At 41.4% G+C, this 71,206-nt stretch overlaps 1 protein-coding gene across 1 annotated transcript; it reads left to right on the plus strand.

Moving 5' to 3' along the window:
• The first annotated feature begins 1,226 nt into the window (after positions 1-1,226).
• On the plus strand, positions 1,227-58,286 carry LOC145349304 (anoctamin-7-like). Its single transcript, XM_080197805.1, has 20 exons — positions 1,227-1,505; positions 9,546-9,713; positions 10,456-10,510; positions 12,158-12,292; positions 13,873-14,086; positions 18,131-18,253; positions 21,969-22,064; positions 25,857-25,945; positions 26,939-27,060; positions 28,535-28,582; positions 41,905-41,994; positions 43,974-44,126; positions 48,160-48,196; positions 49,126-49,235; positions 49,328-49,479; positions 51,717-51,894; positions 53,815-53,944; positions 56,618-56,751; positions 57,845-57,925; positions 58,224-58,286. The coding sequence occupies exons 1-20, from the start codon at positions 1,227-1,229 to the stop codon at positions 58,284-58,286; spliced, it is 2,457 nt and encodes an 818-aa protein (XP_080053931.1).
• The last annotated feature ends 12,920 nt before the right edge of the window (positions 58,287-71,206 follow it).

The raw sequence follows: 71,206 nt of genomic DNA on the forward strand, positions 1-71,206 counted from the left end.
AGTCAGATATTCAAGATGTATTCAGACCAGAGCACTGTACTATTTGATGAGGATCTCCATTTTTGTGTTTGATTATGTAGTTCAACATCCTGTTAGTTTTACTGATTTCTACATTGTGCTGGTTGGACATATTTAGCAACCGAATCCACGAAGGTTGCTAAGTCCTTCCCACTTCATTAATTGCTATTTCATCATAACTCATGGATAACGTATTGTGTTTTTTTTCTATTTTATGTCTCCACTTAATCTTATCATAGAATCTCTACAGTGCAGGAGGCCATTCAGCCCAATGAACCTGCACCGACAACAATCCCATCCAAGCCCTATCCCTATAAACCTCTGTAGTTACCCTGCTAATCCCCCTGACAATTTAGCATGGCCAATAACCTAACTTGCACATCTTTGGACTGCGGAGCACCAGGAGGAAACCCATACAGACACAGGGAGAACATGTAAACTCCACACAGACAGTGACCCAAGCCAGGAATCAAATCTGGGTCCCTGGCGCTGTGAGGCAGCAGTGCTAACCATTGTGTCACCACACCGTCTGCTGGAAAATTGCTAACCTGGTCCAAATCACTGCAGATTTCGAGTTCTATCCACTGCCTTTCCTTGCTTGGCATAATCAGCAAACTTGATCCTTTAGACTTAGTATTATATAACTGAGAAACAGCAGTGATCCCAAATCTAAGCCCTGGTGGTCCTCAATTCTGGCGTCTCCTCCAGCCCTGCATCCTCCAAAAACTCAATTCACTCCAGCCCCTCTTTTCAAGTACATGTTGCTTCTATTCATTGAGCTAGGTTATCAATTCCCAGGCGTTTTCTATAGGAGTTTTAGCAGGTAGTGAGTACACCTGAGCAGAACTGTTTTTCTCTCCTCCCTAAGCCACCAAGAGGATGAGGCTGAACCAAGCAGGAAGTGGAGGGAAAAGGAATTTGATTTAAAAAAAATCAGATCAGAAGATATTCTTTGACGTCCCAAAAAAAAGAGCTTCCAACTTCCTTTTAATGTAAAAGGAACGGGAGGACATTGGGAATTCTGTTGGGATGTTTGCGTTTGAGAGTGAATTGTGAAGTTTTGAGATAACCCCTTGCAGTGCCTATGTAGGGAATGCACTGGGGAGCTGCTGTACTACAAATACAGGGCAGTCCTGGGGGAGCTGATACTCTGCTCACCATCTTATCCTGCGCCTGAATCCATTCAGGCACCAGCGGCATAGGCGAAAATGACGGAAAACATCCCAGTTATCGACTATGTATTAATGTACGAGTGTGAGGCCGCAAACTGTGACCCTTTTGCTAAACACAGGTTGGAGTTCCTAAAAGAGGTGCAGGACACTGGGCTCCATTTAGAATTCAATATTACCAAAGAGGAGTGGGATGAAGAAGCGGCGACTCAGCAGAAAGTAGCAAAAGACAAGTATCGAATTATTAAAATCTATGCTCCCTTTGAACTACTTAGTCAGACAGCTGAGAGGATGAGGTTGAAGATGCCTTTGGCAGAGGTAAGATTATACTGACTCTTAGTGATTGAAAGATAATGGATTTTTGGGGTGCAAGGCTGATTAACCTACCTCTCAATTTAATTTTCTGTCTTAACCAACCAGAACCCCCTGCTGTAGTTGATGAATTATCATTTGTTAGAAATGTGCTCTCCTGTTGTTCAAGCAATATGCAAAAGTCTGGGGTTGTGTTGCAAAGTGTATGGTTTACTAATGGTACTTTTGAAGGTATTCTATATTTCACACCTTGTTTTGAACGGGCGGGAAATGGGATGGTCAGGAATTAGATTAAGTGATTGATTATATTGCAACGGGAAAACAGGAAGCCACGTAATAGTGGGTGTTGGAAATCTGAAATAAAACCCAAAATACAATGCAGACCAGGCTACATCTGTGGAGAAGGCAACAAAGTGAAATGTTGCAGATGGATGACGTTTTAATCTTTTACCAGAACTGTTAAATTATCGATCTATTTCTGTCTCCAGAAATTCCCCGTGACCTTACTGTGCTGCTTATAGCCCAACTTTTCAGTAGGGAATCCTGACCTCTCAATTTAACGTGAAAGCATCGGATTGAGGAATTTATTGAATTAATTCTGTGCCTAACATGATGAGGGGTGAATATTGGGAAGGAATCCCAGTGCCACTGATTTTTGAGTAAACTTGTTTTATGTGGGACTTTTCACTGACACTGGATGTCTCGAAGCCCCTTACAAGCCATTGGAGTAGTTTTGGTTTTTGTAATCTTGGAAACACAGCAAACTCCTACAAATAGCAATGTGACAATGACTATAATCTGCATTATTAATCAAAGGAAAAATATTGCCTCACATAGGGTAACTTCAGATAACTCTGTAAGATCATTTTGTATTCACCTGAACAGGCAGAACTCCTCACCTAAAGAGAGTGCCTCTAACAGTGCAGCACCACTGCCCTGGTGTCTCGGTCTTGATTTTTGTACGTGAGCCCTGGAGAGGCACTTGAAGTTAGAAACTTGTGACTTTTGTGACTCTTGGGACATGCCTGGTGCCACAAGTGAAGTGAAAACTGTGTGTTTTATGATGACTGTATTTCTTATTCTGAAGCTGCTGGGTAAACAAGGGCAATTGTTTGAGTTTGTTTTAATACATGACTTTGAGGAGCCAAAAAGCAGAAGACATCTGAATCAAGCTTCTAGGTGTGGCAAGTTGCATACTCTTCTTCAGTAGTTTAGTGGTGGCAAAATAGGTGAAACTTCCTCTCCTGCTAAAAAACCTGAGGTCTGGATTTAAAAACCCAAGTAGAAAAGACAAATGACACCAGGTACTACTTCTGTAATGTGTTCCCTGATTCAGTGGAAGACATTTAAGTCCTTGCATGTGTGAAATAGAATTTTCAAAATCAAAGTCTTCTCACTTTTTGAAGCCCCTCAGATATAACTTGGCTCTTTAGCCTTGGAGCACGATTACCCATTTCAAACCTGTATCTAGGTCCCCTGTGGCTGGGGGTGCTTAAAATAAGCTACATCAAGGGTCACCTTAGAAAATCACCTCCCCAGTCCACTTCAATTAAGGAGACATCTGGCTTTAGTTTACAACAATGAGGCCATTTGGTCAATTGTTTGTGTCAGCTCTGTGTATGCCATGCAGGAGACAACCTGTGCATTAGTCTATAGATGTATTTAACCTTCAACCAGCTATAAGCAATGTTTTGCATTGAGAAATGCTGGTTTGACAGCAGATTGTTGTTTCTTTTTTTTAGTTAATGGTAACTGTAAAGATTGCAAGAGCAATTTGAAACCAGCCACCATTTGTCAGGTTTGCTTTCCTTATAGCCCTGTATTTTCTTCTGTTTCAAAAATACAATGTTCTCTTAATCAACTACTCTTTGTGGCAAAGATTGTCCTGCTCCAACAACCCTTTGGAGTATGATGCTTTTTAACTAATATCTTTCTTCCACACAAGGAAATCCCTTCTCAACTTTAAAAACTTTTGTTAAATTGAATCTTGACCTGTGCTCCACTGCAACTGATCTGAAATGTAAAGAAAAGTCGGCCAGAAAAGACTACTGCTGCCGATCACACTATCTCCGGTCTTTCTCTCATAACTGTAGTTTGTCATTGCTGAAATCTGTGCTATGTGACCTTTCATTATTCTTTCCATCATAGACAGTGATCTAACTAGAACATAAACCAAGCTCTTCTACAAATGTATCTAACCTTGTTAGTTTTCCACTCGTTCGTGATTTTTTTCAATTTAACTTTCAAGGACTTGTGTAATTGCCCTCCAAGGTGTCTTTTTAGCAACATTTTGTACTTCTATAAAATAAACAGAAAATGCTTGATTAAACTCAGCAGGTCTGGCAACGTTTGTGGAGAGCGAAACATATTGGGTGGGATTCTCTGGTCCCATTCATGGTGGCATCCTTTGTGAGCAAGAATGGGAAATTTGGCATTTTAGCCAAAACTCCATTTTGCTTTTGGTGACATCAGAAAATTCCAGTCACAAACGAGGATGGAAGATTCCGGCCAGCTAACATTTCAAGTCTGAAGAAGTTGTATGGAATCAAAATGTTAACTTGGTTTCTCCCTTCACAGTTGCTACCTGACCTGCTGGGTTCCCCAAGCATTTTTTGTTTCCAGCATCTGTAGTATTTTGCTTTAATGGTATTATCTTTTTAATGTAATATGTTTCAAGGCATTTAAGTTTATTAGTGTCACAAGTAGGCTTACATTAACATTCCATGAAGTTACTGTGAAAACCCTAGTCAACACACTCTGACGCCTGCTTGGGGACAGCAAGTGAGAATTTAGCATGGCCAATGCTCCTAACCAGCACACGCTGCACAGGAGTCTTATAAATTTGACATGGAGATATTGAGGCAGATGTCAAAAAGCTTGATGAAAGAAGTGAGGTAGGAAGGGAATTCCAGCTCTTGGGTAGCTGATAACATAGAACATTACAGCGCAGTACGGGCCCTTTGGCCCTCTGTGCCAACCTGTGAAAACAACCTAAAGCCCATCTAACCTACATTATTCCAATATCATCCATATGTTTATCCAATGACCATTTAAATGCCCTTAATGTTGGCAAGTCCACTACTGTTGTAGGCAGGGCATTCCGTGTCCTTACTACTCTGAGTAAAGAACCTACCTCTGACACCTGTCCTATATCTATCACCCCTCAAGTTAAAGCTATGTCCCCTCGTGCTAGCCATCACCATCTGAGGAAAAAGGCTCTCGCTGTCCACCCTATCTAATCCTCTGATCATCTTCTATGCCTCTATTAAGTCACCTCTTAACCATCTCTCTAACGAAAACAGCCTCAAGTCCCTCAGCCTTTCCTCAAGGCCTTTCCTCAAGACCTTCCCATACCGGGCGACATCCCGGTAAATCTCCTCTGTGCACTTTCCAATGCTTCCATGTCCTTCCTATAATGCGGTGACCAGAACTGTACACAATACTCCAAGTGCGGCTGCACCAGAGTTTTGTACAGCTGCAAGACCCTCTACCAGTAAAAGCTAACACACCATACGTCTTCTTAACAAACCTATCAACCTGGGTGCCAACTTTCAGAGATTATGCACATGGACACCGAAATCTCTCTGCTCATCCACACTACCAAGTATCTTACCATTAGCCCAGTACTCTGTATTCCTATTAGTCTTTCCAAAGTGAATCACCTCATTTCTCCACATTAAACTCCATTTGCCAACTCTCAGCCCAGCTCTGCAGTTTATCTATGTCCCTCTGTAACCTGCAACATTCTTCCACACAGTCCACAACTCCACCAACTTTAGTGTCATCTGCAAATTTACTAACCCATCCTTCTACACCCTCTATTCAGATCATTTATAAAAATAACAAACATTGACAAATGATAGTGTGGCCACGAAAGCTGGAACGATTTAAAGTTAAGTCTGCTTGGGAGGCTGGAATTAGATTGCTGATATGTTGTGGATTTGAAAAAAAATTAGAGATGAACAAAGAACAACCCAGCACGGGAAACAGGCCCTTCGGCCCAACGAGCCCGCGCCGCCGCATCCTCCTACACCTATTCTACCCTGCGTGTCTACGAGTGGAACCCCTAACTTAGCCAGATTCAGGGGAGAATAGTGTCAATTTGGTAAACCAATCAGCCTAAGAGCACATCTTTGGGGTGTGGGAGGAAACTGGAGCGCCCAGAGGAAACCCATGCAACCACAGGGAGAATGCGCAAACTCCCAGACACAGGCCCAAATCCATGTATCTGCACAGCTAGCAGCGCTAGTCACCGAGCTGTGCAGATGAAGGGTTTTGAAAATCAGCATGGAAATTTTTAAAATCCGAGTGTGGCTTAAATGGGAGTCAGTGTTGGTCAGGGATGATGGGTGAGCAGAACTTGGTGCATTTATGTTCAGAGGCAGCAGAGGGTTGAGGGTGGAAGGTAGGAACCTGGCCAGGAGTGATTTGGAATGGTCAAATCTAGAAGGAAAAGTAGTAAGGGTGCAGTTTCAGCGGCAGATGAGCTGAGGCAGGGCACTGTTAATGTTGGAAATCAATTTGGTACGGATTTGTAGTTGGAAGCTCACCTTGAGATCAAATATAGCATTTAAGATTGCAAATCGACTGAATGATTTGGTCATCTGTTGTCAGGTAAGTATGGAGTTTGTAGCAGGGACTGATGATAACTAAATATTGGGAAGATTGAAGCTATGAGCAGAAATTTCTATTCATACAATACTAGATGTCATCGGACAGGTAATTTGAGATACGTCAGACGAAGTGTTGTCTGCTTACGTGTGAAAACTGTTGTTTATAGAACAATGTCACTGGGGTTAGCGTGCAGATAAGAAATGGGAGTGGGGCCAAGGATAGATGTTTTGGGGATTCCAGAGGTAATGGAGTGGCAATTCTATGCTATGTTTAGAAAGATGAGAATAATAACAGGCAAGTGTGGTCCCGCCCAGCTAGATGGTGGAAAGGTATTGGAGGAGGATGGTGTGGCCAGTTACATCAAAGGCTGCAAACAGGTTGAGGAGAACAGGGAGGGCTATTTCATATTTGTCATAACTGTAACCTGTGGCAGAGACAAAAATTCAGGAGGTGACCAAATGCCCAAATAGGAAGGGGAGTTGATGATGAGGTGGGATGGGGAGGTCTAAAATACTTTTTGATGCAGGATGATGAAGGGTGAAAGATTTGGAAGACAGAGGGACAGTACCTAAAAGAGAAAACCATTAAAGATCAACTAGCATGGGAGTCGGGTTGGAAGTTACATGACTTGAGTAGTGAGAGTCGGGTTGAGGGAGTTTAAAGTGTGCTCAGTATGTGAAGGGCGACAGAAGAGAAATTAGAAAAAAAAATGCACATTCTGGGCAAACTTTTTAAATGAAGTTTCATCTGTTGGGTGAGATCAGAAGTGAAAGCAGCTGATCAAATGGTGTTCATCTTTGTAACAAAGAAATACATTGCAGTACCTATATCTGGTGTAGAAGGGTTAATGTGGAGCTGGGAAACGGTACCACCCATAGTTTAAATGACACTTAGACTAGTGACTAGGGTCAGTTATGGATTGGAAAGAGGCCTGTGTAGAAGCAAGCATAAAGTTGGCTCTTACAGGCTATAGCCCAAACTATGAATAGTTGTGTGTTAACAACACTTAAATGTTAAAACCACACAAGACTCAGTGAAACCTACTCAACACACATCCAAGAACTGAGGTGCAGTGGGGAAGAGGGAGTTAAGAATATAGTTGTCTTTTAATTTCCATTATATTCCCATTCCTCATTTTTCTTAAATCATTATCTCACATTCCATATTAAATTGAATGGAACTCCTCCCTTTCTGCTTGGCAGGTGGCTAATATCCATTTTGCTGTATTGTCAAACCTTGTACTTTTGTACATTTTTACTCCATTCTTAAAGTTACAAAGCCACTGCTCAGAGTTCACTAGGCAAACCCAAATACGTTCCTTGCTTGTTCCAAAAACCAAATTCAAAATCCAATTGAATCCAATCCGAAGCCTACACAAGGGAAACAAACCAGATCCAGCCGACAAGAGGAGGTATGAAGAATCCTGGCTTGATCAGACACCTGATCTTAGTCAAAAGGCTGGCACGGTAGTACAGTGGTTAGCACTGCTGCTTCACAGCGCCAGGGGTCCAGGTTTGATTCCGGGCTTGGATGACCGTCTGTGTGGAGTCTGCACATTCTCCCCATGTCTGCATGGGTTTCCTCTGGTGCTCCAGTTTCCTCCCACAGTCTGAAAGGCATGCTGGTTGAGTGCTTTGACCCAAACAGACACCAAAGTGTGGCGACTAGGGGAATTTCACAGTAACTTTATTGCAGTGTTAATGTGAGCCTTACTTGTGACTAATAAATGAAAAAAAAGCCAGCACTGCTTGATTATGGTTTAACCTGGGTCAGGTTATCAGCAAGCCTTTTGTAACGTAATCCTCATTAATGATTTGGTGATTAGAAACTCAACGGGTGTTTAATTGTAGCTGATAACATTCATGAGGATAATTTAACATTGATGTGCTGCCATTCAGAATGAGGCGATGTAAAGTTTCAGTTGGACCATATTGAAGTTATTTGTGATGTTTTTAAATTTAGGCCTACAATTGCAACTTTTTTGTGAATCAAAATATTAATTGGATGTTTCCATGTAATTTTAGGCACCATTCACTTTCTAAATAACAAGGGCAGGATGGCACAGTGGTTAGCACTGCTGCCTCAGAGCGCCAGGGACCCAGGTTCAATTCTGTCCTGGCAACTGCACGTTCCTCCCCCCCCCACCCAACCCCGGACGCTCCAGTTTCCTCCCAGACTGCAAAGGTGTGTGGGTAAGGTGAATTGGCCTTGGTGTCTCGATGTGTAGGCTGGGGAGATTAGCATGGTAAATACAGGAGTAGGCCCTGAATAGGATGCTGAGTCAGCGTAGACTCGATGGATCAAACAGCCACACTGTAGGAATTCTGATTCTATCCCCTTTCCTATTTAATCTGTTTAAAAAAAAACATGCTGCATATCTTTAATAGACCTTCTCTTCAATCTAAAAGCTCTCTCTTCATTTCAACTTTTGTTCTGTCCACAGATGCTACCTGACATGCTGTTTGTTTTAAATTTCTAATATCTGGAGTATGTTGCTTTTCATGAACCTCAATAGGGTACCCCATAGATTGTGAAGTTTGGCCAACTTCACCATGAGTTATTGAACCCCAGATAACGAAAATATAATTGTTTTCTACCAGACATGGGTTAAGCCATCTATGGATTCTAGCATTTGTGGCAAAATGTATGGCCACTTAAGTCTGAGTTTCAGTTGCAAAGATCTTTCCACAAGCATCAAGTGCGATGCAGCTTGGTTCTACAGGATGTCTCTCTGATGCAAAGACTGCATTACATCTTTCAGTTATCACATTATTACACTACAGTGCTATGCATATCTAATGAGCAGAATTATGAGTTCCCTGTTATCTCATTGGGAGGCTGGGAATGGCTCTGTATGTACACCTCTGTCTGTGCTCTAACACCCTAACAATTATCCACCCATCCTATGAAGGTAATTAAGTTTTATGACTTTTGTTAGGAAGATAGGTACAGCACTGTGGAAATAAAACTGTGTTCTATTTCCCATCATTTTTAAAATAGAGATGACTACACTTTTATGAAATCTTGGATTTTGTCCTGCATAGAGCAACATATCCAAAGGGATGAGATGGCCATGCCTCTCCATTTGCTCCCTAGAATATAGGATTGGACTATCTTCTGCACAAAGTGTTGTGCACCTTAGGGTACAAGATTCTGACCATTGTTCAGTGAATTATTGGATGAATTCTATCTGTGGGGATCAAAGATGAATTTCTTGATTTATTATATTGGTGAGCTGTAATTAATATGTCCAAGTTTGATTAATACCTGGAAGGTTGGTATTGCACTGCTGTTTAATTGAAAATTGGCCATTGCTTTTTATAGTGTTAACATTGACCATAATTTTGCATCCCAAACAACAGCAAAGAAACATGCCTGGCAGAGTCAGGAACCCAAAATTGCTAATGGACTTTTCTTTTTGTTGTGTTTCAGGGTGTAGATGTTAAATTGCCTGGTCGCTTACAAAGATTCATGGCTTGCTTTGCAACTGAAGCTGTGGTCAACTTTATTAGTGCACATTATGAACATAACAAAAGACATCTGTTTCGAGGAATTGAAAATGAGGAAACGTTTTTTCGCCCTGCGTTGAGATCCCTAATTGTAATTACAGAATTCTGTTACTCTTTAAAAAAAATGTGGAATAAATCTCATTGAGTTTTGTATTTAAAATATCAATTTTTTAAAAACTTGGTGCTGATCCAATTGCAGATGTAGATGAACCTCGTACAAACCAGAATGTGTCCACTAATTAGAACATAGAACAGTACAGCACAGGAACAGGGCCTGTAACTTTAAACTGACCTGAAAGGTAATTTGGAGCACAAATGTTAATGCCTGGGTGTGCAGTTCTGACCATACATAAATATTTTGAATGTAATGATAGCATTACTAATAAATTTAGTACAAATCTGTTTGTATGAAAACAAGATGATTCAAAGCTCTGCATGAAATACACCTGGGCAGACTGACAGTTCAAGTCTATGCAGGATTTTGATGATGTTATGTAATGAGTGAATGAGGCTTTGGACAAAGGCTTAAATGAGTTTGGGATTTATGAAGCGTGGAATTCAGGAAATTGGCAGAGATAGCAGTGGAGAAATTGAGTCTCAAGGGAAACTTGAGCATTTTGCAGTAATGAGACTGAGATGACATTACTTCATATAACTTGCACAAAGTATCTGTTTGTGTATAAGGCCATATACACCAGACAGGAATGAATTGTTGTCTACTATTCATAGTCATCACATACAAGATTCCCATATTAAATGAAACCTTTTCTATTTGGAAAAATAAATCCTGGAGGAAAGCGCATTAAGATAATCCTTTCTGTTTTGCTTTGTAGGTTCACTACATCCTCACAAACATACCCATTGAAATTAGAAATGATGATGTAGAAGGTAATTATCGTTGTGCACTAAGTCTCATTTGTTTGCATTTGTAATCAACACTGTTCAATTTAAAATACTCTGTGGAGCCATTAGGCATTGAGCAATAATGGCTACTGCAAATGGAACATTTCTTTTGAGATAGCTAATTTAATTGAGAAAGAAATGGTCCTGAAACTCATGTCAGTGATTGTACAGAACAAGAACGGTTTAAATATACTGTGTTCTCCGAACTAAAGCAACTTCATTTCCTCTGCATCAAGAGAATATATTAAGCATGAATCTGTGGGTCAACTGTACAAATGATCCCTTTATTTAGTTGGGAAAATCTAGATGTTATAATTCTTGAATTATTGTTGGCTATGTTCCCTAGAAATGTTTCATTGGAGCATAGAATGATGCAGCATAGGACACAACGAGTGGTGATGGCCCTTAAAAGGCAGTCACATTGGAAAAATGTGGGGAGCATGATCCATTCCTGCAATTTCTATGAAGTTTATTTTGTACCATTCCTGTGGAATAATACTTTTTAATCTGTTTTCTTAATTGTTTCAGCCATTGCAATCAAAATCCTGAACATTGAATACAGTATTTATGTGGCTAGACCAATTCAGTTTCTGGTCAGTAGTCACTCCAGGATGTTGATGGTTTGGATAAAATACTTGAACTAGTGTTTTTATGTAGGTTTGATATTATTTCCTGGCCATTGTACTCATGTACCTCTATTTATAAAGCCCATGATTCCATTTTCTTTAACTACTTTATTGAGCTGTTGACCCTCAGTGACTGATGAGCAAGTAGACTTAGTTGTCTTGCACCACTCTACAATGTGGATTGTATTGTCTATTTTTCTAGCAAAATGTGTCATCCCACACTTCTCTGCACTAAGTTTCATCTGCCATGAATTCACACATCCTACCAGTCTGTCTATGATGGCTATCTTGAAATCTATTATTGTCTCCACAGTTTACTAACTGCCCTTGCGAGGTTTTTTTGTGATCTACAAATTTTGAAATCATGGGTGGGATTTTCTGGCCACTCTGACCCCAGAACTGGAAAATCCCACCTGACGTCAGTGGACCTTTGTACGACCTGTGTCCTGCTGGCTACGTGTTGGGCAGGACTGGAAGATTCTGCACCATGCCTTTAATACCCCCTTAGTTTGATAAAGTAAGTTTATAGCCTTTATTGAATGCCTGCCCACTGCTTGGCTTCTTGCTCAAAACTTGGCTTTTACTTTTGGATAAGGAATTTACATGGGAAACATAAACAATGTTCTTTTAAAATTGTTCCTTAGAACAATTTATTCAGCAACTGTTCTGCTCTCCTGATGAGGAACCTTTACTTCCAGGAATGTTGTATTGAATAAACTATGCTCAGATTTCTTCTGTTGCAATGAATTCATTGTCAGCTGTGTCACACAGTGGATAGAGGCTAACTGACTGTCCACACAGGAAGGAAAACCTGAAGTGAACATCACTCCAGCATTTCTAATAACCAGTCATTCGGTAGTGTCCAGAGAATCTTGAAGATATGTCACCAACCTTCATAGCTGGGGAAGGTGTGATGAGGAGAGCAAGAAGTCACAATGTACATACCAGAGTATTTTGCTCTTGACTAACCATAAATGTGTTACCAAAATAACTTACTTTTTTGCAGTGGCAACACGTAAGGTTACAGGAAAAGTTCCAGCTCTCCCATTCTTACTTATGAAGAAGGCATTCAGATCTGCCTTTATATTACACGATTTAAAAATTCGCCAAGATTCTAGTCAACCGTCACTACAAGACAGTGGTGAGTAGAAAACCCACTGATTGTGACTGCAGGAAGATTTGATAATTTAGTAACACTCCTATTCTTTGGTAGTGATTGGCGTAAGGCGAGACTCCTATTATATTCCTGTTGATGCTAAAGGTTGTACCACAAAAATAAATCAATGCAGGATTTGATCTCAGATCATTTTTGCACCAATAAAATGTATTTGAATAAGCTTAAACCATTGAAAATGTGGAATTAACATAGCTGTTTTCAGAGACCAATGAAAACCATTGTGTATGCAGATATCAATGCATATGTCAAGCTTTGATTCTGCACCAATATGAATATGGTTCCTGTTTGCACTCCTCTGAAAGTCAGACTCTGATTTAGTCATCAGGTAGTCAAGTCTCTCCCTTTTTTATATTGCAATTTCCATTAAGGTTTTTTCTCTGGTGGGGGTGGGTACTCCTTATCAGTTAAGGTGGTAAGTAAATTTACAGATGACCTAAAGATAGATTGGAAAATATGTTGTGAAGAGGGACGTAAGGAGGCTGCAGGTGGATGTAGATAGGTTAAGTGAGTGGGCAAATCTCTGGCAGATAGAAGTATAATGTGGGAAAATGTGAAGTTAAAATATAAAAAAGCAGTATATTGCTCAAACCGATAATGCCTGCAGAATTCTATAGTGCAAGGAGATCCAGGGTCACAGTGTTAGTATGCAGGTACAAGTAATTCAAGAAGTCGAATGGAATATTATGCTTTATTGAGAGGAATTGAACATAAAGTAAGGATGTTATATTTGAGTTATATAAGCATTGGTGCAATCACATCCAAATACTGTGTGCAGTTTTGGTTCTCTTGTTTAAGGAATGATGTGACTGTGTATTAGAGGAGATTTACTTGGAATGAGTGGGTTGTCCTATAAGGATAGATTGGAAAGGCTGGGCTTGGCATTTAATAGTGATGGGTGACTTGATTGAAGTATATGAGATCTTGAACAGTCTTAACAAGGTGGATGTGAAGATGTTGCTCCCTTTTGGGGGGGGGAGTCTGTTTTTAATGGGTGGGGGTAGAGGGGGGCACACTTCTTTAGCACTGAATGAGGAGAATGTTTGTTTTTCTCCACCGGTGGAGATGGGATTATTGAATACCTTTAAGGCCGAAGTAGATAGTCTGTTGGATAAGTGGGTAGATGGGAATGTGAAATTAAAAACTCCAACAGATCTGCTCAATGGTGGAAGAAGCTCAATGAGTCAAATTTCCTATTTTGTATGATCGTATGTCTGAGAGAAGCTGAGATAAGTAAGTACACATGGAAACTGGAAAAGCTGTACGCTCAGCTGCCATGTTCTGGTTGCTGAGCGCTCCTCTGCTGAGATGAGGAGCTCCATATGTGAAATGTCATATTGAACTTCAACTTGGCATATCAACACAACACAATGTTGGATTTGAGAACAGTGTCAGTTACCTGTTATACATTGCAAGTTTTTTTTTATAAAACTATACATACATACAACGCAAGTTAACCTGTGGGTTTAAAGTGTTTATTAACAGTGACCTTTTTTTCTCATTATGATATTATCACTTTTCTGGATCTGACATGTGACTTTCTGCAGAACCTAGCAAACCAGCTGACCCTCCAGATGCATGGACAGAACTTAATGACTTGTGGGCAAACACCTACCTAAAATTCCAGCCTCTTTGGAAAATACGAAATTATTTTGGTGAAAAGATCGCACTCTATTTTGCTGTGATGGAAACACTTTTAATTAGTCTCATTGTTCCTGTGCTTCTTGGTGTGGGTATCTTCCTTTATGGCCTTTATTGCAGGTATTGTCATTTTCTCATTTACCTTCCAGCGGAATGTTAGTTGAAGATTCTTTCTTTTTCTGTGCTAATGCTTAGTTGGTATAATAAGGTATTAAATTAGTTTCTTTTTCCCAGCTGATTTGTTCACCCGCCCTCAGCTAACTGGTTCGAAGGATCTGGCATCATACTGAAACAAAATTCCGGCTTGCTCCTCTCATCAGCCCACCTATCTTCACCAGACAGTGCAGGATGTCAGCAACCCAGAGGGAAAAAGTTAGTAACCTCAAGAGGAAGTCTGTTCCTTGATCCGACCATTCTTCCCACTTCACTGAGGTGCCCATGCCCCACTTGGACCTTTACCCACTGCACCTGGAGTCTTCTTGCATCTCTTGCCAATAAACAGTGTGGTAGCCCTTTTGACCCCCTTGATTGAGCTTTTTGATATATTCTTGTCAGGGTCCAGCTTCCCTTTGCCTTCCATCCTTCATCCATCTCCTTGCCCCTCTGCCTGGACTGTGAACCCTCAGCACCCATCTCCCTCACCATGTCTTCATCTACCCACCCTAAGCGCCCCAGCTTCACTTCACACTCCATCCCAGTTGAACTTTGAGCCTTTGTTGCAGTCCCGCAGCACAGTGCTGTCCAGATCGACATTGGTAAGGAGACAGAAGGCTGCATCAGTCTGCCCCAGCAGGGTGGTGAACAGCATAACTGGGTCACAATGGCAGAAAGGTGGTTGCACTCATCCCAAAGTCTCTGGTGAATTGAGGACCACGTGGTTCTTGAGTAGCAATTGGCTTTAACACCAAAGTAAATTCCCACTGTTGTGATGCAAGATTGAATGAATGGCTTAACGGGGTGCTTGTGGGCAGCCAGCAATTGTATTCCATCCAAAGTCTCTAGTGCAGTTTAACACCAATGAAGTACAGCTCTTTAAATCCCATCTCACTTGGGTCATGGCAGTCCTAGTGCCAAAGAATTCTTAACACACTGTCTGCTGTTTCATAGGGTCTTGTGGGTTCCAGCAACACAAACAACAGCAGTGGGTACTATTCGATCCACAGTCCCTTCTTCCTTGCTGTTTCTGGCTCTTTGTTTATGCTAGCCTGTTAGAAAGAACAATGACAAAGTCACTGCTCTATTCTTCTGAGACCTCCATAGTCATAAAGGTTTACAACATGGAACCAGACCCTTTGGCCCAAATTGTCCATGCTGCCCTTTTTATTTGAACCCCTAAGTTAGTCCCAGTCCCCTACATTTGGCCAGTATCCCTTTATACCCATCATACCTTTTATACCCATCTAAATGCTTTGAAAAAGACAAAATTGTACCTGTCTTTACTACTACCTCTTGCAGCTTGTTCCAGACACTCACCACCCTCTGTGTGGGGGGGGGTAAAAACTGCCCCTCTGGACCCTTCTGTGCCTCTGCCCTTTCACCTTAAACCTATGCCCTCTAGTTTTAGACTTCCCTATCTTTGGGAAAAACTATTGACTATCTAGCTGATCTATGCCCCTCATTATTTTTATAGACCTCTATGATCACTCCTCAGCTCCAGAGGAAAAAAGTCCGTCTATCCAGCCTCTCCTTATAACTCAAGCCATCAAGTCCCGGTAGCATCCTAGTAAATCTCTTCTGCACTCTTTTTTTTCTAGCTTAATAATATCCTATCTATAATAGGGTGATCAGAACTGCAGTGTTCCAAGTGTCGCCTTACCAATGTCTTGTACAATTTCAACAAGACTCCTTCAACACCAGGATCTGTTCAAAGACTGCTAGACAGAAACCTGTTTGATTTGGAGTGAAAATCTTTCTTGTTCCCTCTACTTAAATTCTCAAGGGTTCTTAAGTGTTTTGAACTGTCAAATAGAAAACAATGGCTGACTCAACTCCACTGCAGTTGGCTTTCATATTTATCATTAAATTCTTGGCTTTCATCCCCAGGTCACCGGCACTTTTGTGTTTGAACCTATTGGTGTAGTTCCAACCACATAAGGTATTTCCTTGAAGTGGTCTGCGTGCGTCCCTCCCTCATGTATCCATGGTTCAATTTAAAAATACACCAGCAGACATGTATTCGGCATGAACACGATTAAGTTAGTTCATTACAAAACTACAGTTGATATTTAGCTGCAAGTTTCAGTTAATTAAGATACAGATACAAAGATTAAAATGCAGGCAAAGGAAACAGATCTCTAAAAGGCAAGATTTCCTATCTGTCCCTGTGAGATACTGATGGCTTCTGCAGTCAACCAGTCAGGGTTTGCCTCCTGCAGATGGACTCATCAGCTTAGCAGAATTTTTGGAGAGTGAGATTCCTCAGTAATTCTGCAAGGACGTCACTTGCAGATTGCCTGGATATTTTTGGCAGATTTATTTAAAATCTTCCTCTTTGTGCCCCCTTGGCCACGAACTTGTTTCTCAATATTCTTCCTGAGGTACTGAGCACTACAAGATGAATTTTCCTATTGTAGCTTTTGAGAGCCAGGCTAGCTGTTGTCATGTGATGTGAACAAACTAGCAAATCACCTTCCAAATAGGGGTCATTTCATTTAGCAATCTGAAATCTTATCAGCTGCCATGCTTAAGGGTCAGGGCCACCAGCTTTCATGCCTTCAGGGAAAGGCCATTGTCTGGTTGTTATTTCAAAACTCTTTTCAAGCATGTCTGCTTGTAATTGATTTTAGAATATTCTGGAAGTTTAAGCACGTTGCAGAAGGAAAAGGTCAGGTGATTGGCAGCCATTTTCAAGGCTTTTTGTGTCCTTTTTTTTAAGAAAAGGGCAGGATTTTCCAGCAGTGCTCGCCCCAAGGCCAGACATTCTCATCTGAGGTCAACGGACCTTTTGCATGGTCCATCCCTGCCTGCAATGATTCCCATGGTGGGCGGGATGAGAAAATTCTGCCCATAATGGTTTTTGCAAGATCTATAATCAGAGAATCCTAATTGCAGAAGGAGGCCATTTAGCCCATCAAGTCTGCACTGGCCCTATTCCTGTAACCCCTCATTCACTCTGTTAATTCCCCTGACTTTAAGGTTGACTTGGCTATGTTAAATTAACCCAACTCTCACCTCTTTGGACTGTGGGAGCAAGCTAAAGCACGTGGAGGAAACCCACGCAGTCACAGGGGGAATGTGCAAACTCCACACAGTGACCTGAGGCTAGAAATGGTGCTTGCTGCTGTGAGGCAGCAGTGCTAATGACTATGTCACCATGACATGACAGGTATTTGTTTGTGATAACATCATAATTGGGAAACCAGTTAAACCTCTTTCATAATACTCCCCATTCTACATTGGTCTTAAAGAGACATCACACAAAAAGATTGCTTCCTAAAGCATGTAGTCATCACACCAAGCAGTATTCATTGGGTTCTACGTGGCTGAAATGTTCCAATTTGGCATAATGTCAACACTTCTGTGTTACTATACATGCTGCTGTCTTTCTTGTGGTTGTATTGAATATTTGACTAGTAAATTTGCACAATTATGTATGTTCTCTATGTGAACATATTCTACTAAATTGCAAACACTTTTCCTTGCCTGTTTTGATGCTTGTAAATTTTTCTCCATCAATTAAATTTGAAATGGCAATTAAGAATCGTGCCCCAGTCGTGGGAACCAAAAGATCTCAAAATTGTGTGAGAAGCTTAGAAAAAATACTTTGTATCAAATTTCTGTCAGAATTGATCTTGCTGGACTTGGTTGGCAGCACTCAGTCTCTGACTTGGAAAATCCATGTGTTCAAGTTGGACACAAGATTGAGACCAACACTCGAGTCCAATCATGAAGAGCTATCTTTCAGACGAGGTATTAAACTAAAGACCCAATTATCCCTCAAGTAGGCATAAGATAACATTATTTCAAGGAATTTTCCCAGGCCCTGATCAGCACTCATCCCTCAGCGAGGCATGCTGACCATGACAATGACCAGATAATTGATTTGTTTGTGGGATCTTGCTGTGTGCATATTTCTGTGTATTGTGCTTTGCAACAGTGATTACATGACTAGGATCTCTGTGCTGTACCTTTTTTTAATCTGGGTCTCCTTTTTCTCTTTTCCAGTATATCATGTTACTATGCCAGCAATAATCTAGATGAATTTTTGTATGGCTATAATTACGATGAACTCTGCTTATCTTCGGACAAGATTGCAGATGTGGTAGACGAGGCTGTGGATAGAATACGGTAAAATTGTGACTAATCAGTGCATTGTTTTTTAAACTGAAATGGATAATGTGTTTATTACTTAATATCTAATTAGTTGGAACATATTTTCCTTTAATGCACAGTATGAATATTTACACTAGTTTATTACAAGCTCTTAAGCTATGGCAGCAGAACTACAATTTTTGCTTTATTACATGGTATTTCATGGAAAATTTTTCTGGAAAAATGCAATGCAGAAAACTATAATCCTGACTTTTTTTAACATACATTATCTGGGTGGCACAGCACGGTGGTTAGCACTGCTGCTTCACAGCTCCAGGGACTTGGGTTCATTTCCTGGCTTGGGTCACTGTCTGTGTGGAGTTTGCACATTCTTGTTGTCTGTGTGGGTTTCCTCCAGGTGCTCTGGTTTCCTCGCACAATCCAAAGATGTGTGGGTTAGGTTGATTGGCCATGCTAAAATTGCCCCTAAGTGTCCTGAGATGTGTGGATTAGTAAGTAAAGATGTAGGGATAAGGGGATAGGGCCTGGCAGACTCAGTGGGCCAAATGGTCTTTTTCTGCACTGTAGGGATTCTGTGATTGAATCAATGAATTCAGAATAATTAGTACTAATCTTCAATTGAACTTGTGACATGGGGCAGATCTTGGGAGAATTGCATCTCGGGTGCAATCCATACTGTGGAAAGTTGGGAGTTTCCATGCTAGTACTGGGGCTTGGGGCCTAAACTCTGGCTTCAGAGTGCTCAGGTGATGTTTCACAAGGGCATCCCAATCTTCATGCACCCTCATTCCTCACCAGACAGAGGGATTCCCCACCTCATTAGTGGCATGTTGGGTCCTGCTGTCTGACTCCTGACATGTACCCCTCCTCCCCCTCTATCATCACCACCTTCATGACCTAGCCCTGCAGGAAATGCCCTAACTCATGTCACACCCCCTTGGTGGCACCCAACTGGTGGGCTGTTCAGTGGACACTGCCTGATGGGCATGGCCATTCATGCCTCTGCACAGTCATGCCCCCAAACACCTAAGGCTTCAATGGCCTCTGAACTCCCCAGCATGATCATCGCACCAAGTCTCTGCTAAAATTGATTCTTGTGCTGCGCCCAAAGGCTGGAGAATTCCATGTGCTGGAATTAGAATGGGTCATGCCTACTTCAATGCCATTTCCTTTTATGCCCTTTCTGGGTATGATCCAGTTCATGCCATTAGAAAGGGGCTGGGAGAATTGCAAACCGTTTTCCATCAGGCACAAAAGACTTGCACACAATTCTCTAGGATTGGCACAATCTGTGCCAGGTGCAGCCATGTCAGTGAATCGCCTCTTAAGATCTGGCTTTTGGTTTGATTTTTCAGTTCTGTATTTTCCTTTTCTGCCACAATATCAAATTGCCTTGAGGGAGCAGTGTTTTTTTTTTGCATCCTTTAGACAAACCCTTACTTGGGAACATCATAGAACAGGATAATTCAGTTTCCCAAAAATGAACTTTTATATTCCAATCACTTCTCCCAAATGTTTCACTCAATCTGCTTTGTGACATTTATCCAACCCTGTGATTTTTTTTCTGGAAAGTCTGTTTGACACATCAACACCTCCTGATCAAAGTGTTTTAATAACTAGATTGATTACATTTCTCTTTTCTGTATAATCTCTCTTCTAAGCTGAGGTCTGTATTATAGAGTTGATAGCAATGTGGCAACAGTTAGTTCAATTTGACTAAACAGCTGAACTTCTTAAAAACACTTATCCATTTCTAATAGTTTTAGACTTTGTTTCTCTTGCCTGGTTTGCAACCTTAAAGCTTTCTCTAGTGTGGTATGTTGAGCAAAATTAGAAATGCCACAGTCATGCCCACTGTGTCTGATTTGAGTGAGATGGTCTGAAAATTTGCCATCTTTGTGTGGAATGTTTTGGTAAAGCAGTAGGATGGATATTTGAGCAGCGTGTGAGCTGTAGAGAACAAAACATTCCTGGACTTTGCAACCAACTCAATGGAGCAAAGAAACCTTTAAGTTCTAAACAAACAAAGAACAACCCAGCACGGGAAACAGGCCCTTCAGCCCAACGAGCCCGCGCCGCCGCATCACCCTACACCTATTCTACCCTGCGTGTCTACGAATGGAACCCTACTCAGTCAGATTCAGGGAAGAAATAGTGTCAATTTGGTAAAAACCGATCAGCCTAAGAGCACATCTTTGGGGTGTGGGAGGAAACCGGAGCGCCCGGAGGAAACCCACGCAACCACAGGGAGAATGCGCAAACTCCCACAGACACAGGCCCAAATCCATGTATCTGCACAGCTAGCAGTGCTAGTCACTGAGCTGTTGCGGCGCCCGTCTACCGGTCCAGGATCAAGCACACACACCGGCACAAAGTACTAGGCCACTCCCGGAACTTCCAAGAGCAGCCCACGCACGACCCGCCGTGTGCATGCCCCTCGTTTGACACGAGGTGGACCTCCACCTGTGGAATAAAGACAAAAATATTAATCTTACAGCCTGCCTTTCCGGTGTCTCCCGAGGTTTAACCCTATTTAATAGCCCCTACCATATCCCTCCATTCTCGTTTCACTCATGTGCCTATCTAACTGCATCTTAAACGAGTCCAACGTTCCTGCCTCCACCACCCTACTCGGTAGCGCGTTCCAGACCCCCACAACTCTCTGCGTAAAGAACCTTCTTCTCACCTCCAAATTATACCTCTCCCCCCTCACCCTTAAATGATGACCTCTCGTGTTCGTACCCAGTCTAGGGAGCAGTCTCTCACTATTAACTCTCTCACTATTAACTCTATCTATTCCCTTCAGTATCTTATATACTTCTATCATGTCCCCCCTCAATCTCCGTCTTTCCAAGGAGAATAGTCCCAGTTTCTTCAACCTCTCCTCGTACCCCAGCCCCTCCATGCCAGGCAACATCCTGGTAAACCTCCTCTGCACCCTTTCCAGAGACTCCACGTCCTTCCGGTAGTAAGGTGACCAGAACTGGACGCAGTACTCCAAATGCGGTCTAACCAACGTTCTGTATAACTGAAGCATTAGACGGCAGCTTTTATACTCAATGCCCCTTCCTATAAAGGCTAACATCCCATAAGCCTTCCTAACAACCTTCTCCACTTGTGACGCAACCTTCATGGATTTGTGAACCTGCACTCCCAGGTCCCTCTGTATGTCTATACTCCTAATCGGCCTACCTTTTATCACATAGCTCCTCTCTGCATTATTCCGTCCAAAATGCATCACCTCGCATTTGTCAGGATTAAATGCCATCTGCCACCTATCTGCCCACTGCACCAACCTATCTATATCCTGTTGTATCACCTGACAATCCAGTTCCGTACCCGCCAACCCTGCCATCTTGGTGTCATCAGCAAACTTGCTGATCACTCCACCTACGCCCTCTTCCAAGTCATTTATGTATACTACAAAGAGGAGAGGTCCCAGTACTGAGCCCTGCGGCACACCACTGGTCACTGGCCTCCAGCCCGACAAGGTCCCCTCCACAACTACCCTCTGTCTCCTATTTCCCAGCCAGTTCTCAATCCACCTAGCTACCTGGCCTCGTATCCCATGCGTCTTAACCTTTTCTACCAGCCTACCATGAGGGACTTTGTCAAACGCCTTACTGAAGTTCTGTACGATGTGTTCCTGCTGTGAGTAGGCAGTATTGCTGCCAGTAATTTATGTTGAGGTAAACTTAACCTAAGTTTTTTTTTGTGCACTTCATTTCAGAGATGTATGTAATAACATAGCTGGAAGGCGAATTATAATTGAAAGAGCACTTAATGCAACGTGTGTTACTACGAAATGGAAACATGAAAATTTTCAGTAAGTTTCTGATCCAAAATTTTAACATGTTTACTTATCTGACATGCATTTTAATATGTTTAGTATTTGCCGTTTGACTTCAAGTTACCATATTTGTACTGCTCTTTTGCGCCACTTCCTCTTGTGTCTACATTTTGCAATAGAGTTCACCTATGTAAACTGGTCACGCAGGTTTTGCAATTGGTTGACTGAGAGATGTTTGAAAATTTTGACCTAATGATATATTCATGGAATGGTGCAGCACAGAAGGTGCCTGCACCAAGCCCATTGGTCAAGCTGTCCAATTAACCCAACCAATTGGCAACATCCTTCCTGCATCTGTGCTGTATATTCCTGTTAGAATTTCATAGGCTTCTATGATATCCCCTATTTCCACCACCCCCGCCCCCCCCACCCCACCTCAGCAAATGCAATCCTAACTGACTCAATCTCTACTCGTACGTCAGTCCTGCCATCGTTCTGGTAAACCTTCATCTCATTCCCTCTATAACAAGAACATCCTTCCTTCCAATGTGACGATCAAAACTGTGCACAATATTCCAGGTGTGGCCTCATCAAGGCCCTGCATAATTACATTAAGACATCCCTGCTCCTACACTTGAATCCTCATTACGAAGGTCAATGTACCATTTTCGTCTTTACCGCCTATTGCGCCTGCATGCTTACCTTCATTTGACCTCCAGTATGAGTTCGCGTTGCACATTCAGCCATTCACATAATCAGCCTTCCTGCTTTTGCAATCAAAGTGCAAAACGTTACGTTTACTCATGTAATAACTTTTGTGATTTGTTCTCTCATATCTGCTACTTCTCTGTTCCCATTTTACATTATGCTGGGCTTCACTGGAGCATTGCAGCACACCAAGGACAGATGTGTCAGCATAAGAGGAAGTTTAGTGCACTGTAAGAGTAGTTGGTTTGTATTGGTGAAAGACTTTTGGAACCAAATGATATTGGCTTTCCTTCGTGTTAGACATACTCCCATCTCTTTTTAATGAAGCATTTACTTTCAAAACAGTTTTATTTGCCAAATCATAGTATTGAAGAAGGCACGTCTTCTCTGACTGCTTGAGCAACTTGAATATGTGTCAGTCATGGCCATGTTTATGATCTTCCATGTCACACAAGGAATTTCCTCAATGACTATGCTTTCCCAGAAAAGTTAGAGATATGGGGTACTAAGTAAATAAGCAGAAATCACTGCAAATCATCTTATCTGTGAGGTGTAGACCTTGATTGCCCACCTGTCTTGCTACGGTCTGGTCATATCTGTGTTAAAATAGGTCGAAGCAAAGAAATTGATGTGACTTACTTTTATTTAGTACTTTTGTATTTAAAGATCTTCCCTTCTAGTAGTTTCTATTAATACATTAAGATTTTGATGATTTTCTGTCTGCAGTGTCATCTATTATACATATGCAATCTAGAACCAGGTAAAGTTGTAGTCGGTAATAACCTTGGAGTATTGATGGGGAATTCGTTGGTGGTAAAGCTGTTGGATGTCAAGGAGAGATGGTTGGATTTTCTCTTGTTGGAGACGGGTATTGTGTGGAACTTGGTTGTCCTGGTCTTGCTGTAGGCTGGAATGAACTTTTCAGGAACTGCAGAATAACAAATGGAACAGAGCACTGGTAATCACCAGCAAATATCCCCACTCCTGACCTTTCTATGATGGAGGTAAGGTCACTGAAACAACTGAAGATGGCTGAGCCTCACACTTTCCTGAGGAACTCCTGCAGTGATGTCCCAGACAGGGATAATTGGCATTTTAAAAACTGCAATATCTTTCTTTGTGCTAGGTACAACTCTAACCAGTGTCTCCCCCAATTCCCATTATTTTGTTAGGGCTACTTAATGCCACCTTGTCAAATGCTGCCTGTTGAAGGCAATCACTCTTGCCTCACCTCTGGAATTTAACTCCTGTTTGGACCAAGGCTGTAATAAGGTCAGGAGCCGAGAGGCCCTGGCAGAACCCAAGTTGAGCCTTGGTGGGAGGGTTCTTGGCAAGTAGCTGCTTGATAGCACTGTCTATGATACTTTCCATTGATTTGCTGATGACCAAGAATAGACTGGGATGGTAATTAGCAGTATTAGGATTGTTCTGCTTTTTAGAGATGAGGCATATCTGGCCAATTTGCCACCTTGCTGAATAGATACCAGTATTATAGCTGTACTAGAACAACTGGATCAGGGGAACAGCTGGTTCCGGTTAACAAATCTTCAATGCTACAACTGGAATGTTGTTGTCAGGCTCCATAGCCTATGCAGTATCCAGTGGTCTCCGCTTTTTTTTTTGATAGCATGTGGAGTGAATCGAATTGGCCGAAGACTGGCATCTGTGAAGCTGAGGGCTTCAAGAGGAGGCCAAGATGAATCATCTACTCAGCAATTCTGGCTGAAAGTGATTGCAAATACATCCGCCATGTCTTTTGCATTAATGTGCTGATTCTCTATCATTTGAGGGTAGGGATATTTGTGGCACTGACCTCCAGTTGTGTAACTATCCACTACCGTTCATGACTGGATATGGCAGTACTGTAGAGCTTCGATCTGAACCATTGATTGTGGGATTACTTGGCTCTGTTTGGCATGCACACAATCTGGTATCTTAGCTTCACCAGGTGAATTTTCCCTTTTTATCCATCGCTGTTTCTACCCCCCTTTTTCAAACACTGCATTCTAAATCACCACAAATTGCTGTGCAGCAAAATGTTTCTTCACCAGCATCCTCTAGTTTTGTCTGTATCTTTTTGGTCACTGGCCCTTCTGTCATTGCAAATAGCTCTGTCTTGTTTTACTTTTAAAAACCCATGATTTTGAATGTCATGTCAAATTTCCTTTTAAAACCTTCCTTACTCTCAGCAGAGCAAACTCCCCAACATATCACGAAGGGGTTGGGAAATCATCCATACAGCAGACCAGAGCACATGTAGCTACAGAAGATACTGATGTGGGATTGAAATCATGAGAATGTCTGGTGAAGTTAGACGTAGTGGAATTTTTGGATTCCCACCATCATCTGATGGAATGTATAATGTCGGATATTAGCCTGGAGTCTGACGAAGTAGTAGGCGCGGAAGAGATGTTTGGAAGCAGTAAAGCTGAGGTAGGGGTGAAGTTGGGCAGTGTTATGGAAGTGGAAATAGGCTGTTCAGGTGATGGCTTGGGTCTTGCTGCAAATGGGCATGGACTGCTTTAGTATCTGAGAAATTACGAATGGAATAGAATACTCTGCAGTCATCCCCATTGTGACCTTTTTCGATGGCTGAGCCTTTAGCCATTGTATCGAGCACTTTTTAGATCCCTGTAACCTAGTATTATCCTCTTCCTGATTTTTAAAAATGATCCCTTTGACAATACAACTTCCCTCAGCTCTGTTCCAGTTGTTTGTCTCTTCCTAATCCCTGTACAATATTTTTTCTAACTAAAAGGGCAGTATTGCACCTTTCTCTTCCCGTGTCCCCCCTTCCCCACATCTTATATAAAGTTTAAATGTTCTTGTAGTATAAAACCTTGTATTTAGCTACACAAAAGTCAAATGTTATATACAGTGAAGTCCTAAATCGATTTTTTTTTTCATCCATGAAGATGTGCACGTGTAGTTTTTTGAAATCAATGTGAATTTGTTGTTTTGTAATCCAGAAAGATCCAATTCGAACCAAATTGAAATCGGATTGGGGTTCCATGTATCCAAAAATGGCCTAATTCCAGTTTGTATTTTTAACCAATATTATAAATTTCATTTTTTAAATTGTTCTTAATTTGCAGATATGCTCATTCTGTTTTGTCACAGGATTTCTTCAGATGATTTCTTTACTATAATCCAATCTTCCTTTGATAATGATGCCACACCATGGTTTGGTCTTATTATTTGTCTATGGGGTAAGGAATTTGTCAATGATAATCACTTGTTGTGGAATATCTCATGGGTAATGTTTGCACCATAAATTACTTCATGTTAATGCAGAATTAAGTTGGGATATGTTTAAATTCAAATCTTTGTCATTTATTTTAAATTTAGTAGAATCTATCTGAGCAATCATATTTTGCCATTGTGCAGAAATAAAGATTTAATATTCTGAATTATTTTTAATTTGAGCAAAATATACAAGTGCATACTGCATCAATCATCAAAATAAAGATGCTGGTAATATCTGAACCAAATCTGGCAGCATGATCCTGCAGATAACATTGATCAGAGGAGCACTTCTTTATTGTACACTGATGCCATCACAAAATGGTTTCCCACCTAGAATCAACTGAACTGAGAATTTAAAACCTAATATTCTTCTTTCTACCTTTTGAATGATTTCTACTATTTTTAATTTGAATTGCACTGATCAAGTTGACCATTGAACAAGGAGGCATTAGGGAATTCATGCAAGGATGTCAGAGGCAAGGGAAGATGATAGATAATTGAAAATGGGAAATATTTGGAATTATCAGCAGCATTTTGAGAAATGTGGGTTATACCCCAATATTCGGTGCTTCACAATAGAGGAAGAGGAAATTTAGCAAGTGCATCTAAAGAGATGTAAAGACAAGGACTGAATTCTGTGGTGCTCCCTTTTAACACCACCTCAATCTTCTAGCTGGCACTCCCTGTATTCAACGTGCTTGCTTGGACGGATACACGTGCGCAAGGGGAATGATACCCCAGCATGAATCCCTGCTTCTGGGGAATTGAAGCAAAGAAACAAAATAATGGGGCTGAGGAAGAAAATGCCCATAATTGTGAACCTGCAAGTTGAAGTGTAAAATAACAAACACTGCATTGAAGATCAAGAAAATGTTTTTTTTTGTTCTGATCAAATTGAAAGCAATACATGTCGTGGAGTTCCATTTGACTGAATAAAAGTATTGCATTGTCCTCAGGAACAATATTTGTGGAAATGTGGAAAAGGATCAATGCAAAACTGGTATATGAATGGGATGTTGAAAATTTTGAAAATGACGAGCCAGCCAGACCTGAGTTTTATGGAACAAGTGTAAAAAAGGTACATATTTTTGCTTGTTGTAAATTCTTAATCACATTAATTACTAGATAAGTGTGATACAGATCAACACATGGGGCTGTTTGTGTTAGTACATTCTGTAACTGACTTTCAACAAAGTGGAAAAATATAATTTTGGGGCAGGGGTTTTGGATTTTACTTGCCATAAAAGAACTATTATTTGTTTGGATGTCAGTACATCAGCTCATCCACTTAAGAGGATGGATCTAATATTTATTATTGATAGGTTTCTATTACAATCTCCATCAGCGGTAGATCATTGGGAAGGTGGCAGTTTAAGCTTGCAATGATACATGTGCTATTTCCTAATAGTTTCCAGAAACACTCAATTCTTTAAAATACTGCTGACTTGCTGATTCTCAGCTATGCTCCCTTTTGTGTGTAGTTCCCTAATCAAAAGTACAAAAATTGGTAAATTTACCCATCTATACAAAACTTCCCATAAATAGAAACTGTCCTTGTATGTATAGCTGCAACAATTGAAGACTTCATTTGGTCTACATCCGTCTTGAAGAATTTCACAATCTATAATGTAGGTAAGCTGAAATAACATCACCTCATTATTAACAGGATAAACTTGGGGCGGGATGTGCCATGGACCAATGATATGATCCTCCACCATAGTCTATTGCATCTGCAAAATAGGACCTGATCCAATTTTAATTGAGCATTTAAATTTGGCTGAAAGTAAACTTAGAATATCGAAACAAAGATGGAAGTTTTTGGATTGTGGTGTTGCCTTACTGATTTGACCCAGCAAAGATATACAAAATGCACAGTAAAGCAATATTTGGCTTCAGATTAAGCCATCTGTATAAGCAGTAGCAAGTCACCCATCTCCCACAGTGCTGAAATATAATTAGAATGAAGACCATGATCAAAATGGTCCTGTTTTGTGTTGGCCTGAAGAGGTTCACATGCCTAATTTATAGAATTCCCAAAACTTGTCATCTACATCCAATGGCAGTCTAGCTATTCAAACCTGAGGTGGTTGAAACATTGTAAATACGACCAAAGGCCACTTTGAAATCTTGCAATGTTAGCCCCGAGCACCTTAGGAAAGCACGGCATGCGTGCTAAGTCAACCTGAATAAACTTGAGGTTGCAAGAACTGGCTGATGAGTAAGGCAACTTATCTAATTGCCACATCTGGCTTTAAGTGATATATGTATAACCCTGTATATGCATGAGGGCGGAGCATTTCTCCCATTAGCTGAAAGCCATTTAATGGATGACTCCACCAGGCGAGTAAGAAATTCTGTAATCTATAGGTAAGCAAATCTTCCCATCAGAATTTGACTCTAATTTACCCTATTGATCAGAAAACTGTAACACGACGTTATAAATTTCTTTGCCTGAAGAATTACTAGATTTTATGAAATTGACAATTTATTGTTTACTGACATAGACATTATTCATCTCTTTAAAAACAAAGTTCAACAACCTTTTATTTCAGCTTTACGTATTGCTACTAAAGATGTTAAATGTATTGGAACATTCGACAGTGAGTACAAAGCCAGTTAGCTGTAATGTAGACGAGATGAATTCTTATCTGTAGTCCTTATTCTTTAAATTGAAGGCTCTCTCCACAGCAACACCAGTTTTAATCCGACACACAATTACTGACCATTTCTCCACTCTTGGTCAACTTTGTAGTTCCTTGAAAGAATGTTATCAAAGTGCACCTGCAGTTCAAATTCTGGAAAAAGTGTCCATAACTTGATGTGTTAAAAGTTTTTTGGAGACCTTCCATTTAAGAAATTCAGGAGGAAAAAATGCTCTGCTTGTACTCTCTTCTTCAATATCCAACTAATCTTGCAATGTGTGAGGCATGATGTGGGCAAGTTGCCAGAAGGCTGAGTTACCAGAGACAACACAACTACATCAAAATTAACCCAATTTTTTAGGATCATCTAAGCAACAATGATTTTGTTTTTAAATGTATGAGGTAACCCTATTTGTCCACATGGGCATTAGAAACTGGCCTAATTCCTCTTAAGTTTTTGGCTTTGAGTGGAAAATCAATCATAAATTTGAGTTTGTTTGAAGGGGTAACCAAGAAGGTAAATGAGGGCAGTGCAGTTGATGTTGTCGACATGGACTTTAGCAAGGCCTTTGACAAGGTAACGCATGGTAGGTTGTTGCGTAAGATTAAATTTCATGGGATCCAGGGTGAGGTATCTAAATGCATACAAAATTGGCCTCTTGACAGAAGCCAGAGGATAGTTGTAGAGGGTTGTTTATCCAACTAGAGGCCTGTGACCAGCAATGTGTCTTAAGGATAAGTGCTGGGTCCGCTATTTGTCACTTTTATATTTAATGATTTGGATGAGAATAAAGGAGGCATGGTTAGTAAGTTTGCAGATGACACCAAGATTGGTGGCATAGTGGACAGTGAAGAAAATTTATCTCCAATTGCAATGGGATCTTGATCAATTGGGATAGTGGGCTGACGAATGGAGGATGGAGTTTAATTTAGACATGTGAAGTGATGCATTTTGGTAGATTAAGTCCTGTCGTGGTTCAACCTGTTAATGGAAGGGCATTGGGGAGCGTTAGAGAACAAAGATTTAGGGGTACATGTTCATAGCTCCTTGAAAGTGGAATCGCAGGTGGACAAAGTGGTGAAGAAAACATTCAGATGCTTGGTTTCGTTGGTTAGAACATTGAATATAGGAGTTGGAATGTCTGGTAGTACAAGACATTGGTAAGGCCGCACTTGGAATACTGTGTGCAATTCTGGTTACCCTATTATAGAAAGGATATTATTAAACTAAGAGTGCAAAAGAGATTTACTAGGATGCTACTGTGGCTCGATGGTTTGAGTTGTAAGGAGAGGCTGGATAGTCTGGGACATTCCCCTGGAATGTAGGAGGCTGAGGGGTGATCTTATAGAGGTCTATAAAATAACGAGGAACATAAATCAGCTAGATAGTCAATATCTTTTACCAGAGGTAGGGGAGTCTAAAAAAAGAGAGCGCATAGTTTTAAGGTGAGAGAGGAGAGATACAAGTGTCCAGAGGGGTAGTTTTTTCCAAATAGAGGATGGTGAGTGGAACAAACTGCCAGAAGTAGTAGTAGAGGTGGATACAATTTTATCTTGTAAAAAAAACATTTAATAGTTACATGGGGGAGAATTGGGAGACCTGGGCTAGCTGGGTATTTAATGGCTGGCCCAGGAGGTCCAGGTCAACAGTATGGGTGGGAGCGGTCAGAAGGGGGTTTGCAAGGTTAGTCATTGTCTGGGGGCCAGGAATGTGTGCCACTGTGTGTGTGCCGATCGTTGCTCTGACAGATCGGAGTGGCCCACTTAGCACTATGCTGATGGCCTCTCATGTTTACCAGAGGGCATCATACTGAGGCACACTGCAGTGCACAAAGTCAGAGATTCATTCTTGAAATTGCGCTTAAAAACACTAGCAAAATATACTCTCTCATTTTCCCACAAATCGGGAATTTTTTTTGGAAGAATCCCAACAGATGTCTTTGGTTGTGTATTGCTGCCAACTCATTCAGTCTTCTGGAATTGTATGAAGATGGAATGAAGGATACTTTAGTTTTATTTTTGATCAGTTGATTTTAAATTAGTGTTACTTGTTGAGTGGGGGGAGGGGGAATGTGTTGGCTAGAGGAACATATTTTGGTTAGGATATCAGGAACATCCTTCTGTAAAATAGTTCCGTGAATAGTTCCTCTGGCCAAATGAACAGGCAGCTCACACTGAAGAAGTAATTTGGAGAGAGAGAACAATCCCAAGAAAGAGATTTTTGTTCAACAATTCAGGTCAGTAATTTTAGCAGATGCTCAAGTTACCACAGAAGCTCCTACAACAGCACCATCAAAATCCGCAATCTTTAACTATCTAGAAGAACAAGGGCAGCAGATGCATAGGAACATCACCAGCTGTAATATTCACTCCCAAGTCACACACCATCCTGTGCCCAGTGAAAATGACTTTTGGGCAATTGTGTGCTAGTTATTAAACATGCCTAATAGTTTCAATGTGGCATTTTCCCTTGGCAACTATAGAATTTAACTAGAGTACTGTGTGGTCCTGGTTGCCACATAATAGGAAGGATCTGATTTGAACTGGATGGGTGCACAGAAGATTCACCAGGATGCTGCCTGGGATGGAATGTTTAAGATGTGAAGACAGTTTGGATAAACTTGGGTCATTTTTGGAGCAGAGAAGACTGAGGGGTGGCCTGATTAAGTTGTTCAAGATTGAAGGACGTGGACAGGGTGGATAGGGAGCAGCTCTTCTCCTTAATTGAAGGATCAGTCGTGAGAGGACAGAGTTCAAGGTGAAGGGCAGGAGGGTTTGGGGGATGTGAGGAAAACCTTTTTTTGACCAGAGGGTGGTGATGGTCTGGAATGCGCTGCCTAGGAGGGTAGTAGGGGTGCGTTGCCTCATCCTTTTTAAAAAAGTATCTGAATGAGCACTTGGTATGTCATGACATTTCAGGGCTACAGAATTGAATGGGCATTTAAATGTTTCTCATGTCAGTTCAGACTCATTGGCCAAAGGTTCTGCACGGTGTGATTCTATGAATTTTGGAATGCCTCCTGATGGGCCATTACAAAATGATGAAACACTAGTTGTAGCCAAAACAATTAAAGAAATGTCATCAGTAAATTGACATTTAGATGTGTCTGTACTTGGTATGTTTACATTACAGCAAGAAATAGTTTATCTTCCAGGGAGGCTGAATTCTTAATTTCCCTCTGTGGAAATCTTTAATTTGGACGTGGACATCTGAGACTAGCCAAGCCAATGATATTCAAGTTTTGGTTCCAGGTGTCTAAAGCTAACTCTTCCCTGCTCCATATGCAGAACATTGTAAAAGAAGGTGGCATCCCAGTTATGTTGCTACAAAAATAGATTTTTGTGCTAGAGATGTTGCTGGAAGTGGTGATAGATTTTGACACATTCGGATGAAGAGATTATTCATAATACCATAAGAAAATATTTCTGGGGCGTTCATGCATTTGGCCTTGGTTTGTTATCTACATCCGTTTCCACTAAGTCTCTTTCCTTTAGTTTAGAAGATGCTTTTTATTTTTGAATTGCTGTCCATTACCACCACCTGCCAACAGCATTCAGCTTGTCCTGTCTGATCATTGGTATCGTTATTTCCTATGTTCATGGAATGTATGTATCCTTGGCAAGGTCAGCATTAACTGCTTCTGAAAGTGGTATGTGGCACCTTTTTTGGACTGTTGTAGTCTTTGTGGTATATACATATTCACAGTGCAGTTAGGGAGGGAATTCCACAACAGTGAAGGAACAAGAAGTTTAAAATCCGGATGGTGTGTGACTTTGAGGAAAATGTGCAACTGATATTCCTGTGCATCTGTTGCATAAGAACATAAGAAATAGGAGCAGGAGTAGGCCATCTAGCCCCTCGAGCCTGCCCCGCCATTCAACAAGATCATGGCTGATCTGAAGTGGCTCAGTTCCACTTTCCCGCCCTCTCCCCATAACCCTTAATCCCCTTGCCTACCAAAAACCTATCTACCCGCTTCTTAAATATATTTAGCGAGGCAGCCTCCACCACTTCAACGGCAGAGAATTCCAGAGATTCACCACCCTTTGAGTGAAGAAGTTCCTCCTCAACTCTGTTCTAAACTGTGCCCCCCTTTTATCTTGAGGCTGTGCCCCCTAGTCCTACTGTCCTTTCTGAGTGGGAAGAACCTCTCCACCTCTACCCTATCCATCCCTTTCATCATCTTGTACGTCTCAGAGATCTCCCCTCATCCTTCTAAACTCTAACGAGTACAAGCCCAGTTTATTCAGCCTCTCCTCATAGCTCAACTCCGGTATCAGCCTAGTGAACCTCCTCTGCACTCCCTCCAAGGCCAAAATATCCTTGCGCAAGTGCGGTGACCAAAACTGCACACAGTACTCCAGCTGTGGCCTCACCAGTGCCCTATACAGTTGCAGCAAGACCTCCCTACTTTTATATTCAATCCCCCTCACTATGAAGGCCAGCATCCCATTCGCCTTCCTGACCACCTGCTGCACCTGTAGGCTGGGTTTTTGCAACTCGTGCACAAGGACCCCCAGGTCCCTCTGCACTGTAGCATGCTGCAGCTTTTTGCCCTGTAAGTAGTAGTCCTTCCTACCATTATTCCTACCAAAGTGGATAACCTCACACTTGCCAACATTGTACTCCATCTGCCAGGTCCCTGCCCACTCGCGCAGCCTATCTAGATCCCTCTGCAGACTTTCCACACCCTCCGCACAATTTGCCGTTCCACCAATCTTTGTGTCATCAGCAAATTTCGACACCTTACACTGGGTTCCCTCCTCCAGATCATCTATATATAAATGGTAAATAGCTGAGGCCCCAGCACCGATCCCTGGGGCACTCCACTAGTCACCAACCGCCAATCCAAATAGCACCCATTGACACCCACTCCCTGCCTCCTATTTGACAGCCAATCCCCTATCCACGCTAACACCCTACCCCCAACTCCATGCCCCCTAACCTTCTGTAACAACCTTTTGTGCGGCACCTTACCAAACGCCTTCTGAAAATCGAGAAACACCACATCCACCGTTGCCCTTGTTCTTCTAGATGGTTATAGAGATGTTGGGTTTTGTGAGCATCTGTAGTATTTTGTGCACTTTCTGCTAAAATTATTGACCTAAATTTTAGAGCAGTGTCTAATTTCTGAATTGCTGAGTTTTCATATCCGTGCAGTTACTGAAGAGTGCCCCAATAATGAATAAATAGCAGTACACAAACCATTATGTTCCTTGGTGTACACAATTTATCTATCTTTAACTTTTTTCCTACAGATTTCAATTAAAAATTGCTAAAGATGACATTTATTTGGACTCTCTACATGCTCAGAGTAGAATATGCAGTAGTTTGAAGCATATTAGTTTTACTCTAGTGCTATATTCATTGCGTAAATTAAGCAGCATGCTTATTAACATTATTTATATTATCTTGCTTTTCCTGCCTGCTGCTATCTGGGAAATTTTTTGGAGGTGACATTGAGCAATTGAGCCTTGAGTTATTTCTAATACTAGTACAACAAATGGGAGGGACATTTGGGCAGAATTTTCTTTTTACACTGTCAACTCAGGCAGGAAAAGTGGTGTGTAGTCCATTGGCAGCACTGCCAGCCCTTCCTGCCATATTTTTTTGACAGGTAGTTTGAAAAGAAATCCTGGAGACAGAGACTCCGTCCCACTAACAACCTTTGGCCCCTGACAGACCCGATCTGAAAATACTAAAATTAAAAACAAATTCTACACCACCACCAGCACCCCAAAAAAAAACCTGGCCACAGCATGTCCCTTCATGATGGGAGGACTCCATTGTGTCATTCTAAGGGGCAGGGACTATTTCAATAGGAAATCTCGCTGGCATAAATGTCATTTTGGGACTTCTGCTGGACACTCTTTTCCCCCTCCAGCTTACCCACTCCTCAAAAAACTAAGGCAGAAAAATATAACCCCCTTCCCCAACATTGTACTGAACATGGGTCACTTTTTAAAATAGATTGTATTAAACATTTCAATTTGATTTATTATTGTCACATGTATTAGTATACAAGGAAAAGTATTGTTTTTTGTGCTGTACAAAGCATTCCATTCGAATGTAGTGTTAGTAGCTAGGGTGTAGAGAAAGATCAACTTAACACAGGGTAGGTCCATTCAAAAATCTGCAGCAGCAGGAAAGAAGCTGCTCTTGAGTTGATTGGTACATGACCTCAGACTTTTGCACCTTTTTCCCAATGAAAGAAGGTGGAAGAGAGAACATCTGGGATATGTGGGGTCCTTAATTATGCTGGCTGCTTTTCTGAAGCAACAGGAAGTGTAGACAGAGTCAGTGGATGGGAGGATAGTTTGCATGATGGATTAGACTACATTCACGACCTTTTTGTAGTTTCTTTGCCGCCTTGGGCAGAGCAGGAGCTATGCCAAGTTGTGATGCACCACAGAAAACATTCTTTCTGGTTGTATCTGTAAAGGTTGGCAAGAGTCATAGCTGATATGTCAGATTCCCTTAATCTTCTGAGAGTACAGGCATTGTTGGGCTTTCTTATCTATGATGTTGGCATGTGGTGACCAAGACAGGTTGTTGGTCATCTGGGCACATACAAACTTGACTCTCTAAACCATTTCTACTTCATCCCCATTGATGTAGATAAGGGCATGCTCTCCACCACACCACCTGAAGTCAATGATAATGATGATCTCCTTCGTTTTATTGACATTTGAGAGAGAGATTATTGTCGTTTCATCAGATCCTAATATGCAATAGTGGCGATGGGGTTGGTATTGCTGAAATTGAGGTGGGCCAGGTGTTTGTAAGGGAATACTTGGGGTGTGATCAAGTTTAGAACATAGAACATAGAACACTACAGCACAAACAGGCCCTTCAGCCCACAAGTTGCGCCGATCACATCATCACCTACCAACCTACAGACCTATCTATAACCCTCAATCTCATTAAACCCCATATACTCATCCAGAAGTCTTTTAAAAGACCCCAGCGAGTTCGCCTCCACCACCACTGACGGCAGCCGATTCCATTCACTCACCACCCTCTGAGTGAAAAACTTACCCCTAACATCACTTCTGAACCTCCCTCCCCGCACCTTAAATCTGTGTCCTCTCGTAGCGACCATTTCAACCCGGGGAAATAGCCTCTGAGAGTCCACCCTATCTATTCCTCTCAACATTTTGTAAACTTCTATCAGGTCGCCTCTCAACCTTCGTCTCTCCAGGGAAAAGAGTCCCAGCTCCCTCAACCTAACTTCATAAGGCATGCCTCCCAGTCCAGGCAACATCCTTGTAAATCTCCTCTGTACCCTTTCAATAGCTTCCACATCCTTCCTATAGTGAGGCGACCAGAACTGCACACAATACTCCAAATGAGGCCTGACAAGGGTCTTATAAAGTTCCAGCATTACCTCCCGACTCCTAAACTCAATCCCTCGATTAATGAAGGCCAGTACACCATACGCCTTCTTGACCACCTCCTCCACCTGCGAGGCCGATTTAAGAGTCCTGTGGACCCGGACCCCAAGATCCTTCTGCTCCTCAACACTACTCAGACTTCTGCCCTTGATAGTGTACTCGTTCATCCCGTTGGTTCTGCCAAAATGGACGACTACACATTTATCCGCGTTGAAGTCCATCTGCCACTTCTCCGCCCAGTCCTGCATCCTATCTATGTCCTGCTGCAACTTTTGCCATCCTTCCAGATCATCCACAACACCACCGACCTTCGTGTCATCAGCGAACTTACTTACCCATCCCTCCACTTCCTCATCCAGGTCATTTATGAAAATGACAAACAACAAGGGTCCCAGAACAGATCCTTGAGGCACTCTGCTGGTGACTGACCTCCATTCAGAAAAAGCCCCATCCACAACCACTCTCTGCCTTCTGCAGGCAAGCCAGTTCTGGATCCACAAGGCCAAAGGCCCTTGGATCCCATGCCCTCTCACCTTCTCAAGAAGTCTTGCATGGGGGACCTTATCAAACGCCTTGCTGAAGTCCATGTACACTACGTCCACGGCACTTCCTTCGTCAATGTGTTCAGTCACATTATCGAAGAACTCAACTAGGCTTGTAAGGCACGACCTGCCCTTGACAAATCCATGCTGACTATAGCTGATCATGTCAAACCTCTCCAAATGTTCGTAAATCTTGTCCCTCAGAAGCCTCTCCATCAGCTTACCAACCACTGAGGTCAGACTCACCGGTCGGTAATTTCCCGGGCTATCTCTGTTCCCTTTCTTGAAAATAGGAACTACATCCGCAATCCTCCAATCCTCTGGAACTTCTCCCATCTCCATTGACGACGCAAAGATCATCGCCAGGGGCTCTGCAATCTCTTCCCTTGCCTCCCACAGTATCCTGGGGTACATCCCATCTGGTCCCGGCGACTTATCTACCTTGATAGAATTCAAAAGTTCCAACACATCCTCCTCCTTAATATTCACGTACTCAATCCTTTCCATCTGCTGCAAATCCATAACAAAATCTCCCAGATCGGCTTCCACTGTGAATACTGAGGCGAAGTACTCGTTAAGCACCTCCGCCATTTCTTCTGGTTCCACACAGACCTTTCCCCCCTCACCTTTTATAGGTCCTATCCCTTCTCTTCTTATCCTTTTACCTTTCACATATTTATAGAAGGCCTTGGGATTCTCCTTAATCTTACCCGCCAAGGTCTTCTCATGACCCCTTCTGGCTCTCCTAATTTCCCTTTTAAGTTCCCTCCTACAGTCCTTATACTCCTCAAGATCTTTAACATCTCCTAATTCCCTGAACCTCTTGTACACCTTCCTTTTCTTCCTGACTAGGTTCAACACATCCTTTGTGCACCACGGTTCCCTCGACCCACCAAAACCCCCTCGTCTCATCGGAACGTTGTCATTCAGAGCTCCAGACACACATTCCTTGAATATCTGCCACCTTCCTTCGGTACTTTTCCCTAAGAACGCCTCCTTCCAGTTTATTTGTCCAAGTAACTTCCTGACTTCTTCGTATCTCCCCTTACCCCAGACAAACACCTTCCTAGCCTGCCTGATCCTATCTCGTTCCAACGCAATTGTGAAGGAGATAGAATTATGGTCACCATTTCCAAGATGCTCTCCTACCGAAAGATCCATCACCTGCCCTGGTTCATTCGCCAGTACCAGGTCAAGTACAGCCTCTCCCCTCGTAGGCTTGTCCACATACTGCGTCAGGAAACCTTCCTGAACACACCTAACAAACTCCTCCCCATCTATACCCCTTACCCTAGGGATATTCCAGTCGATGTTTGGGAAATTGAAGTCTCCCATCACGACAACTCTGTTATTAAAACATTTCTCCAGAATCTGTTTCCCTATTTGCACTTCAACTTCCCTGTCACTATTGGGCGGCCTATAGAATACACCCAGCAAAGTTTTTGACCCTTTGCTGTTCCTAACTTCCACCCACAGAGATTCTGTAGACAATCCCTCCACGACATCCTCTTTCTCTGTAGCCATGACACTATCCCTGATCAACAGTGCCACTCCACCACCCCTTCTGCCACCCTCCCTGTCCTTCCTGAAGCACCTGAAGCCTGGCACCTGAAGTACCCAGTCCTGTCCCTGAGACATCCAAGTCTCCGTAATGGCCACCACATCACAATCCCAAACAGCTATCCACGCCCTAAGCTCATCTACCTTATTCACTACACTCCTTGCATTAAAATATATACACTTCAGCCCCTCAGTCTGGGCATTTCCCATCTCCACCGCCTGTCTAACCTCCCTCCCATACTGCCTGCGGTCCTCCCCTACCTGGGAGCGAACCTCCTCCGTCCCAGTTTCCCCATCACAGTTCCCTCCCCCCATCCTTTCTAGTTTAAAGTCCCCCCCAGTAGCCTTAGCCAGTCTTCCCGCCAAGATACTAGTCCCCCTGGTATTTAAGTGCCACCCGTCCTTACTATAGAGGTCCCACCTACCCCTAAAGAGGTCCCAGTGATCTAGGAACCGAAAGCCCTGCCCTCTACACCAGTCCCTCAGCCACGCATTCACCCTCCACCTCATTTCATTTCTCCCCTCATTCTCCCGTGGCACAGGCAGCAATCCTGAGATTACTACCTTCGCTTTTCTCTTCCTCAGCTGCCTACCCAGTTCCCTATAGTCCCTTTTCACGAGTGCCTCCCTCTTCTTACCTACGTCAGTAGTACCTATATGTACTACTACCTCCGGTTCCTCACCCTCCCCTTTCAGGATGTCTGGGACCCGCCCAGAGACATCCCGGATCCCAGCCCCAGGGAGACAAACCACCATCCGCGACTCCCTTCTACGTCCACAAAAACGCCTGTCCGCGCCCCTCACTGTGGAGTCCCCTATTAACACTACCTTTCTGCTTCCCTTTTTGATTTTTTGGCTCACTGGCTCAGCTCCAGAGAGCTGGCCATCGCTTCCTCCCTCAGATGAGCTGTCCCCCCCGGTAGTACTCAGGCCGGAGTACTTATTTTGAAGGGGGACATCCACCGGAGTGCTCTCCATCACCCGTGTTTAATTAGCAATGTGAAGAACAGTCCAAAGGAGAACATTGAAACTGGAAGATGGGCAATTTCAATAGGATGAGAGCGGGCTTCACCAGTGTTTTAAAAAAAAATTGACAAGAAAAACTGTAATGAATAAATGGGTAATCTTTAAGAGGCAGATATTTAAAAACTAGGAACAATCCAATAAGGCCCAAAGGCAGGGGAATCAAAACCATGACTTTTTTTACCACAGACCCTGTCATATAAGAACGAAACCAAATGCAATATGTACAAGGGAAATGAGGGGGGAAGGAGCAGTGTGGTGAGATTTGTTTTTTAACCCTTGCTTGAATATTGGAATTCAGAGTAAAATCAGCAGCATTTGCCAGCTGTATGGGGGGTATGGCCAGCAGTGATGATGCAAAATGACTGCAACAGGACATTGAAAGGCTAGCAGAATGGATGGACAATTGACAGGTGGAATTTAATACAAAGAAGTGTTGAGTTGATTTATTTAGTCAAAAGGGAAAGACCGCATGGAGAAATAGTGCAGCAATGTACAGGGTCAGAGTGACCTTGGGATTTGTGTAAACTGGTCCTTGAAGGTACAAGGATGTAGTCATAGTTGAGTACAACAGCAAGGGAAATTATATTGAAACTTTAAAGCTTTGCTTAGGCCACAATTGGAGTATTACATTTAGTTCTGTCAGAACATTTTTGAAAAGGTGTGGGCTCCTGATGGTGTAAGAGGAGGTTTACCCAAATTGTCCCAGGGTTGAGAAATCTCAGCTACAACATTTGAGAGGTTGGAGAGGCTGGGGTTGTTTTGCTTGGCGCAGAGGAGTTTGAGGGATACTTGATTGGGAGATGTACAAGGCTATGATAACTTATGTAAAATGGACAAGAGAAAACTCTGATGGCGCAAGATTAGGGATTTGGGTAAGAGATGCAGTGGTAATGTGAAGAACTTTTTTTAAAATGCAATGATCTAGAATTTGCTCTTAAGAGGGTGGAAAAAGCAAAGATGATAAAAGATTTCAAAAGTAAGCTGGATGAATGCTTGAGGGGAAATAAAATTGAGGGTAGAGTAGCTAAATGGGACTAACTTGGATTTCCCTAAGACAGGCGCAGACTGGATGGTCAAGTGACCTCCTCCTCCTATGTCACTATGACTCTAGATTTAGATGATTTCTTGTCATTTGCTGACACTTAGCATTCCATGTATACTGCTTAATATAACTTTGTCCTTTCACCTTTCTCTTCCCAAAGAACTGTTAAAGCAAACTGTGTATTAAACATATTTATGGTCAGATTTTACAAAAGATCATTAAATTTGGAACTTGAAGAGACCCTAAAGAAAACACCAACTAAGCCTGAATCCAAACTGAGTTTGTATGTCTGTCAAGGAAGAGTGTGAAGCATTAATTCTTGTAGGAAGATGGGAGCTGGAGTAGGGCCATTTGATTCTTCAGGCCTGCTTTACCATTCAGTAAGATCATGGCTAATCTGATTGTGGCCTCAGCTCCATTTTCATGTCTATCCCCAATATTCTTCGACTCGGCATTAATCAAGAATAACCCAGCTTTGAATAAATTCAATGACCCAAGCTCTTCCTGCCTTTTTTTGGGTGACAGAATGTCAACCCTCAGGAAAAAAATTCTCCTCATCTCAGAATGGAGACTTCTTAAACTGATCCTCTAGTTCTATTTACTCCAAGTGGAAACTCCCTCCTGGTGTCTACCCTATTAAGTGCCTTTAAGATCACTTTGCTTCTTCATCTTTTAAACTTCAACAATATGGATAGGCATAACCTGTTGAATTTTCATTTTTAGGATATCCCCTTAATCCCAGGAATGAATCAAGTGAACCTTCTCTGTGCTGCTTCTAATGCAATTTTTTTTTAAATTAAGGCAACCAAAACTGTCTGGTGTATTCCAGATGTATCTCACCAAGGTCCTGTGCAGCTGTAGTAAAAGATCCTTGCTTTTGACTTCTATATGTGTTGGCAATAACATAGCATTTGCCTTCCCAATCACTCACTACCTGCATGCTACCCGTGATTTTGTAATTCATATACCAGCATCCCCACATCACCCTGTAGCACCGAGCTCTGCAATTTCCCTCCATTTTAAAAAATATACTGCTTTTCTATTCCTGTCACAAGTTCACATTTCCAAACCCCAAAAATAATCCATTTATTCCTAGTCTTTTAGCTAACTCCATTATCCATGTTAGTACGTTGCCCCTACACCATGTTCTCTTATTTTATATGGTAACTTTTGGTGTGGCACTTTATCGAATACCTTTTTAGAAATCCAAGTACTTCACATCTACAGGTGACCCTTTATTCACCTTCTTTATTACTTCCTGAAAAACTCATTAGTTAAGCATGATTTCCAAAGCAATGTTGACTCTGCCTGATCACATTATGATTTTCTAAGTTATGAACTTTTTAAAGTGGACTATTTGTGTATCTAGACTTGCAATATGGCAAAATAACTGAAGGGTTAAATTCTGAAAGTAGAACATTGTGTTTTAAAATACTGCAAATGCTGGAAAATCTCAGTAGATCTAACAGCATCTGTGGGGAGAGCATAGAACCAACATTGAGTCTGGATGACCCTTCATCAGAGCTCTGACAAAGGTGCATCTAGACCTGAAATGTTGGCTCTATTCTCTCTTCACAGATACTGGCAGGCCTGCTAAGATTTTCCAGCATTTTTTTGTTTTTTTTACTTTTACATGGGGGAAAATGAAGCAATTCATTGCTGGGGTAACGTGAGCATCTTTTTGTGGTTTCACTTGCTATTCATTAATTTTGTAGGACCCAGTAACGGGTGAATTTGAACCTTACTACCCAGGTACTCTGCGACGTTCAAAAATGCTACTTTCATTTTTAGTAGGGGCTCTGATGGTAAGTTTTGTCTTTGCACCATCTTTTTGATTCTATGATTCTACTTCTGTTATCCCAGTTGAAGTGGGAAATGGCAGTCAGCACTGGGAATTTTTATTGTTCTGATTTCCAGTAGTGGAGAACCTGGTGTAAACAAGCACATCCATTTTATTGTTATCCTAATTGTGGCAAATGCATTCATTTATCTTGAGCTCTTTACAGACCATCCACAAGCACTGGTTTCTTCATTATCATGTAATACATGATTGAAGTTGTACTTTTAATGATTTTGTAGAACAAATCTAAATATTTATATTTGGCAAGTAGTTCAAATTCATATTGAACCTGACTGATAACTGCAAGGGTGTCCTAACACCAGTTTGTGGTGGTGTATGGTTTTGACTACAAGAACAGTGCAAGGAGCCACATGTGGTAAAGACCCTTTATTACAATAAGGAAAAGACACATGCACAAACAGGACTTTAATGATTTCAGACAATTACCTATAAGACTACTAAAACACACTCACACAGTTTTTAAGTAGGAATTACACATCTGATCCAAAGTATGTTTACAAGATCTGAACTCCTTCAGGACTTGCCTCTGCCCAAACAACGTCTAATCTAACAGATCTATAAGTAAAAGCCAGCTTATAGTTACCACACTATATGATCGAATAGTTATTCGGAGGAATGTCTCTTCTCACTTCAGTGAAGGTATGTGATTTAACTGCCTCTGAAAGATACTCTGCACCCTTGCTTCTGGCACTGGCTTTCAGGCTGCTAGCTGGACAATCCATCTCAGGCTGCTAGATGGATACTACCTGTTGCTTCCACAAAAAGATTGCCAATTTTACCATTGTTTCCTTTTGAAGATATTCGCTGTCTGTCTCCGTGGCTTCTATTAGTTTTAAAATATGTATGTCTTCCCTGAAAGGTACCACCACCTACCCCAAAGTATTTCCTATTAGCATGATGTGCTTGTTTTAGAGTGTCAGCAACTGTTGCTCTTGTTATTGGGATTCCCCTTTACATAAGAACATAAGAAATAGGAGCAGGAGTAGGCCATCTAGCCCTTCGAGCCTGCCCCGCCATTCAATAAGATCATGGCTGATGGCTTCTAATCTGCTGGCACATTCATGACAGAGCTACCAGGAGACTCAGTCATTTCAAAACTAGGGATGGGATTTTCCATCCCCCAAGCCATATTTTCCAGAGGCAGATGAGGCTCGTCACTGGCTGCCAGCAGGATCTTCCCTATCCCACCAATGTCCACACACTGGAGAGGGGTGGGGGGGAGTCGCCTTCAGCAGTCCAGTAGATCCTGCCAGTGGGAAGGGCTGCAAGATCCTGCCCCACTGACAATTGTATCAACTTTCATAAATGCCCACAACTAACTTATAGCTGAAATGAGTCTACAGTGCTCACCTGAAATAGTCCCACAGTTAGTTGCATGTTCCTACAAGGTTTTGTCCAAGTGGTTAATGAGGTGGAATGCTGCTGTGACTTGAATGTTTTTCATCAACAGAGAAACTTGGGCCTGAGACCACTTTGACTCTGCAGTTACCAGTTCAGTATGCCTCACTGGCTTTCTGGAACTGGGGCTGATGTTGGTTAAGGGAATTGCCAATAGTGCAATTGTGCTTTCATGCTGAGAAGGCTATAAATTTCATACTTGTCCCTATGATAAGACTGCAGGTTAGCGTGTCCACTAATCACATGAGGGCACAGTTTTGAGATCGGTTTTCCAACTGAAGTTCTTGTTGACTTGGTGCTCTACTCTGTGCAAGTAAGGCAATGGAACCCAGGATATGCATTATGCTTCATAATCATCCCTCAAGATGTATTGCAACCTCTACTGTTGAATGCAAAGATGGGCCTTGCTGCAGTATACATTGAGGTGATTGTGCGCCATGGTTGATTGCAACATATCATTGAAAGTGAATGAGATCACTAAATCACATTCTAGATGTTTAACTTTCTGCTTTTTTTAAAATATAGGTCTGCTGGGTATTTGCCAGTCTTATTGGGGTGGTTATTTACAAAACGTGGGCAAGACTTCGAATAACCACTTCTAGCTCGATTGAGAGCTTTTTGCTAACCACAGTTGGTGCGTCATTGCTCAATGTAATCTCTATTATAATCTTAGCAAAGGTAAGTGCTTATGTTAGTGATTATTCTCTCTGCCTTTTGACCAACACTCAATCATAAGAACTAGGAGTTCTTTAGCCCCTCGAGCCTGCACCACCATTTAATACAATCATGTCTGATCTCATCTCTGCCTCAACTCCATTTTCCTCCCCATTCACCATCGTCCTTCAAACCCTTTTTTATTAAAAATCTGTCCACCTCTTTAAATTTACTCAATGCCTGGAATTCCACCACAGTGTCTCTGGTAGTGAATTTTTCAGAATTACAATCCGTTGAGAGAAGTAATTTCTCTTCATTTCTGTTTTGAAATCTGCCACCCATTATCTCAAAACTATGACCCCTTTTTCTAGAGTGCCCCACAAGAGAAAACATCTTCTCCACCTCTACTTTGTCAATCCCCTTATGTGCACCTCAATTAGATTTTCTCTCATTTCTTCTAAGTACCAGGGAGTATTGGCTTCACCTGCCCAATCTCTTTGATTCTAGAGATGAGGTTTGTCTTACAATCTAGTGAACTAATATGGTAATATAAACTCGTTTGGTAACATCTGTAATGGAACTGTGCTGTCTCCATCACTTCAGCTCCCAAACTCCCAAAGCTTAACTGATGGTAAATATTTAGCTCAATACTTTTAGTTCAGGCTATTTGTGTAGATGCATAGATACATAAATATGTTTGTCATTTGGTATGTTGTAAGGCCAATATCCCTTGGGGGGGTTTTATTCCCTTGCCACAAATGTAAGAGTAATTTTACAGATGATGGGTGTTGGACAACCCCCGATGAAATGTAATTAGAATTTGCACAAGTTTGTTCTATTTCAACAAGTTTATTCTGAAACTCTTATCTATCAAGAGCTATGCGGTCATTGCTAATGTTTAGATACTTTGACATAAACTACATGGACAAATCACTGTAGGAACAGAAGAACTTCTCATTAGTACAAAAATACAAATATTTTTATAGTTAACTAACACTATCAAAGCTAGTTAGAAATAAATTTTTGTATGTTCATCTGTAAGTACTGAGGTGTGTATAGATGATACTGAAGTACTATGTGCAGTGTGAGCATCACACCCCTCAGAACACACTGGTTTTCAGTGAAGTGCAAATTCACCCGGGTGATGTTAGTGTTCCAAGGCAAGACTGAGGCAGGTTACATATTGAGAAACCAAAAGAATGATTGAGGTTTATGATCTTGAAAGGAATAAATAGGGTAGAGGGGCCTATCAGATGGGGTAGGGACATCACCTTTGAATCAGAGCCAGACCATTTGAGAAAGAAATTACAAAACATTTAGCAAAAAGGATGATAAAAGTAATGTATAAGCAGCAGCATGTGCCTTTTAAAGTAGTAAAATATTGAGCTGCTTTTATAGAAGTGAATTATCAAAACACTGAGGCGCACAAGGAGATGCTTGGATAGGTGTCCAGGAGCTTGGTGAAAAGTAGGTTTCAAGTAGTATTGTAAAGGAGGTTGAGATTAAGGCAACTGAAAACACAGTCCCCAATGTTGGAGCAAAGGGGAATAAAGGTCAGAATTAGGAGAGTACAAAGATCTCCAAGGGTTGTGGAACGGGGGGGGGGGGGGTGGGGGGGGGGGCAAGACCATAGATTTAAAATTCTCCATCTTTTACCTCAAGGAATGACAGTAATGGGAGCCAGTGTCCCTCAGCAAACTGGGATGATTAGTGTCGAGGACTTGGGGGATTGGAGATTTCTTGTAGTTGAGACTTGAAGTCACCGAGGTAAGTGCAAAAATGAGCCATGGTAGGGAGGTGAGTCAGCAGCCTAGTGATGATGAAGATAGAGGATCAGAAAGTCTGTTCTGGGCCATATAGGACACCAGTGTTTCAAGCAGTCTGATTTGTGCAGTGGCCAAGGAGTGTACAGAAGCACATGGCTAAGAAGAGTTTGTAGGAGGCAGGATAGATGTTCGCTTTGATCTTCATGATTTTTAACTGGAGGAAATTCCTTATTTCGTAGTATCATGTCCAACAATGCATGGTGCAATAAAACTGGATGTTTCCTGCTTACATCTGGAACCTGGCATATTTTTGGATTTATGATGAGCAGCAAGTAATTGAGATATGGGAGGGGAACCAAAGATAGATCCTTAGAGATTCCAAGCTTGAGGCATGACAGCAAGATGAGGAACTACTGCAAGTGACTTCAATCGTAGCTAGACATCCATTGGGATTGAACCAGGCATTGGAAGTGGACAGTCTGATCATCATCAGACCAGTTGAGCAAGAATAGATTAACACTGTCACATAGGTTGTAATTTGTGACCCTAAGGATCGTTACAGTGATGTGACAGGGCCAGAAACAGATTGAAATGTTCAAAATCATGAATAATTATCATGCAAAGAAACTATTTTCAGTTGCAAAAATCAGTAATCAAAGGACACAGGTTTTTGGTGGTTGGCAAAGAACCAGAGGTAACATGAGGTAGCTTTTTAAACAAAAAACAAGTCTTGACAGTGTGGTCAAAGAGGGGTCAATAATAACTCAAGGAAATTGGATAAATGTGCTAAAGGCGTTTAGGGTAGTAGATAGAGCGGAGTTACCTTATTGATAGCTCTTCCAGTGAATGGGGATAGATATGATGGGTCAAACAGCAGCCTCCTATGCTACCACATGTCTCTGTGGGAATCCCCATAAGTAAGACCTTGCTCTCTAATTGGAATTACACTTTGACTCTGACTCCAACTTGTCAAAGTACACATCCATAGATTACATGTCTTTAGTCCCAGAATGAAGGTCTTCATGTTATCTCTAACTATCTCCAACTATGGATTCTATTTTGCATACACCCTATCCTGATCTATCTCAAATAACCTGTCATTGCCTGAGTCCTTAAACATTTTAAGTTCCTTCTAGATCTGCATTTTGCAAGCAGATTGCCCAGATACTTGTAGTCCATCCTCATCGTGTAAGTTTTTTTTTAATCATTCAAATTGTCATCCTGTACATCTTCCTCAAGATCTCCACATCTTCTACCATGTATCGGGACCAAAACCCCCAAAATACCCCAATTGTAAAGCTTTGTGCATTGTGAAGCTTTATGCATCCAAAGAGGTGTTCTTTTAATATAATGATACCAGCAACAAAGAATTTAAAAATTAAAACCTTAGATTTCCCTATAATCACCTAGCATGCTCACCTATTGATAATACCTACTGATCACAATTATGGGCATAATCCCCTATTGATGCAACTTGTAACAAGTCACCAAATATTACCTTCAAGCCTTTTCTTTTAGTTTATCCACTCTCTCTAATGGGCTTCTCTTGCATGGCATAAATGCACCCACAGTTTTGCAATCCTACATACATGCACAACATTAGTTCATATTGAGCCACGTTTTACCAAACATGGGCCCAATTTCTGTAGCTTGTCTAGATTGGCCTGCAGTTTATTGATGCATTCCAAACTGTGTGGACGTTTTTCTTATCTGCAAATTAAAAATTTGCTGTCCAAATGATCAAGACAAGTCACAATGATACTAAGTCCTGTGGAACTCCACACAGTTCTTGTCAGACCCACTCTGTTCATACCCAATGGGATTTCATTACCTATCCATTATCAGTAATCCTGCGATTTCTCTTTTCATTTAACCTATGCATATTTTGCCAAACGTCTTTTGGAAGTTGAGGCACCCAACACCAACAGGAGTACCATTATTCATCTACTGGTGAGCTCCTCAAAGAACTCATTTAGCTTAATGAGGTTGGACGTGTGTTTCCTAGACATCTGCTGGGGATCCCTAATCACAAAGTTTCCATTTATTTATAACTCCAAAATGTATTTACTGTTGATTTGAACAGCTTTCCTACAATGTTAAACTGTCAACATGTTCCTTTTTGTTAAAAATTGGACTAAGTCAGTCTTCCTTCAATGCATAGGAACCTACTTAGTCCTCAATAAGCTTTTGAATATACCTTTTAAATGTATCCTTTTTAATAAAGTGTACTATATAAGAATGGAAGTCAATTTGTGGCCTTCATCCTTTAACAATAAGCACTTCTATTTCAGGTATATCATATAATTGCAGTTAAAATGACAGACTGGGGTAAGAAACTATATATTCATATTTCTGACACTACAATATGTTTATGACTAAGTAATATTTAAAATGGATATGGGCTGTTGACGTGCAGCAAATGTTAGGATGTTGTTCACATGGCAATCTCCTAAGATGATGTTGGGAAGCCGATGTGCCTCTTTGGGGGACTTCTCTCTTAGGAGTTGAGCTTTCCATCTTGGCAATTCTGAAAAGATTTACTCCAACTAAATTTTGGGAAGACTGAAGCTGTTCTGTTTGGTCCCTTGTGCAAACTCTTGTTGCCTGATAACTGTCTTCAACTTAGCATGACTCCTCTGACCCCATGTTGAGCTTCCTATCACGTGTCTGCAATACTGCCTATTTTTATCTCCAAAACAATGCTTGGTTTTGACCCACGCAACCATCAGCTCATCTGCTGCTGAAACCCTCACTTGTTCCTTGCTCTCCTGGTCAGTCTACTTCCTCCCACCATAGGTGAATCGTAACTTGTCCCAAATCTCATTGATCCGTGCGTCGACTTCACCAACTCCTGAGTTTTTTGTAAGCCCATATCCTTGTTTTCAAATCCTTTCATAGCCTCAGCCTCCTCAGCCCTGCATGTTTCACCCTTTAAATAGGGAGACCAAAATTGTGCAGATTTGCCAAAGCCCTGTACAATTGTAACAAAATTTAAATCCTGTACTTAGCATCTCTCTCTCTCTCTCTTTTTTTCTCTCTCTCTCTCTCTCTGTCTCTATCATTTACAGTTTGACTGGTCTGGCTCTATTGTTTATTTGGAGTGTAAATTCAACCAACAGAGACCAGAGCCATTCTTGAAGAAGAGAGAAAGAGAGCTATTGAGAATCCACACTTTATATCTGTTTTCTAAGATAAAGCTTTATTGATACTAATTTGTACCAGGCAACACCAATACTAACAAAGTCTCTTCTCTGTAGAAAACCACAGGACTCAGACCAACTATAATGATGCTTTGATATTAAAGCTGTTTGCCTTCCACTTTGCCAACAGTTACTCATCCCTGTTTTATATTGCATTCCTTAGAAAGGTAGGTAAGGTAGCATGAAACATTTTGGTTAAAAAGTCTTCACATTGACTTTTTAGAAGCATTTAACCATTGATGTTTAAATTTATTTACAGAACAATCAACAGTTTTTTCAATTGCTTGGACTAACTGATTTTGAAGATAATTGCGGCGCGCTGAACAATTGTATGTCAGAACTGGGTATTCAAGTTGTTATACTCATGATCTTCAAACTATGTCCCAAACTTCTAACAGATGTTTTCATACCGTAAGTCTTTGTCATGCTGAACTTTTGCTGTTATTTTAATTAGCTGTTGTAAATCATTCAATGTAGACCTAGCTAATATTTTGTCTATAATATCACCAATACTGGAATCAGCCAATGTCCACATGCAGCAAGGAATAGACAGCATTTGGGTTTGGGCTAATGAGTGACTAGTATCATTTATAACCATCTCCGACAAAAGAGACTAATTACTGTCCTTGACTTTCAATGGATGACACTACCATTGCTGAATTCCCCACCATCAATATGCTCCTAGATATTAATGTCGATCATAAACTGAACTGGACCAATATCTCTCACACACACACACACACACACACACACACACACACACACACACACACACACACACACACACACACACACACACACACACACACACACACTGCATAGAAACAACAGCACCTGCAAATTCTGCTCCCGAGTCTCCTAACACCCTCACTTAGAAATATGTCACTGTTCCTTCATTGTTGAACCAAAATCCAACAATAGGTGAGTTGCCATGCTAAATTCTTCCTCAGTGTACCCGAACAGGTGCTGGAATGTGGCAACTAGGGGAATTTCACATTAACTTCTTTGTGGTGTGAATGTAAGCCTACTTGAGACTAATAAATAAACTTAAATCCTGGAATTCTCTATTTAACAGCATTGTGGGTATACCAATACCATTTGGTTCAATAGGGCAACTGACCACCATCTTCTAAAGTGATTAGATCCAGAATCAATTTTAGTGGTAAGAAGCATAGGGTGATGGGTGCTTGTGACTGGAAGGCTGCAGACTTCCATATTTAAATTCCTTGTTTTCATCGTGCTTCTAATCAATGCTTTCAGATTTAAAATCCTACACTTGAAGTTTGCAGATGATACAAAAATTGATCATCTAGTTGATAGGAAGTAAGCTGTAGACTGCAGGAAGATATCATTTGACCAGGTAGGAAAGCGATAAATGGAATTCAGTCCAGAAAAATGTGGTGAATACATTTTGGGGAGATAAAGGAAGAAAGGGGAAAAAACAAAGACCCTGACTTTGCAGAAGGGAGGGGTTTCTTGATGATTAGACATGCAAGATCATTGACTTGAAACATAATTAATGAAATGTTCAGCTGCCAGACTTGCTGAGTATCTGTTTCTATTTCTGATTGTCAGATTCCACGTTGGCATGGGCATTCTCTATAAGGAGAGGTTGGTAAAACTTGGTTTGTTCTCGCTGGAATGACAGAAGTTGAGAGGCAACCTGATAATCTACAAGATTGAGGAGCATGGACAGAGTGGATAGTCAAAAGCTTTTTCCTAGGGTGGAGGAATCAATTACTAGGTGGCATAAGTTTTTAAACTGGGAGATGCAAGGTTTAAAGGAGATGTATGAGGCAAGTTTTTTTTTTACACAGGATGTCGGGTGCCTGGAACTCACTGCCAGGGGAGATAGTGGAAGCAGACACGGTAGTGAATTTTAAGGAATGTTTTGACAAATACATTAAAAAGAGGTGAATGGAGGAACAATGTGCACAAATAATTAAAACAATTTGATAAAATCTCTCAAATTACAACAACCTGCTCAGAGATGAGGTTATCCTAAATTAGGAGTTAGAAGTGTCTTAAGTGACATCTTCTAGCTATATTAACTGAAGCTGTATCCATTTATGGGATGTGGGCATCACTGGCTATCCAGATGAATGGAAGGTTTTAGTTCAGTCAGTGGAGGCTTGGAGGGACGAAGGGCCTGTTCATGTGCTGTAACTTTTTGTTCTTTGTAATTTATTTTTGTGAAGACTAAGATCTGTATAGCTATCTTAAATTTGTTTAATGTGCATGAGCAACATGTATAATTTCATTCCATTCCAGCAAAGCAGCAAACCTTGTTGACTAACAACATTAACTCGGCAACATTTTTCTGTGAACGGACTTTGTTCTAATTTTATTCAAATCTGTGGATAATTGAGGAAGAGGTGATCAATGTAAGGTTTTTAATTGCAACCTCGCTCTTTCCATCCCCAGCTAATTTTATATTTAAACTGTTGTGGATGACATAAGTCCAGTTTATTTTTCTCAAACTGGTCTGTCTGAATTGCAGGTGGAAAGGCTGTTTCCCTCAATTATAAGAAGCAAAAAGCTTAAGAGCTTTTGATCTCATTGGGTCATTATCAGAAATTGCATAATATCACCATGATTTTTTTTTGTTTGCGTTTTTATTTGAACTTTTCATTCACAATGTATTGCAGATGGTTGAAGAAAACTAAGAACAGGATCTTGAACAGGATAAAAATTAGATTATCTTCAAAAACTCCCACGCAATTCACTGTGGACGATTTGATTATAAAAGAATCAAAGAAACCAGACCTGGGAGATTTCACGCTGGAGGAATACACTGAGAAAATCATACAGTATGGTTACCAAATGGTAAGATTGAACATCTCTTGCCAAGGAGATTAGAAGAAGAAATAACTTCCATGAAATTTTAAACAATTGCACATAAAGATTTGAGTTGTAGATTAAGGAATCTATTGACAGTTTTCATTGTCTATTTTAATTAGATTAATTCTTATCTAGGAGTTGGTGTGGCTGGTTGGCCAGCATTTATTGCCCATTCCTAGTGGCACTTAAGATGGTGGTGCTGAGCTGCTGTCTTAAACCACTGCACTCCCTGCAGTGCAAGTACAGCTTCTTTTTGTTTGTGGTTGGGGTGGGGGGGTTGTTCTTCCAGAATTTTGACCTGGTGACAGTGAGGGAACGATGATATATTTCCAAGTCAGGATGGTGAGGGGAAACCTCCAGGTGTAATTATTCCCAGGTATTTGCTGCCCTTGTCCTTCTAGAAGGTAGCAACAATGGCCTTTGGAAAGTGCTGCCTGCAGTGCATGTTTATAGATGGTACACATGTAGCCATTGTTTGTTGGTGTTGGAGAGATCAAACGATTGTGGAAGTAGTACGAATAAAAGGGGCTGTTTTGTCTTGGATATTGTCGAGCTGCTCAAGTGTTGTTGGAGTTGCACTCATCCAGGCAAGTAGAGAATATTCCATCACACCCCTGATGTGTGTCTGGCAATTCTGAAATAAGACAATAGAACATTCTAGAGTAGATTCAAATAGCAAATTTTTAAAGTTTATTTTGAAAGAACACAAAGTAGCATAGTGCTATTGTCACCAGGCTAGTAATTTAGACACTGAGGGTAATATCATGGGGACCTAGGTTCACATTCCACCAATTTAAATTCAATAAAAACCTGGAATTAAAAAGTCTAATAACAATGAAACTATTGTCATGAAAACCCATCTCATTCATTAATGCCCTTTTTTTAGAGAAGGAAATCTGCCATCCTTATTTGGTCTGGCCTACAAGTGACTCCAGAACCACAACAGTGTGGCTTTTGAATGGCCTAGCAAACCACTAGGGTCAAGGGCAATTAGGGATAGAGAATAAATGCTGGCCTAGCCAGCAATGCCCACATCCCGTAAGTGAATAAAAAACACACCTTACAGCTTCAGTTATTATAACTAGAAGATGTCACTTAAGACCCTCCTAACCCCTAATTTACCATGATCTCGCCTTTGAACAAGTCTGTTGTAATTTATCAATTTAGTGAGGTTTTTATTGAATTATTTCAATTATCTCTGTTGTTCATTGAAAGGAACAATTCTATATTTCAGTATCTTTCCTATCACACTTGTCTATAGTTCGATCTTATCTTAAATGCGATCAAGATCTGAATGATGCTCAACCAGTGCACACAATCTGATTTGATGTGGTTCCTGAAGAGACAATGTACTCAGAAAACTTGAACTGGAATTTTCCAGCAACCCCTGCTCAGATTTCCTCGCCATTGAAATCTCCGTTCACATTGGCAGGACTAGAAAATCCCCCACTGTGAAGGGCTCAAATTCTGGCCTTAGACTGGGCTTTGATCAAATGTCTTTCTTAATCAAGTATTTACATTATTAAATTTCAATTATATCTTAATCAGGTTACAGTATTTGGCCAATCGACTCCTAATTGTACAGTTGATCATAATGAATACGTGGTTTTATAAAATATGGAGAACAGCTTCTTGGTTTGTTGGTTCAAAATGGTATCTTGATTTGTTAGCTTACCGCAGTGAGAATTTAAATAATAGACCATAATGGTCAAGTTACTGAGAGGCCAACTTGCATCTTGTATGTACTGCCACCCTCCCTCTTGCCTCCATCCTGTCTCTCGAGGTATTACTTTCAGTTTGGAGAAATTGTGTCCTTAAGCATGATAGAATGTGTTTATGTAAAAATGTTAATTTAAATATGGGTAATCAATTAACTAAATTCACCAACCTAATTTTTGCTTCCAGCTTTTTTCTATCTCGTTTCCTCTGGCACCCCTTCTTTTCTTCATAACCATTTTATGTGACATACGTGTTGATGCTAAGCGACTGTTATGGATGTACAAACGTCCTATTGCTTTCATGGCTCAAGACATTGGTAAGATATTGTATATCTGGCATTTGTTTATCCTAATGATAAATTGACACATAATTCAGACGTGCATGAAGTAATGGGTTACCAATAGGCATTGTTCTAATATGCATCATCCTCTTGACAGAAGAAAAAATAATATGGAGCTGGATTTTCCATTGATTGGGGTTCTCACAGCCCAGCATAAATCTCGGGGCAGGCCACCCTTTGCTTAGCCAACTCAATCATTTTAATTTTTGGGAAATGGCCCTTTAGTTAGCGCGAGGTCAGTCTCTCTTTATTTTAGTGTCACAAGTAGACTTACTTTAACACTGTAGTGAAGTTTCCTAGTCGCCACATTGTCTGTTTGGGTACACTGAGAGGATTTAGCATGGCCAATGCACCTAACAAGCACATCTTTCAGACTGTGGGAGGAAACTGGAGCACCTGGATGAAACCCACACAGACACAAGGGAGGACGTGTAGCAGGAAGTTGTGCCTCTTGGAGCTGCTGGTCAATTGGGAGCAAAAGCAAACTAATAGAGGAAGACCTTTAATTGGCACTGCGTACCTAAGATGCACCTTAACTTGAGTTAAATAAAGATGCGCCCCCATTTAATGGACCAGCAGCTGGCATTAATTAAAATCATAGAATCCCTACAGTGCATAAGGTTTGGCATTTGGCCCATTTGAGTCTGCACTGACTGAGTCCTTTCCCTCACCCTATTCGTGTAACCCCACACATTTACCATGGCTAATCCCCTAACCTACACATCTTGGGACTGACTCTAAGGGGCAATTTAGCATGGCCAATCCACCTAACCTGCACATTTTTGGACTGCGGGAGGAAACTGGATCACCTGGAGGAAACCCAGGCAGACACAAGGAGAACGTGCAAACTCCATAATTGCCCAGTGCCGGAACTGAACCCAGGTTCCTGATGCTGTAAAACAGCAGTGCTAACCATTGTGCCACCATGTGGCCCACTTAAAGCCTTCAATTTGACAACTAGAAGGAGATGCACCTCATGTCTCAACCACTACAGGTACGCATGCCTTCATTTATAGGTCCACTTGTTTTGCATTGGTGGGTAACCTGTAAAATTCATTGCATTATTATAACCATGTAAGTAATCTAGGTTGATTAGGCTAAACTTCATATTTCTAATGAGTGCAGTATTACTTGAAGCCAGATTCTGCATTTTTTTGATCAGATTTACACTAAGAACATACAATGGTATATAAGAAAGCGTTTGGATAATACAATATTAAGGAGTCAACCTTTCTAGACCTTGGCTGGGATTTTCTGCCCTCTCTCGGTGGGTTTTCCAATGAGCCAGTGGGGGGGGATCTTCCAGTCCTAGCAGAGTTTGGGTAGCATGGGTTGCTCATCTTGCTGCTGGGGAACCCACTGGGAACCAGTGGGAAGGGCTGAAGAAAATCTCACCCATAAAAGATTATTGGCCTCAATGTGGGTTTTCTGGCATTGCTTGCTTACCATACCTCTTGGTGAACAATCTTATTTATTAAGATAATTATTGATTTATTGTCACTGTGATTCCATACCAATTCCACCTCGATCAAATTCTGTTTTTAGTCCCACTTCAAGAACTTGATGCACTTCAAGGGCCAAGAGAAGGAGTTCTATAGTATTAAAGCTTTTTTTTCCCCCAACAAATAGTAATCATCTGCCACTTTAGAGGGATGTCGTTCTTTGGGTGCCGAGCTAACAACCAATTAACTACAAATTAATTTGCTGCATATGGATCACAGAATCACAAATACTGCAGTGCAGAAGAGGCCCTTTGGCCCAATGGGTCTGCACCAACGTGAAAGGTCCTGACCAAATTCCACTTGCCAGCACTTGGCCCATAGCCTTGAATGTTATTGCATGCCAATGTTATGGCATGCCAAGTACTTTTTAAAGGAAGTGAACCTCCCTGCCTCCACCACCCTCCAAAGGTCCATATGAGTAAATGGACTATCATTTGGAACATACTGATGATGTGAAAGTTGCTTATAAAAATTAATTTTACTGCAGATAACAGACAAAAAATAATAACTGCTCATTAACGATGGCAATTGTGAGCCGTTCACTGAATAGTTTATTGGTCTGTTTAAATCTGGGCATTAACAAGACCATTATCCCATTCTGGATGTGTCCTTGCTCAAATATATGAATGCAGCACCAAGGGTGGGATACTCTCGCCTCCCTGCAGCATCTTTCCCACAGCCGGAGGTGGCGCACTGTTGGCCAGAGGTGGCAGGATTTTCGGTTCCGTCACAGTCAGTGGCATTTCCCATTAACTCAACTCAACTCCACGCCACAGGAAACTGGCAACTGGGGGGTGGTGTCTTTGTCTGGACCAAAAGATCCTGTTGGCATAAACAACTGGAAAGTTCCAGTCCAAGTGGCCTTGTCAACCCCTGGATTCCTAAAATAAAACGTTTGAAGAAATCCAGTTGTGTTGGTAAATTGAGATAGATGGCAAGAATTTTGGATAATCATGAAGTATCAAAAGTTTTTAACAAAGCTGCTTAATACTTGGTGATGCACAAATGGCCACTTGGGAAATAAGTTACCTATTTAATATGACTCCATATTCCTCTGTAGATGTTTGTAGACTGTCCTTGTCACTAATGGTTTATTTGCAAAAGTGTATATATTTAGGTTAATGAAAAATTACTATTGTTTCCTCAGGTCAATGGTTGACTATATTGGAGCTAATAAATGGAGTAGCAGTGGTGACCAACGCCTGTGTGATTGCTTTCAACACTGAATTCGCAAGGGAGCGACCCTTTCATGAACAACTCATCATCCTAATTGTTATTGAGGTACAATAATACTATCAATGAATCTCCCTTTGATTACTGCATAAGTTTTTTGATTCCTCTTGAAAGTAAGAACAAAGGACGAGTATGGGGCTTTGATCTGGACAGATCTCATCAAATGTTTTGCTTGGAGGCAGAGATGGACCTTTTTTCTCTCAGTTACTCTATGCTAATTTGGCTTGGATTTGAGAGGGTATAAAGTAGATGGAGGAAAAAAATTCAGCTCAGTACATAAGCTTTTTAATAAAAGAATAGCTTTGTTATATAACTTGTGCTTCAAAATGTTTCTACATTTCCACTTGTAACCTGAGGCTGTGGACATGCTGCCACTATTGTTTTTGAACTTTGTCCTGGAGCATAACACTGACTTTGGGTTCTTAATGGTCGAGATCAGTGATGTGAGATCTGTAGGCAGATCCCACTCCATATGAATCCATTGTTGTAAATTCTGGTTTCAAAGAAAACTCGCAAGAGATTCTTTGTGCACCCCATGCGTTTTCTTTTCACTAAGATTCCTTTGAAAGATTTGGAGCAAGTGGGTGCTTTTGCCCATCATTCAAGACATTTAATACTGGGACCAGAGTTCTCTGAACACGGATACCATGTGGAGAGTTTTGTCCTGGCTGTGAGTATGCGGTTCAAAGGCAGACAATGTGAAATGTGATATTGCCTGAACTGATCTTGTACCTTAAAATTCTGGATACATTTTCCAACTTGACTTCATAAGAATGCCATATTTTCTTTGGCAGGGGTGGGGATCATGGTGTGGTGTTTTTATTTCCAAGAAGCCGCCAATAGTTGAGCTGAACTTAGAACCAAAGATGTATGAAATAAACTACCCAATATTCAGTGCTAGCTTCTTGTTTCACTGGAAGTCAAATGCCTTGTCTCACTGAATCGGGTACATTGTGCTCTGATATTCCCTGCACTTCCCCTTCACCACCTCTCCAATAAAATCCTTCAAGTCCATTTCTCTCTGACCAAGTGTTTTTGCCACCCTGACCTATCTGCTTCCTTGTATCAATTTCTGCATTAAAAGTGCTGTGCAAACATATGCTATGTCACCAAGAGGAAATTATATTTTTTTTTGTTTTAGCATATAGTGTTTGTGGTGAAGTTTCTGCTCACGACCATCATACCAGATGTTCCTCAACATATACTCCTGGCAATGAGAAAGGTAAATCTTTACTGACATGCCTACTGTACCATTATATTAACAAGGAAAAAAGACCCAAAGTTTGATTTTTTTTTTTTGGTTGATCTATTACACTGAGTATTCTGCAGTTAAAAATGCATAATGTAATATAATGTACAATAGACATTTCTGTGCAGTCCATGAATCTTGATACTTACTTTCAGGTAAATATACATAATAGCATTTGTATTAGTTCTGTCTATTCCAGCAATATTGTTGTTCTAATGTTCTCTTGTATTCTAATTGTTATCTCCAACAGTATTCTGCTCTGTTATTTCAGGAGAAACATCAAGTGGCAACAAAAATGAGAGGTTATCCAAATAACCTTCGTCACTTTAAATGATTCTAGAAAATTGCAGCAGGGCTGTAAGTTGTTCCTTTTATCGAAATAGATTTAATGTTGCAGATTTCCTTCTATGAAGGAGCATTAAGCCAGTATATAGGTGAAATTATCTTTAGCATCTATTTTTGTCTGACTTGGTTCCATTGTGGGACCTTTCTGAGCACACATTGCTGTAACGTAGGTAACTCAGCAGCCAATGACTACAATTTATAAAATATGTCATTGGTTGCAAAGAACTTTGGGATGCCTTACATTTTGTTGAAGATACTTTTATAAATGGATTGTTTTCACATAGTAAAATCACTGTTTATAGAAACATAATCTGACAGATTAACCCTTGTAATTTTTTTAGTGATTATTATAATGCAAGCTGGTGTGATAATGACTGTGTGGTATGAGCCTCTTATACCTATCTGAAATGTTCTTCTTTTCCTGTTGCTCCTACAAGGGGATCTCTTAGCAGGGTGAAAGGATATTGGGTGTAGTTGTACTCAATTCTGACACTGCTCAATTGTTCGACACTGACAGTATTGATTATTAGAAAAATAAGGGGTTGTCCACTTAGGACAGATGAGGAAATTTTTTTAGGGCTGTGGGAGTTGAACCTCTGCCTCAACCACTTTTTGAGAAAGAGTCCTTGAATAAGTTGGGTAGAAATAGATGATTCTTGATGATCTTTCACCCCCTTGCTTATCAGCAAAAGGCAGGAATGTGAAGTTGAGATTAAAATCCAATCAGCCAGGATCTTTGGGATTGGGATGCAGGCTTGAGGGGCTGAATGACTTACTCCTGCTCCTAATTTATCTGTTCAACTTTATTTAACATGAGTACATTACAGTATTTAAGCAGTTGTTTTCTATGGACAATTCATTTGTACTACTGATTTTCCTTGGGTAAAAGTCATTCCATGTTCCCTTTCGTTCCGTTCACATCATTCTGACCTGAAACTCTTCAGTCTATGTGACCCTTTATTTGTTTACTCCTTGCGTACCCTACTTTTGTCTTTCTGTTCCTATAACAGTAAAAGATTGAGCTATGCTCATATGAGTTTAGAAGAATGAGACTACCTTTTTTAACCTGTGAGATTGAGGAGGCTGAATTAACAGGGTAGATGGTGGGAAGATGCCCCCCTTGTGGGGACATCTAGAACTAGGGGGCACAGTTTTTTTTAAAAAAAATCTCCCATTTAAAGCAGAGATGAGAAATTTCTTTAGGCTTGGGACTTTTCTTTCCCCACAGGAAGAGGGGAGGCTGGGCTGTTACCTAACTCAACCTTGAATATGTTGAGATTTATGATCAACCAAGGGTTATGGAAGGATTGGGGACCACCAGTTAGTTTATAATGAACTATAGCAGTTTATTTAAAAGCAGATAGCTGTACAGAGTTCTTTCATGGTGTTAACATTTCCAACTGTATGACCAATTTGGCTGCAAACAATCTCTTAACGTGTTGTTTAAAGCTGATCAGACGTCAAGTCACAAAGCTGATTAGAAATATTCTGCAATGTACTTTAGCCTTGCCTTGAAGGCTGAATTGTTTTGCTACTTCCAGGCTGGCCCTGATTGCTTTTGATCTCCTGGAGCTTAATGAGCTCTGCAAATGTCTTCCATGTTGGGAGCGTTTTGACATTAAACTTTGGATCAAGTTGTATGCCTGGGTCCCACACATGATAGATAAACTGACTTTCTTCTTCTCCCCCTTTTCCAACTGCCCTGAAAAAATACTGCAGCCTTCCCACATACTGTGTAACCAGTGACCCCACTGAATGCTTCTACCTGCCCAAAGAGTGGCATGCCTGCTCCCTCTTTTTGAGCCTTGGATTGATCTGATCCATTCTGTAGTTTTTGCAAAGACGTTCTCTTCAAATTCCTCACTGCAAATTGGCAATGAGGTAAATCAGAGCAACTCAATGTATTAATTAAAAGGATTAGGAAACACCAGTTAGTATATAACTAATGGTTAATTTACAAGCAATAAATATACAGCATACTTTCAGAATGTTAACACTTCTAACTCTAGGATCTAATCTGGTTGCAAAAGTCTGTGCTCTGCACCGAGATCCCTGCGGTCATTCCCCATTAGGTGATTGGGTCATATGACCTTCTAGGTGTAGGCTCCTTTTTAAAGGAGCCAGCCACAGCAGGACAACAGGCAAGAAATTGAAATTAAGGCCACCATCAGATTAATCACTATCTTATCAAATGATGGAGCACTCCCAATGAGCCAAATGTCTTGCCATTTCTTGTGTTTTTAGGATCTTGTCAAAGTACTATTGCAAAATTTTCAGATCAACTTGGGTCTAGAATTACAAGACTACCTTCCTATGAAACACTTTTTTTTTATATATATTGTCCATAGATTCTGCATTGATGGGATGTAAACTGCACTTTATTCTGAATGAATCACAGTCCACGGATACGCCAGTGAAGAGCAACAAATCCTTTGGGTGAAGCTAAATGATTTTTATGTAGTGGTGATTTTAATCCATTGTACTTAATGAAAGAATTGCTCCTTAATGCAAATATAAGTCGAGATGATATCATTATTTCATTCAGAGCTGATTTAACAAAAATGACGATTAAATTGGTAAACCAAGTTGTACATTTGCCAATGGGCCAAAATTTGCTAATCCAAAGATATTCTGCATGAAATACCTGGAGTACTTATACAACTGTGGGCAAAATCTTCATTTTATTGTGAAGACCGGGAATAGTGTGTGTATATTGTCTTTTAAAATGGCACCGATCTTTTGTAAAATATAAGCTTTCTTTTAGCACCGCTTGCAAATGAGGGGAGAAAATGGGGTGCATTCTTTCATTCTGGGTCACTAGGAAAGCAAAAATGAATTTCTTGTTTTTTGGGGGAAAAAAAAGCTCTGCTCTAAACCAAACTTCCACTGGTGAAAATAGAATATGCAACATTATGTTAAAATAAGCTTTTGTACAATGTCAGTATAAACGGTGATATCTTTCCTGACTATTTAACTGTATCTCAATGCTATTTATAGAATCAGTGTGAATCTCATGGTTCTGGTCAACTCCAGTTTTTGTGGGGCCAGTGCTAAAGAATGCGGTTTCGGACAAATGCAACTGCTGTAATTTTCTTCTTTTTTTAAATATCTCTTGAATACAACTAAATGAAATGAAAAGCAAATTAATTAATCAAACTTAAGGAGTTCAGCAGCCTCTATTACCTAAGCTCCAAAATTGCTGCCTTAGATGTACTTGATCTGTTGGTCGTAAATTATTCCTATCAGCATTGATAGTCATCAGGTTTTGAAGGTGGAGGTGTTGCATGATGTAGAGCAATGTCCTGAACATGTACCCAATTAGGTGATAAGACCTTCATATTGTCAGGTTCTCGTCACAGTAGACCAGAGGGGGGGAGTGTGTGTGTGTCTGTGTGTGTGTCTAAAAAAAAACATAGAAATTAATTTGTAGAAGTAACCACCCAAACAAAATCTGACAAATGTGTGTGTCTGAATCCATTTTATTTCAGGAGTTGGGAAATCTTTGTGGAACAATAGATACATCCATGTATATATTTTAAAATCACAGACTAGTCTCAAATGTTGTTAGCTGTGAATTTTGTGTGTGGTGCTTGCTGAGTTACTTCAAGTCTCATTCAGTGATGACATGTGAATGCAATGAAACAAAAGGTTGCTATTGTCCTCTGTCCCACATTGGAATGCCTTGCTATGGGAAAGGCATTAACCAGACAGGGCAATCTTTGTTACAGTTATGCAATATTACTATAAAGCCAGAAACTTGCAATATATATATTTATTTGTGTTGTGGTCCCTACACCACAACCCAGTTGTCACCCTTTTTTCTAAAATTTTACATTCTTCTGCATAATTCAAGTAGTTATTTCTTTTCAATGTGTTTATTTTTTAATTCTAAAATAATGCACATGGTGATACCAAGGGTTTGTACAAACTAAATAATTTACCGACTATAGTATGCATTTCAATAACTAACAACAAAATGTAACTATCTTGCCCTCAAACATCACTCAATCGATTATTTACTGGCACCCTTCAATTCCCTGGACACTTAGTGTGATGTCACAGGATAAAGATATTGTCCTTGTCAAGAGCCACTCAATTTGTTGGGAAACTTGTACATTTTGCTTTATTCATTATTCTTGTAAATTGAATTCCTATTTGTTTGGAGTGATTTGCAATTGGTTTACCTTGTCCCAATCATAACTCCCAGAATTTCCCAGATATTGATGGAATAACTCTTCCAAGTTCTGGCATCCACTGATATTAGAATTGCCCAAGTCAGGTGATTCCTCGCAAATATCACCTGCCTAAGATTTTAACCTCTATGATCAAACAGCAGACAATAGTAACTGTTTTGTAACGTGATTATGTTTTAGTCCTTTTCATAACTGGAAGTTTTAAAGCAATACTGTAAGAATATTAATAAATGGATTAGTTCTGAAATATTCACTGAATTCACAACAGTGTTTGTCTCCAGGCTTGTAAATGACTGCAGCCAAAGGCTATTTTATACCAAAGTATTAAAAGAATTAAATTTGGTAGCTGTAAATGACTTGTCTTTGTTTTGACACATTGTGCATCAAAAATTTTTCACATGATTTCCAGAAGTGGCAGTTGTCCCAATAATTGGGAGCCTGTAGAATAGCTGTTCCAGTAAAGGTGTTTGTTTTTCATGAATCATTAAATTACAGCCTAGCTCCATGGTGAAAATAGACTTTTGGCCTTTTCTTCAATGTCTTTGATTTCCATTGTTCTACATATTTTTCCCCTTCCTGACCTTCCTTTAGTGGGTGGTAAATTGGAATGTATAATTCCACAGAACAATCAGATCAAGAATTGATAAACCATGAAGTATCTAATTAGTTAATAATGCTTTTGATGATCTGGAAAAGATGCCTGTCTGCTCCTTTCCAGGTCAAAGGAAATCTTGGAAGAAAGAAAAAAGTGGGGAATATAAACAATTTAGCAAATGGGGCTCGTTGATAGCTTGATCTAATAAACCAGTCTTGGCTTTGAAGTTGCAGTGACTCATAAAGAATGAATGTTAATGTATTATGTTGTAGGACAGCATGAATACCATCTTGTGTTTATAGGTCAACATAGGAGTAGGAGCTATAATTTGCTCCTTGCTGTGTTTTTTCTCCTTGCCTTATGCCTGACCATCAGGCAGATGGAATGTATCCGCAGCACGTAAGGTTGTAAATAGTCTTCACTCAAAACTCCGTGATCCTGCTCCACCCCACCTCCCACTGCCCCTGGAGAGTCGAGCACCAAGAGCAGAGAAGCGAGATTCCAAGAAGCTGCAATGATGAGGATGGCTGATGGTGTTGGCATTCTGACCCCTACCCAAACACCAGCAAAAAGATTCCAATAGGAATACCAAACTTTGAACTTTAAATCAGTATGCATCAGTGTTTTGTGCTTCGGTTATATTTTGTCATCTGGCCTATCTAACTCCTGACTTGAGCATCACCCCAGCATTAGCAACAGTGCCTTCAGCTACCAAAGCCTTAAAGCTCTGGAATTTCCTCACTAAACCTCTTTCCTCTTAACGTACTCTTAAAAGAACTACCTATGTTATCCTAATCTGCTTTGTGTAGCTCGGCGTCAGATTTTGTTTGATCAGGTTCCAAGAAACACTTTGGGCCATTCATTCAGCACAAAATGGCTCATCCATTTGGACAAGTCTGATCCTTTTAAAGTAGCAAGACTTCAATCAAATATCCTTTAAAATCTTGACATTTATCACTGTCATGTGAGACTCTGGCAATCTCCCACACTCAGTCCCCCTAAAGTGCCAAATGGCAACTGGTAACTACCAAATGACCCAGATGAGTCATTTCATACTTATTGATGCAGAAACTGGGTGGAGTATGTGCTGCATGTGTTCTTGAGTGTTTCTGGGTCCTGGGACTGGGTTTAATCCTGCAGGTGGACCTTCCAGATTCGGTGTCTTGGAGAGGATGCATCTTTCAGCTCCAGAATGTTCCTGGAGATCCATTTTCATTCTCGGGTGCAATCTTTCTCAATAGTGGGTCAGTGATGTTGAGCACCTTTTCTGGATATGGTGCTCGGATAGGACAGCAGACTACGCACACCATCAGGACCACCACCATGGAATATGATGTATAATTAATGAAGTTGGGGCTGGCAGATTTGACATGTTTTCCTGTCTGCCTGTGCTGTAGGAAACGCTAAATGTTCGTCTTTCTCCCACGGATCTTAGTCTCTAGGTGGGAGAGTTCCAGCCATAATTTTAGCATCATGTTATTTCAGTTTCTAATTTACTCCTATTTTAAGTCTAAACTTTTATTTCTCTCTATCCCTTTTTTTAAATTTTACAAATGATGAATTTAATCCAGCTTTACTGAGAATATTCAATTTTATTGGTTGCTTGATGTCACTGATAGGCAAACTAACCATGGCACTGTGGTACAGGAAACCATTCAAGAGGAATAAATAGGAATATAGTGGTAGTAGGGTACAGTATAGTCAGGATTCTCTGTAGCTAAGAGCAGGAGTCCAGAAGACTATTACTAGCCCAGTGTTGGGGTTTGGCATATCTGCTCTGGGCTGGAGAGAATCTTAAGGAACCCTCTTGCAATTCAGTAAGGGAGAGAAAGAGGTCAATGCAAAAGTAGGAAATGTGGTGCGATCCTCTTTTAATCACAATGGATCGTGAGAAGGTAGATACAGAGAATGCTTCCTTCAGGAAAAAGGAAAAGTTTGTTTATTAGTCACAAGTAAGGCTTACATTAACACTGCAATTAAGTTACTGTGAAATTCCCCAAGCTGCCACATTCTGATGCCTGTTCAGGTCAATGCACCTAACCAGCACATCTTTCAGAATGTAGGGGGTGGGGAACCAGAGAGCCTGAAGGAAACCCAGGCAGACATCCAGGCGAACATGCAAACTCCACACAGACAGTGATCCAAGCCAGGAATTGAATCCAGGTCCCTGGTGCTGTGAGGCAGCAGTGCTAACCACTGCTACCATGCTGCACCGTGCCAACACATCAGAAAATTGCATCAGAACAGATGAAATGGAGAAATTGGAATGGAGTCCTGACAGAGGCAATGTAATTGAGAACAGTGGGAGGGGGTGGGCTTCGAATGATGTCCCCAAGGGTGGACATGATGTGGATGTGCCGGTGTTGGACTGGGGTAAACACAGTAAAAAGTCTGACAGCACCAGATTTTAGTCTAACCGATTTATTTGATAGTAAACTCACTAGCTTTTGATGGGATTCCCTCTTCGTCAGGTGAATGGAGTGTTCTGGCCTCAGACAGAGCATATAAAGCACAGACAGTTTACAGATTACTGATTAGAATGCGAATCTTTACAAAGAACAAAATCAGCCCAGGAAACAGGCCCTTCGGCCCAACGAGCCCGCGCCGCCATCTCAACACCACCAGTCCACCTCTCTACCCATGACCCCTATCTAATGTTTTATGGCCATCCAGATTGAGGGAAACTGATTTAGAGACAATTTATTCCTGCCAAACAGCACAACTTTGGGGTGTGGGAGGAAACCGGAGCACCCGGAGAAAACCCACGCAAGCACAGGGAGAATGTGGGAGTTTGCACAGACACTGACCCAAATCCATGTGTCTGCACGGCAATCAGCGATAGTCACTGAGCTGTCGTCTTGCCCAGTATCTTGTCCAGTTTACACCTAACCTGCTGTTCAAGTCCTAAAGTGGCCGACAATGTGTGTGGAAGGAGCACTGATCACAGGTTAAAGAGATGTGTATTGTCTCCAGACAGTACAGTAAGTGAGGTTTTGCAAACCCAGGCAAGTCACGGGGGTTACAGATAGTGCGACATGAACCCAAGATCCTGGTTGAGACCATCCTCGTGTGCGGAACTTGGCTATCAGTCTCTGTTCAGCTACTCTGTGCTGTCGTGTGTCGTGAAGGCCGCCTTGGAGAATGCTTACCCGAAGGTCAGAGGCTGAATGCCCGTGACCACTGAAGTGTTCGCCAACAGGAAGGGAACAGTCTTGCCTGGTGATTGTCGAGCGATGTTCATTCATCCGTTGTCGTAGCGTCTGCATGGTCTCCCCAATGTACCATGCTTCGGGACATCCTTTCTTGCAACGTATCAGGTAGACAACGTTGGCTGAGCTGCAAGAGTATTTACCGTGTACCTGGTGGATGGTATTCTCAGGTGTGATGATGGTATCCATGTCGATGATCCGGCATGTCTTGCAGAGGTTGCTGTGGCAGGGTTGTGTGGTATTGTGGTCACTGTTCTCCTGAAGGCTGGGTAGTTTGCTGTGAACAATGGTCTGTTTGAGGTTGCGTGGTTGTCTGAAGGCAAGAAGTGGGGGTGTGGGGATGGCCCTGGCGAGATGTTCGTCTTCATCAGTGATATGTTGAAGACTCCGGAGAAGATGTCATAGCTTCTCCGCTCCGGGGAAGTACTGGACGACGAAGGGAACTCTGTCCATTGTGTCCTGTGTTTGCCTTCTGAGGAGATCGGTGCGGTTTTTCGCTGTGGCACGTCGGAACTGTCGATCTATGAGTCGAGCACCATATCCTGTTATGAGGGCATCTTTCAGCGTCTGGAGGTGTCTGTCACGATCCTCCTCATCTGAGCAAATCCTGTGTATACGGAGGGCTTGTCCATAGGGAATGGCTCCTTTTAACATGTTTAGGGTGGAAGCTGGAGAAGTGGAGCATTGTGAGATTGTCTGTGGGCTTGCGGTACAGTGAGGTGCCGAGGTGACTGTCCTTGATGGAGATGCGTGTGTCCAAGAATGCAACTGATTCTGGGGAATAGTCCATGGTGAGTCTGATGGTGGGGTGGAATTTGTTGATATCATCATATAGTTGTTTCAGTGATTGTTCACCATGAGGCCAAAGGAAGAAAATGTCATCGATGTATCTAGTGTGTAGCATCAGTTGAAGATTCTGTGCAGTGAAGAAGTCTTGTTCGAACCTGTGCATGAAGATGTTGGCATGTTGAGGTGCAAATTTGGTCCCCGTGGCTGTTCCATGTGTCTGGATGAAAAACTGGTTGTTGAAGGTGAAGACATTGTGGTCCAGGATAAAGCGGATGAGTTGTAAAATTGCATCTGGAAACTGGCAGTTGTCAGCATTGAGTACTGAGGCAGTCGCAGCAATGCCATCGTTGTGGGGGATGTTGGTGTAGAGCGCCAACATCCCCCACAATGATTGCTGTAAAGAAGTGTACCGACAACTAAATTTAATGAGGAACACTACAGACAGTTACGCACAGATCTGACCAAAGAACACACTCGTCAACTCAACAATCTGATCAAGACCTTTTGATCCGGACCTTCAGAGCACCCTCCGTGCTCTCATTCCACGTACTCCCTGCATTGGAGATCTCTACTGCCTCCCAAAGATACACAAGGCAAACACACCTGGCTGTCCCATCGTATCGGGCAATGGGACCCTGTGTGAGAACCTCTCCGGCTACATCGAGGGCATCCTGAAACCCATTGTACAAAGAACCCCCAGCTTTTGTCGCGACACTACGAACTTTCTACAGAAACTCAGCACACACGGAGCAGTTGAACCAGGGACACTCCTCGTCACAATGGATGTCTCGGCGCTCTACACCAACATCCCCCACAATGATGGCATTGCTGCGACTGCCTCAGTACTCAATGCTGACAACTGCCAGTTTCCAGATGCAATTTTACAACTCATCCGCTTTATCCTGGACCACAATGTCTTCACCTTCAACAACCAGTTTTTCATCCAGACACATGGAACAGCCATGGGGACCAAATTTGCACCTCAATATGCTAACATCTTCATGCACAGGTTCGAACAAGACTTCTTCACTGCACAGAATCTTCAACTGATGCTACACACTAGATACATCGATGACATTTTCTTCCTTTTGGCTTCATGGTGAACAATCACTGAAACAACTATATGATGATATCAACAAATTCCACCCCACCATCAGACTCACCATGGACTATTCCCCAAAATCAGTTGCATTCTCGGGGACACGCATCTCCATCAAGGACAGTCACCTCAGCACCTCACTGTACCGCAAGCCCACAGACAATCTCACAATGCTCCACTTCTCCAGCTTCCACCCTAAACATATTAAAGGAGCCATTCCCTATGGACAAGCCCTCCGTATACACAGGATCTGCTCAGATGAGGAGGATCGTGACAGACACCTCCAGACGCTGAAAGATGCCCTCATAAGAACAGGATATGGCGCTCGACTCATAGATCGATAGTTCCGATGCACCACAGCGAAAAACCGCACCGATCTCCTCAGAAGACAAACACGGGACACAGTGGACAGAGTACCCTTCGTCGTCCAGTACTTCCCCAGAGCGGAGAAGCTACGACATCTTCTCTGGAGTCTTCAACATATCATTGATTGAAGACGAACATCTCGCCAGGGCCATCCCCACACCCCCACTTCTTGCTTTCAGACAACCACACAGCCTCAAACAGACCATTGTTCGCAGCAAACTACCCAGTCTTCAGGAGAACAGTGACCACAATACCCCACAACCCTGCCACAGCAACCTCTGCAAGACATGCCAGATCATCGACATGGATACCATCATCACACCTGAGAATACCATCCACCAGGTACACGGCAAATACTCTTGCAACTCGGCCAACATTGTCTACCTGATACGTTGCAAGAAAGCATGGTACATTGGAGAGACCATGCAGATGCTACGACAACGGATGAATGAACATTGCTCAACAATCACCAGGCAAGACTGTTCCCTTCCTGTGGGCAAACACTTCAATGGTCACAGGCATTCAGCCTCTGACCTTCGGGTAAGCATTCTCCAAGGCGGCCTTCACGACACACGACAGCGCAGAGTCGCTGAACAGAGACTGATAGCCAAGTTCCGCACACATGAGGACGGTCTCGACAGGGATCTTGGGTTCATGTCGCACTATCTGTAACCCCCGTGACTTGCCTGGGTTTGCAAAACCTCACTTACTGTACTGTCTGGAGACAATACACATCTCTTTAACCTGTGATCAGTGCTCCTTCCACACACATTGTCAGCCACTTTAGGACTTGAACAACAGGTTAGGTGTAAAGATTCGCATTCTAATCAGTAATCTCTAAACTGTCTGTGCTTTATATGCTCTGTCCGAGGCCAGAACTCTCCATTCACCTGATGAAGAGGGAATCCCCTTTAAAGCTAGTGAGTTTACTATCAAATAAATCGGTTGGACTAAAACCTGGTGTTGTCAGACTTTTTACTGTGTTTTCCCAAGGGTGGAGTCAGAGAACTTGAGGAGGGGAAGAGGTGGATAATATGAAGGCGAGAATTCCAATTCCAGATAAAAGCAGGAAACAGCAAACTGAGGTATTATGAAACTTGCTTGTCTCTCCATTTATCTGTTTTAAAGCTGCATGTCAGACTTCTACAAATATTCAACTCTAATTGTTCATGCACTTATCACATAAGCTTTGGCACTAATGGATAATAGCTCAACCAGCTTGTCATTTGAGACAAAAAAAATAGCTAAGTCAATAATAAGACCATTTTAAGTCTGTCAGTTTGCTAATAGTATCAGTAATGGTATTTTAGTACAACAGAGGATTAAATGAGCAAAACCACAACATCCCAACAAGAATACTTACATCCTTTTGACAATATCATTAGAATCTTATGCAAAAGGAGGCCGTTTGGCCCATCATTCTGTATGTGCTCTCTGACAGAGCAGCTTACCTGGGCCCTGTCCCCATAACCCCACACATTTCCCTTGGCTAATCCACACACGCACATCTTGGGACACTAGGGGGCAGTTTAGCATGGTCAATCCATTTAACCTGCACACCTTTGGACTGTTGGCGGAAGCTGGAGCACTTTGGTTTTCTTCAGGTTTCTCGCCTCGGGTAATCTTTCTTTTCTTTGCCTGTGAGATCAGCATGATTTAAATATTGTTTTACATGTCATTAATGAGTCAGGGATGGCATCAGCAGGGCCCACTTGTACTTGTCTCATTGACCATCCTTTCAGGAAGGATGTGGTTGCATTTGGAGGCAATTCAGAGGAGGTTTACCAGATTGTTTTGGGGGATGAAGAGGTTGAGGTGTGAGGAGAGATTAAACAGTTTGGGCTTCTACTCAGTGTTTAAAAGGATGAGCAGGGATTTAATCAAGGTATATAAAATATTAAAAGGGATTGATGAAATAAATGTAAACCAAATGCTTTCTCTTGAAAGGATTAATAATTACACAAGCTGCGAGCTGAATCTTAGTCACACAGGAAAAGCTTTGTGCAAATGAAAGGTATTGATTAAAGTAAGCCCAGATAAGGGTAAAGGATTATCTAATCGAATGATAGAACCATAGAAAATTACAGCTCAGAAACAGGCCCTTTGGCCCTTTTCTGTGCCAAACCTTTTTTTTTGCCTAGCCCCACTGACCTGCACTTGGACCATATCCCTCCACACCCTTCTCATCCATGAACCCGTCCAAGTTTTTCTTGAATGTTAAAAGTGACCCCACATTTACCACTTTATCCAGCAGCTCATTCCACACTCCCACCACTCTGTATGAAGAAGCCCCCCTAATATTCCCTTTAAACATTTCTCTTTTCACCCATAACCCATGCCCTCTGGGTTTTTTTTCCCTAGCTTCAGTGGAAAAAGCCTGCTTGCATTCACTCTATCTATACCCATCAATATCTTACACACCTCTATCAAATCTCCCCTCGTTCTTCTACACTCCAGGGAATAAAGTCCTAACCTATTCGATCTCTCTCTGTAACTCGGCTTCAAGTCCCGGCAACATCCTCGTAAATCTTCTCTGCACTCTTTCAACCTTATTTACATCCTTTCTGTAACTAGGTGACCAAAACTGTACACAATACTCTACTCTAAGTTCGGCCTCACCAATGCCTTATACAACCTAACCATAACATTCCGACTTTT

This window comes from Carcharhinus amblyrhynchos, chromosome 10 (assembly GCF_965287045.1).
Source record: "Carcharhinus amblyrhynchos chromosome 10, sCarAmb.v2.hapA, whole genome shotgun sequence".
Classification (NCBI taxonomy): Eukaryota; Metazoa; Chordata; class Chondrichthyes; order Carcharhiniformes; family Carcharhinidae; genus Carcharhinus; species Carcharhinus amblyrhynchos.

Coding starts and splice junctions, on each gene's coding strand:
- LOC145349304 (XM_080197805.1), top strand. CDS start 1,227: ATGACGGAAAACATCCCAGTTATCGACTATGTATTAATGTACGAGTGT. Junction 49,236..49,327: donor ATATTGCATTCCTTAGAAAG/GTAGGTAAGGTA, acceptor ATTTATTTACAG/AACAATCAACAGTTTTTTCA. Junction 51,895..53,814: donor TACAGTATGGTTACCAAATG/GTAAGATTGAAC, acceptor TTTTGCTTCCAG/CTTTTTTCTATCTCGTTTCC.